Source organism: Camelus bactrianus, chromosome 1, assembly GCF_048773025.1.
Source record: "Camelus bactrianus isolate YW-2024 breed Bactrian camel chromosome 1, ASM4877302v1, whole genome shotgun sequence".
Taxonomy (NCBI): Eukaryota; Metazoa; Chordata; class Mammalia; order Artiodactyla; family Camelidae; genus Camelus; species Camelus bactrianus.
In genome coordinates, this window is record NC_133539.1 from 112,028,590 (window position 1) to 112,100,678 (window position 72,089).

General features: G+C 39.9%; 1 long non-coding RNA gene across 1 annotated transcript; it reads right to left on the bottom strand.

The window, feature by feature from the left end:
- Positions 1–49,870: 49,870 nt before the first annotated feature.
- On the bottom strand, positions 49,871–54,664 carry LOC141578321 (uncharacterized). The gene is made up of 3 exons (XR_012508514.1): positions 54,408–54,664; positions 52,780–52,896; positions 49,871–50,338 (listed from the first exon to the last, which is right to left on the bottom strand). It is a non-coding gene; the product is annotated as an uncharacterized LOC141578321 (long non-coding RNA).
- Between the last annotated feature and the right edge of the window lie 17,425 nt (positions 54,665–72,089).

Consider the following 72,089-nt stretch of genomic DNA (forward strand, 5'->3'; position numbering starts at 1 on the left):
GGCTCCTGTTTCCCAGTGGTCAAGGGATGCCCTCTGTATTCCCTAAAAAAGCAGGACCAATAGGATGTGTGTGTGTGTGTAGAGAGAGAACTGGCTCCCATGACTATAGATGCTGATAAGTCCCAAGATCTGCAGGGAGAGCTAGAAAGCTGGAGACCCAGGGGAGCTGATGGTGTGATTCCTGCCTTAGGAGAGTGGGCTTATGGTCGAGGAAGAGCCATTGGCTCAGTTCAAGTCTAAAGGCAGGAAAAAGGCAATGTACCAGTTTACAGGCCACCTGTCAGGAAGAGTTCTCTCTTACTTGGGGAGAGTCAGCCTTTTAGTTCTTTTCAAACCTTCAAGTGACTGGGTAGAGCCCACCCCCATTATTCAGGGCAACCTGCTTTGATTAGTCTATCAATTTAAATATTAATCTCATCCCACAACTCCCTCACAAAAACCCCCTGAACAATGCTTGACATCTGGGTACCCTGTGGCCCAGTCAAACTGACACCCTCAGAGATGTTCATTCTTCTGCACTTCCAAGGGAGTGCCTGCCAACAGTCATGAGTTTGGAGGAAGCCCTGGGCAACAAAGCAAAGGCTGAGCACATAGACCACAGAGGCTGACAGGTGGAAGTAAGTTAAAGTCCAGACAGAATCGTGCACGGAGCCAAGGCTGAAATTAAAAGTAAGGCCAAGATGTGTGATTTGGGGCATAAGAGCATTTTATACACTAGGTTTTTCAGAATTTGTTAAGATTGCTATTTTTGTGCCAATGACAGACTAGGGTTTCAAAAACCAGATTCAACTGAAGTATAGAAACATCTAGAAAGCTGTATTTCCTGCTCACCTGGTTTCTGTGGTGAGAGATATTCTTACTCACTTTACACATATAAAAAAAATGCTAACAAGTTAAATTCGCTTAATCAAGTCTTGGTAATCAATGGTGCTGCCCAATACCTCTTATCTAGCGTGCCTGTAATTTATTTTTTCATATTAATTCATCCATTGAGCATGATTAAGTGTATGAGCCATTATGACAGTCGGGAGCACAAAAGGTGGAAAAGATGAATTTTCTGCTCTCTAATAGCTTCCCAATTACTTGCCTTCAAGGACAGGAAGTCGAGTGAATCCTGGCCGCTGTATGGGCTTATGACTTCAGACCTTGTCTGGGCACTGTCTCTGCGTGGAGACTGGAGGAAAAACAGATATGGACGCAAAAGCTGGAAATCACAGAGGCTCACATTTGAATAGTTTCCACTCAAAAGGCAAATTGTCTGGCTTCAAACATCTAAGTTTCCCTCCACCTGAATTTATCAAGATAAAAATATTTCTCCTCAATCCACACCACTAACATGACACACTGTTTCTTTTTATTGTTTGGCAATAGAGGAGTCAAACCAAACATCTGATTTCTTTTTATTCTTTCCACTTACAAATAAATAGAAGTGAATGTCTCCTGCATTTTCTTCCAACTTTTTCCTTCATATACTTTACCTTTCACCTTTTCTCTAGTTTTTGCTTCTCCTTATTTTTTCCCCCCAAAATAGGAATAGTATAGTATAGGAATGGGAACCTGTCGTGGAATGAGAGAGTGGGAAAGATGGTCAGTTTTTTAAAAAAATGAGCCGCCATCAGCGCTCGCCAGCATCACCGCGTTAGACTCCTAATTGGAACCTTTGCTCACGTTCCTGCCTTCCTACAATCAGGCCTCTGCACAGCAGCCTAGTAAACTGTACGTTACATCACCGCGCTCTGCGCGAACCCCCGCGGCAACTTCCCGTCTCCCTCACCCACCTTTCTGCCCTCACCTCTGGGCTTGCTCACCGGACTCCAACCACACGGGCCGCCTTGCCTTCCCTCCTCCAGGCACTCTCCTGCCTCAGAACCTGTTGGCTGACTCTATCCCAAGATTAGAAATCCACTCGGCTAACTCACCTGCTCAAAGTCTACTCCTCAATAGAGACTCCTTGCTCTTACCTCCCCTTTATTCAAAATTGCAACTGCTCCCCTCCACCCAATGCCCTTGGTCCTCTTTATTTGCTTTCCATCTTTCTTCTTACACAGCAGCTGTCACCTGCTAACTAGGCAATAAAATTTACTTATGTAATTTATTCTTTATTATCTGAATCTCCCCCTAAAACGTAAGCACTAAAAAGGCAGGAATCTTTTTTTATTCCGAGTTATATTCCAAAATTTTTTCTAGAAAAACTGATACATACAAGGCCCTCAATAAGTATTTTTTTTACTTAATCAATCTTCCAATGTCCAGAACGTCCTCTTCTTAAAATATTTGTGTTGCTTTGGTCATGATTTTCAATTATTACTCTTCTTGCTTTTTGTTTCTGAATTTCAGTTAGTTTAGCTACATCATTATGATTTAACTCATTTTTATTTGACTAGCCTCACACGCCTTACAAAAAACATATTTAGCAACAGCCACAATCTCCAGTAAAGACACTTTAAGGGCTTTGTATTAAGGCACAAATACGAACTGGCCAAACTTCATGGCTAAAGCAGGTACATACAAAATCCTCACAATTTTGCTTTTGTGGTGGGGGAGATTTTATTAGTGAAATGCTGCCTATGAATCTGGGTTTTTTAACTAACATATTATCAAGGTAAATGTGCTAAAATTATTAAGTAATATTTCAGTTACAGTGTACTAATACGTAATAAAAAATTATTTGTATATAGGTTTAAATTCCTCTCATAAATTAAACATATTTGTGTAATAGCAAATAAATCACTACTTTAACTTTTGTTTTTTTCCAATTCTTCATGATAAAGCCTTTTTCAACAGAAGAGTAGGTCTAGTGAACAGGCCTCCAGTTTTTCCCAAGTCTGTATTAGCAACAGTCAAAATGCATGATAGAGGGGAGGGTGTAGCCCAGTGGTAGAGTGCACACTTAGCATGCATGAGGTCCTGGGTTCAATCCCTAGGACCGCCATTAAAAAAAAATGATAATAATAAATAAAATGTGTAATATCCACTGATCTTGGAAGGGAGGGGGTCACTGAATGTCCTTGGAGGTTGTATGATCGGGTGATTTAAGAACTCAGTCTCCAGAATCAGACACACTTAGACATGAATTCCCAGACCACCAACTACTAGTGCTGTGAACTGAGGCCAGTGATGTAACATCTCAGCATCTCCATTTCCTCATGTGGAAAGTGAGGCTAATGTTAGTACCTAGAGCTACTGAGAGGATTAACGGAGATAATGCAAGGTAAGCACTTAGCACAGTCCTTGGCACGTAGTTTGTGCTCAACAAATATTAGTTATTATTAAATTACTATTATTATTACTAACAAGGTACACACATGGGAATCACAGCGCCAACAGTGAACCACGCCACCCGGAAGAACTGGGATTTTGTACGGCTACAGAATCCAGGTTATGCCTGCAGGGAAAAACGTACACCAAATATTGGTTGCTTGGGTTTTAAATGGGAAGATAAAAAAAGCACAAGTTCATTTCAACAGTTTTTCCCCAAGGTCAAAATTAGTTTTGCTTTGAGCTTTGAAAATCCCTCCTTTAATTGTCTAAATATCTGTAATTGAGTAGAGGAATGAACTGTATATAGAAGTTTATTTCCTCCAAAGACAAAAAAAAAAAAATTGAGGCCACCAAAATCATTTGCTTGTACATAACATAAAGATCTAAATGGGGAAAATAAATCTTCAAAGACATTACATGCTTTCACTTCACCAGCTGTGGTGGCATTAAGACACATATTAATTTCCTAAACTGATAGAAAATTAGATCTCATCTATTCTATCTTTGATTTTTTTCCTTACCTTTTGAATAGCCTACAAGAATCAATAAACAGTATACAAATAATGTGGATAAGTATTTCAAATTGAATATTTTTTTATTTCAAGAGTGAAGAACTTAAAACTAATTTTATGCTGGCGCTTTCTATTTATTCTATTATAACCAAATGATGCTGGTGAGAACAGCCTTCAGCTGAGGGGGCATTATCACACGCCACACCTATTTATTCTATTATAACCAAATGATGCTGGTGAGAACAGCCTTCAGCTGAGGGGGCATTATCACACGCCACACGTAAATGAAAGCCCCACATTCTTTGGCATTCTCCCCATCAAGAGGTAGAGCCTCAGTGATGCTTAGCATGCACGAGGTCCTGGGTTCAGTTCCCGGTACCTCCTCTAACAATAAATAAACCTAATTACCCGCACCCCGCCAAAATAAAAATGATTGAATAATACAATAATAAATAAGTTCAATATTTTTTAAAAAGAGGTGGAGCCTCTGTCCCCTCCCTTTGAAGATGGGTGGGCCCTAGGACAGCTTTCTCAGAGAATACAGTAGAAGAACTCTGCTCCCATGTCTGAACACGGGTTGTAAGACACTGGCAGTGTTCACCTCCTTTCTCTTAGAAACCTTGGCAAAACTGGTTGGCTTGCCAGCTCAGGTGCTCCCCAGGTGAAATCTGAAACCAGCCCCCATAAACAGAGAAAGAGGCAGATGCCTCCAGACTGGTAGGTAGTAGGTTTAATAAGCAAGGCTTGTCTTGGGCTCTGCAAGATGAGTAGACCTCCTCACCCACCTGCCAAATCTTCAGAGTTTACACAGAGGCTTCACTGGTTCGGTCACATATTTAGTCCAGATGGTCTCAACAACATCCTACTCTGTCGAGGCTGCATCATTGAAACAGCTCCCCCGTGGGAACAGTGAGCAGAGCGTACATTCCAAGGATGGAGCAGGGAAGTGAGGAGCCTCTGATTGCCTGGAGTCAGCAGGAGGGTCAGCCAGCAGTCACGTCCTCTTGACTACCTCCCCCAACAGAAGCCAGGCTTCACATAAGAGGTCCAGCTCCCCTGAGACCACCGTGCAGTGAGGAAGCTCCAGATGGACACATGGATAGTCCGTCAGGACAGAGAGACACACAAACAATCCACCAGCCCACAGCCACCCCAGCCACCACAGCTCAGCACCAGCTGTGTGCAGAAGGAGCCTTCAAATGCCTCCAGCCTCAGCCCTCAGCTAAGCAGCCTTATGAGAGACCCTCAGCAAGAACCCCGATCTGAGCCTTTCAACTGACAGATCCTTGATTATCTGAACAGCATGGTCTTTCATTTGTTGATAGAAGTAATTCTCTGCAAACCAGGAAGTAGGCTTTCTTTCTACTCCTGCTTTATGTGTCATTATAGAGATGGACCTAAAAAGGAGATTCCAATCCTACAAGCTTTATTTCAGATTCTCAAGCCAATGTTTTCTAGTTAGAAAATAATTCTAAAAAACTAAAAATAGAGTTGCCATATGATCCAGCAATCCCACTCCTGGGCAAATATCCAAAGATAACTCTAATTTGGAAAGACACATGTACCCCAATGTTCATAGCAGCACTGTATACAATAGCCAGGACATGGAAGTACCCTAAATGGCCATCAGCAGATGACTGGATAAAGAAGTTGTGGTATTTTATACAATGGAATACTACTCAGCCATAAAAAATGAAGTAATCCCCTTTGCAGCAACATGGATGGAACTAGAGATTATCATACTAAGTGAAGTAAGTCAAAGACAGTATCGTGAAATGTCAATTATATGTGGAATCTAAAAAAAATTACACAAATAAACTTCTTTACAAAACAGAAAGAGAGTCATAGACATACCAAAGGGGAAGCTGCGGGTGGGGGGACATAAGTGGGAGTTTGGGATAAGCAGGTAGAAACTAATATACAGAACAGATAAACAACAAGGTCCTGCTGTATAGCACAGGGATCTATATTCAGCAGCATGTAATAACCTATAATGAAAAAGAATATAATTGAATCACTATGTTATACACCAAAAACTTACACAACATTGTAAATCAACTATACTTCACTTTTTTAATTGATTCTGTTACTTTTTTTAAAAAAAATAATAATTATAATGATCTATTTTTTCTATCCCTCAATTTTCCTCATGAAGAAATAGCTAAGTCTTCCTAGAGCAGTTACATCTATTAGTTCTTTAAAGCATTGTTAAAATTGTGCTTTAATGTTATTATTAATGAGCAAAGGATCACATCAAACACTTTCTGAATGATGGACTTTCATCTCTGCGTTTTCATAAGCAAAATTCTGGAGGATGAAAAGGAACATTGTCTAGAAGGCTGAGCGGACTGTACACCGGAATGAGGGTCAGACATCAGTAAAATATTGATCCTTACCAAAAACAAGAAGTTTTCCAGGTTAAACAGATTCCTAGCTCAGTTCAGGCATGACTTATTAAAGAAGATACTCATGTTTAATAGTTTTAATTTAATTTGTTCAAAGCTGAAGTATGAGAAGGACAACAGCTTCCACAATCTACTTTAATTTTTTGAGTGGAGTGTTTCAAATCTGTTGCCCGTTGTCTTCATTCACTACATAAATTAGGAACTTAATCTTCTCTCCAGCAGTAGCTCATTCGATTATTCATCCAACATATTGGGTGCTACTTCTTTCAGGTGCCATGTTAGGTCCTAGTGGTAGCAAGACTTGGTCCCTACCTGGAGTTCATATTCTAGCAAAAAAAGTAGGCATCGCACCAATAGTAAGTGTATTAAGGGATATAAAGGGGGAAATACAAGGAGCTATGCAAGCACATAGCAAAGGCATTTAACCAACTGTGGAAAGTCTCAGAAGCCTTCCTGTGCATCCAACACTTTGTTCCCAATAAACAGCACCATGATGCCCTAGTTTTCGTACAGTCTAAAGTACAAAGCAATGAAGTGGCAAAGGAGATAAAAATATCATCTTTTAACTGATATTTTGCCCTTAATTAGAGGACATCAGTTAGCATGAAAGCCAAAGGGAGGTCCCCAGAGGGTCCTTTAAATATGCATCCAGACCAGGTGGTACCAGACCCAGTTAAGCAAGAAGGATAGAGCTGAGCTGAGCTGAGCATGCCTAGTTATTATTTCTAATTTTGCCAGTCAAGCAAATCAATCATAAGCAAAATAAATAAACAAACAACGACAAAAACAGCAGAGGGGGATCAAAAGTATATCAGACCTGTTGGAAGAAAGCATCACGAGTGTGTAAGAAATAGGAGCTTTATATTCACAGGAGAGCCATTATCTCTTTCTCTAACTGCTTTCTTCTTGTCCTTCTTTTCTCTCTAACAAAAGAAAAATCACTCTGAAAGTCACCTCAACTCCTAATGGTGTCTACTACCAGCAAAAATCCATTGTACAAACAGTTCAAAATTTAATAAATACCTTTGATGTATAAGATGGTCTTTTTGCTGGTTTACCATATTGGACACTTGAAATCTTTTCTGTTGTCACCATATGTTTCCCAAGTGCAAAGCTGAGTATCTAAGCCATTCCACTTAAATGACAACAGATTTGTGTAATAAACTGAAAAGCTGCCAGCAAAAATTAATGCTAATTTTCCTCTGTTCTACTTTCTGAAGAATGTAAGAATGTTTCCTTTTTAAAAAACCTCAAGAAAAGAGAGATTAATGAAAATTAAGCATGAACATTTCCAGATATTTCACATTTTTACTTTCTGCCTTTTCACCAAACTCAATATTTCACTTTGTCCATCCTCTAAATAAGTAAACTTTTAGTGCCAAAAATAGGCCAGAAACTGGGCTCTGGACCGTACTTGGTAGAATGTGTAAGTGAAATCATGCTTGTGAAAGTACGTTATAAACTGCATAAGCAGATGTAAAAAGATTCATAAGAGTTGCCATCTCATAAAGGTGATAGAGTCCCTTTAATAAATTCATGAGCAGATTCATATTTCAAAGAAATTCACAAAATGGAAAATGAGGGCAACTTTTAATATTGTTCACTTCCAGAAACTTCCTGGATATCAGCATTAATTATTATTTTAAATAAATGGGTAATGGTGATGGGCTAAGTAAAGAGGAGGTCCCAAATTTCCTCATCGTCCAAGTAATACTGCGTCTTCCCAGCCTCCAACCTCCACCAGCTCAAGTGGGGGGGGGGGGATGCTGAGCTTGTGTCCTTGGCAAGGCCTCCATCCTACCCTCAGCACCATCACCCCAACACTCACAGCCTCACCATCACGTCTGCCTTGAAGACCATTAGCACTAGTTCTGTATACTTCCAAATCAGGAAGCCGCAAATCCCAGTTCATCCCTCATCCCCATACGCCTCAGCACAATCCTTAATCTAAGTCATCTCCCCATCCCTGACCCCCTGTATGTAACTCGTGATGCAGCATCAGCACAATCCCCCTCTCCAAATGTTTGCTGCTGGGTGGTGGAGCACAGTGCTACGCACTCCCTGGGTCTCAGGTGCACCACCTGGGTTCAAGTCCAGCTCCGCCACTTGCTACCCTGATCGTGAGCAATATATTCAACCTGTCTGTGCTCTAATTTCTCCATCTGTAAAATAAGACTAAAGAGAGATCTTCTTTTGAGGATTAAGTTAATTAATCTACAAAACATCGTGGAAGAATTCCTGGCACGTAGTAAGTACTTTGTAAGGATTTTTTTCTCTCTTTTTTCCTGCTCCCAGTGAGCCCTGGCTTTCTCCTGAGATCCTGCTTTCTTTAAAGCTCTACCAAGTGTATCTCTCTCCCCTGTATCTCTCACACTCATGTGACTGAAGGTAGAATGGAAGTCCTTCTTGCTCCTCATTATCCCTTCCAGACCATTATCCTTCCCACCTCCCAGCCATCCTCTCCAGCTCTGAGGTTCATGTGTCAAACCACACCGCCATCACCCCTCCTTACAGCAGCCATCCACAGCCACCAGATCACCTCTCACTCCTCTGAGCACTTCAACTCCTACTTCATTGTTACTCTTGCTCTGCTGTTAATGATAACTTTTTGGTGATTTCAATGTCTTTGAAAATCATCCTTTCAATTCTTTGGCTTTTACTTTTTTTTTTCTTTCTTCTTTTAAATTGAAGTATAGTCAGTTTACAATGTTGTGTCAAGTTCTGGTGCACAGCATAATGTTTCAGTCATACATATACATATATATTCTTTTTCATTACATGTTACTAAAAGATATTGGATATAGTTCCCTGTGCTATACAGTATAAACTTGTGGTATAACTTGTAGTTAGTATCTGCAAAGATCAAACTCCCAATTTATCCCTTCCCCTCTTTCCCCCTGGTAACTATAAGTATATTCCCTAAGTCTGAGAGTCTGTTTCTGTTTTGTAAATAAGTTCATTTGTGTCATTTTTTTAGATTTCACATATGAGTGATATCATATGATCTTTTTCTTTCTCCTCTGGCTTACTTCACTTAGAATGATGATCTCCAGATCCAACCATGTTGCTCCAAATAGCATTATTTTATTCTTTTTTATGGCTGAGTAGTATTCCACCACATAAATATACAACTTCTTCATCCCTCACTTTTACATTCCTCCCCACTTCACCTTCCATGATTTCTTAGCTTTAACTCAACAACTTATCGCCTTGGTTATACCCCATACAATAAATCCAACCCCTCCCATGGCTTCATTCTGTAACCACTGCCTCCCATCTCTCAGCTCACTCACTCCCCTCACTACTCCTGACTCCAACAAGTATTTGCCTTCTGAGTTCTCCTGGTGCACTGAGCCTACAACCTATCTGTTCACTACCCTCATGGCCAGACTTCCCTGTGTATTATTAACTTAAAGATCATGGTCTGTTATTACAGGCTATTCCTTCCATATGCCTTCAACTCTATCAGCAGGCAAATATGCTCAAAGTGGTCCAATCAAAATCCTCCCATTTCTTCACATCATCCTCCAGCAGCCGCCACCCCATTTCTCTGCTCCACTTTAAAGAAAAACCCCTCCAGACTGTGATCTATTCTGTCTCCTATGTTTTTCTAACATTTCTTAAAATCCTCTCCAGGTATCACTCCAATTAAAGTGTCTTCCCTAACACTTAACCAAAAAAGCTGTTATTGAGGTTACCAATGACCTCCCTGTAGGAAGTCCAATGGTCACCTCTCAGCCATCACTCCACATGACCCATCAGTAGCATCACACATGTGATGACTCCCTCCTTCCTGAACCACTTTCTTCCCTTGTCTCCAGGACAATACTTTCCTATTGAGGTAGCTATTTGCTACCTCACTGGCTCTTCTCCAATAGACTTTGCTGGCTGCCCTCTGTCTAATGTTGGAACACCTTAAGACAGTTCTCACACCTCTATGTTTATCCACTTAAGTGCCATCCTTCTACTTCGTGTCTTTAAATCTTATTTTTCTCTAGCCCAACCTCTCCTGCAAACTACAAGGTGCCTAAAATGCCTGTCTAGGCAACAAATTTGGAGGCATACTAGGTTCCTCAAACTTAGCACATCCAAAATCAAATCGCTAAATCCTCCTCATCCACCTTTCAACCTGTTCCTCCTAAACTTCCCCATCTCGGTAAATGCAACTCCACCTTTCCAGCTGTTCAGGCATCAGGGCCATCTTTGATTTCTCTTTTGTCACCTCCTGTACCCTAGCCATGAGCTACGCCTTCAGAACATATGCAAAACCTTGCCATTTCTCAGCATCTTCACATTACTCCCTCATCTAAGCCAACATCATGTTTTGTCTGACTACTGTCTTACAGCCTCCTGACTGGTCCCCCTACTCAGTTGAGACCTCCCCTGGCATCCAATACAGTAGAGCAATTTCCCTATTTCCCTTGCTCAGCTGCATTTTCTCACATAGCAATTATCAACATCTGACATAATCTATGCTCACATATTTATTTCCTGTCACCTCTTAAATTCTCTGAGGGTAAAGGTCTCTGTTTTTGCTTTTTACTATTATTCCCAGTGTCTGAAAGAGTACATAGTACACACTCAATATATATTTGTCTGACGAATAGTTGAATATTCAAGTATTGAAATAAGCCACAAATGATCTCACGATCCAGATTCATCATGTGACCAGAACAGGAGACCTGCCTGACTAGGATGTCATCACATGTGGAGCCCTTGCTAAATGGTCATGTACTCCAGCCTTAAATCCTTGTAAAATACCAACCTTGTTTCTTCATAGCTTACTATTTAATACACTGCTGCACAACAAGCTTGGGAACCCAGTTCTTGAAGAAACTATACAATGTTTCCTAAGGAAAGAAAAAGAAAATCTGTTCCTGGTAGGGTGAAGGGTATGAGCAGAGTCTGCCGCAGAATGTGCAGGCTGAGATAGGCCTGTCTGGAAAATAGGGCCATTTTGGAAGCAGTGATGGATAAGCCTGGATACAGAGAGACTAAGACTGTGGAATGATATTCATCAAACCCTTATTAAATGCCTACTGCTTGCAAGGTACTTGCTGGGTGCTGGGGCTGAAGCACATTTAAACATGAATAAGGCAGGTTCCAGTCTCCAGGTGTTCATAATCAAATATAGCAAATAAAACATATGCTTGAACATGTCTAAGGAAGCTACAACATGAGGTGTCAAAAAGGAAGAGAAGGTGAAAAGAAAAGAAAGGCTGGTAGACTGACTGCTAGTGGAAATAAAGCACCAGGTGGAACCAAATATTATTCTAAAACTTTAAGCCCAAAGTTCCAGAAGAATCATAGTTACATGAACAGAAACAGGGGAAATCATTTTGGCAAAGTTACAGGAGCAGTTTGAAATAGCAGTGGACCGACCACTGGGTAAGTCATCGTCCCAGGGGTCTCAACCCTGGCTGTTCTCGGGACAGGATCGCTAAGAAACTTCTAAAGAGTAGTAACTCCTAGTCCACAGCTACTGAGTCAGAATCTCTGGAAGTGGTGCACGTTAGTGTGTGTGTATTTTGTACCTACATGTGTGGATGTGATATGTGTGTGTGCATGAGTGCATGTGCGGATTCGTAGGTTCTGCTACGGTCAGTCCATGGACCATTATTTAGAATCATTGCTATTGACAGCTGAAAATGTGGGACTGAAATGAAGATGAGGAATCACTGGAGAAGTTACAATTCTTCCACCAATGGTGACCTAATTCACAGACTGAGGATGGGCACCTCTAAGAATGGAAAAAATCTGGAGCCACAACTTTGCAAGGATGGAATTAGACTGACATTCAGGGGACACAAGGAAGACACAAATAAGGATTCTGAAAACAGACTAAAAATACTCTGTAGGAGAAATAAGGAACTTCCCTAATTCAATAAGCTAGGAAATATTTCTTATGCATAATAAAATATGGAGTCACTTCTCACATATATCCACGCCTCACATGCACAATTTCCTTTTTTTTTTTGTATTTCGAAACTTAGCGATGTAGTGTAGCAGAGTAATTATTCATTTCCCTCTCCAAATATTTTTGAAAAAGAGAATTGCTATCTTAAAATAATGAATACTGAACTGAATGCTGCAGAACAGATACAGTGCCCGAAAAGACAGGTCTTGCTAATTAACTCAGTGCTCATTAAAGATGAACAGCTCATGAAACTGAAACATAATTGTGCTCTGGTTTAAAATGTATAATTAATATGGAAGAGAATGTATTATTAAAACAAAATAATTTGTTAATGCAATGGTTAGTCTGTGGCCTACTTGGGAAAGTGTAGTCTTTACTTTTACCACGATCGACCTCATTTCTTTTTATTCAAGTGTTTAACCAACACTTACACGGCACGTATTATCTACCAGGCATTCTTCTGAGCACATTACAAACTTGATTTAATGCTCTAGGCAAACACTGCGGTATATACTGTCTATGTCAGATAGGAATCTGGGGCATTGGGAGAAGATGAGGCTTGCCCGAGAAAAGATCCAAACCCAGACACCATCAATTTCCAGAATGTGAATTTGATTAATTTTGAAGAAATTTAATTTTTGTCTGAAAACAGGTAACAGAAGTTAGTTTGTGGTATTTCGCTGCTCCAGCTAATGAGCATAGTGAAATAAACCTATTTGGATGATGAAGAGACTGAAACATCCAGAGTTAGCCATATGTCTGATTTTCAAGTGTCTCTTATCTTGGGATGGGTTTCCCCAGAAGCAGATGTGGGACAAGGCTGTGAGCGAGGAGTTTGTCTGGGAAAGGACCTCGGGGGCACGGGAAGTAGGCATGTGAGGCAGGAAAGGGGAAGAGGGTAACAGTGCATTTCTGAGCACAGGGGTGCTGTGGGCAACACTGATGTAAGCCCCCGGGGAATTCTGGGAGGCAGCGTGGAACACGCACCTCCAAGGCACCAGGGAGCCATCAGCTCCTGTCTCATCTGTCATCGGTGGAGGTACCTCCGGGGACTGTTCATACCTAACGCTTGGCTGGCACACAGTGGCCGGTGTTTCCCAGGGGAGATCACAAGATGAGCAGTCACCCCAGGGCTGAGAGCTCGGAGGGTGTGGGCAGGACTTTAGCAGCATCTCTCACACATCCTGGCGTGTCCGTCTCTCACTTCAAAGGATAATCGGTTACCCATGAAGACGGCTGTATTTACACAAAACTATAAAGTTAAGACTATTCTCCCATTTGTTTAATTCACACAATCTCAGACATCAGAGCCCTTTTAAAAATATATTTGAATAGTCAAGTACAAAGTACTCCAGACATGATATAGCATTTGTAAGATTCTGCCAAGGTTATAGTAAAGATAGCAGTAAAGTGAATTGCCGTAAACTTTTCCAGTTCAGTTTTACCCAGAGGGAAAAAAATGTGAGTAGTGTTTTAAACCCAGTTCTGTTGAGCTATGTGGCCTGGGATAAGCTGTTTAGCCTCTTTCAACTGCTTTCATTATTTGGAAAATAGAAATAATAATATTTGCCTCACAAAGTTGGCAATGGATGCCTATTCTTTTTCTTTGAATTACTCACTTCTTTGAAAAATTAACCCTCCCTTATCCCATGTGTTGGTGGGGGAGCTGTCTACCATGACAGCTGGTCACCCTCCAACAAGGAGAAGCAGGCGACCCAAGAAGAACCAACCAGAGCTTTTCCTGAAGTGGAAAAAATGACTCTGAAAGAGGAAATTCCTCACCATTGCTTTGCGGAAATGACAGGAGGAAACGATGGATGTCACAGGTTTCTTGGCAGTTACACGGAGACCCTACCTGCAACGAAATCAAGCCAACACAGGTAGCGCTTCCGAGGAGACACCCAGAGCCATGGTCCATTGTTTGAGCCCCTGATCCTGGCCGTGGCTGCAGTGAACTCCATCTCAGAGAATTCCACTGATGTCCCTTCCTCTTAAACTGGTTCCAGCTCTATCTCATAATGAAGGCGACCCGCTTTGGGTTGTCATACGCTGTATTAATTCTTACAGCACAGTGTTTAGGCCACAGTAGGTCCTTGAAAAACCTGTTCCTTGTCTACCCCAGCCCTTCTAGTAGTTTCTCAATTCCTCCCCCTGACTCAAAATTTTAGTCCTCATATCCCCCCCAATAATAATTTCTCACTCACCCTGAAATCGTATGAATTCACAATGGTATTCCCATCATTGGATTATTATCAGATGGATTAAATCCTATGCTTAATATTAATATGTTAATGTTTTTCTGAATGTTAATATATTCCTTATAGTTTAAGATTTGAATTCCAAAGGAATAATGTGCTTATTTTTAACCGTTTTGTAAGAGATTAATTTAAAATAAAAGTGCATGTTTAAAAGGAAAAATAACTAAACTCTCATATTTTGAAAAAAAGGCCATGGATATTGCCCAAATTAATAAAATAAAATGGAAGCCACAAAATCAAAATATTCCTTGCTACGGAGGTAAATAATACACTCACACGCACACACATACGTAATTTTACACATCCCAGTTAAAAGAAATGGAAGTGGGGAGAGTAGGAATAAGAAAAACTGTCTTGAACGTTGATAAAGGTGAAAACGTAATAAAATATAATAATAAGACAGTTTAAAAGGTCGGCAGTGGACTCAACTTTCAAGCTATTTTAATGCTCTGCTACTGCCGTCACTCCCACTGCCCAGAAAACACACCTCGCTAACCACTCCCTTCCCTAGTCATGCATTTTCATCAACGGTGTCATTTTAACACACGTCTGAACCCCCAGCCCAACGGAGCAGCTCAAGAAGTACCTGCTGTCACCGTCATGTGCTGCACAAAGTTTCACTGGGCATCCAGTGCTAACGGAGCAGCTACCACAAAGAACAGACCCATCACTCGTCTGTGGAGAAGAAAAGATTCACGGAAGATCTCAAAAGCCCCCAAAACCAATAAAAGTTTTTAACCACAATTACGTTCTCTTCTCTAGTTTTTCATTTAACACATGTGTTATGATTAAATACCATCACGGGAGGCGGGGTGGGGTGCTGTAGCTCAGTGGTAGAGCGCATGCTTAGCATACACGAGGTCCTGGGTTCAATCCCCAGTACCTCCACTAAAAAAATAATAATAAATAGATAAAGAAGTATCTATCACACATTATTCTAGATATTTAATGCTTGAGTGTTGAGTTTTCTAAATGCTGTCATAATAATAAGAAAGGTTACAATATTCATTTGACATACAAGTGTCAGAATCACTGAGCAGCTGTGTGACTTTGGACAAGCCACTAGAGTGTCCCGGGACTTAATTAGCTGATCTATAAAAAGAAGATGCATGGGTGGATTAAATAGGGTCTTAATTTCCCTTCCAGCAAGAACATTGTAAAATCATTTAAAATTAGCTGCTCCCTTTCAAAGAAAGAAGTTCTGCTTTCTGGTAACAAAAATACAAATGTTAGTGTTCTAATAATGAAACTTATATTAGCCGGATGTCACAACTTGGCAAAGTAGAATTCGGCTTCCAGGCAGAATTCAAAGCTTCTGGCTACCACTCCACTGCTACTTCTTACCCCATCTCTAGCTCAAGAGTCAGAATCAAGGCAAGAAACGGCATCTCACCAAAGAGGGATTTCAGCCCTTCTGAAGCATTCTTTGTTATGCTTTCTAAATGGTTCAACTGGGGATACAGGTTGCTAATGGGACCATGATCTCTTCTCTTTCTTCTTCCTCTTCTTAGTCTTGCGCCCTTACAAGTGAAGCAGCCCAAAAACTCAGGCTCCCTTGAAGTCGGCCATACCGGGGTCAGGAACTGAGAATCTGTGAAGACTCTGGGCTAGGAAACTCAGCGTGAGGCACTGGAGGTAGAGGCACTCTCTCTTGCCGATGCCTTTCTTATTCCATTTCCTTTGCTATTGGCCACTGTGAGTTTCTGTCCAGTAGATTTGATGTTAGGTCCCAAGGCATTACTGGGATCTCAGGAAATAAAGTTAGTCAAGGGCAGATCCTGGATCCAAACTCACAACTTCTTAGCCTCAGTCCTGTTATTCACAGTATACCCCAAGAACAGAAAAGATAATACAGAGAAAATAGTATGCAACCTTGAGGGTCTGCCTGCAACTGCGTGGAGTTAGGACTGTCCCACGGGCCATACTGCTTTGTATGTCTAACACAGTATTCCCGAGGAATTTAATAATAAATGCAGTGTCTCAGTTGGAAATAGCAACAATCATCTTTCGATAATTCATTGAGAAGAACGTAGATGGGAAGAAAATTAATTTGGTATTAACGCATTTAATAGTGGCTCAAAATGGTAAAATTATGGAAGAAGCATGAAAAATAGATATGCTGCTGTTCAAATGACTAATTCTTTGACAGTGAAGATCTTTATATGAGAATAAAGAGCTTTTTGTTTGTTTCAGGATGGGATATTTTTTGCCAAATAACTTCTGATATTACAGAGAAATAAAATATGATCAAGACATTTCCATACACACCATGTACTATTTTATACAGCACCAGTGAATACTTCAGAAATAGGTGTTGATATGAATAATTCATAAGAAGAAAATTACATATTACTTCAGAAACACTTACCTACAATTATTTCCAATTTCATTCAGGTGCTAAAACTCTTCGAAATGAACACAGGATGACAGCATAGCGGCAGCTGCATGACCAATAATATAGGAATCAAAGGGAAAATAAGGAGTCTGTGTCTTGTTCTAAGAAACACGAAACTGTTTTAGGGAGACATATGGCTTTGCTAACATTATTCAAGGCGGCCTCAGCTACATTCAAGTAACCATCATTTAAACGGGTGGTGATCACTGTGATCATAGCCAGTCCACCTACTAAATAGTAGACAGGATTCAGCCATAGAAAAATCCATCTGTCAAGTCAAAAGCAAGGCCAGAGAAATCCAGAGAACTCTGCTGCCATTAGCATCATTCACGCTGCATGAAGAAGACTGGACAATTACCAGCTGAAATGTTGTACCACTGTTCAAATTTTATCCAATCAAACAGGATGTTTAGTAACCAAGTCCAGAACGTTAATCTCTCTTTAAAAATAGAAAGATAGGCCTGAAGCTAATTTAATGCATGCTGTCATTCTCATAATGAGCAGCCAAAAACCCATTCCACCAAAGCTAAAGTAGGAAGAGCTGAGCCCAAGCAGTGGCATAGTTTGTGCATTCAAAAAGTCATGCCCTTAGGTGACACTGTGATGATGCTACACCTAGATTTTATACCTACAATCTCATGGCACGAGCTGAGTCAGGAAGACTCAACTTCTAGGGCAAATAGCCAACCGGAGCTTCCTTTTCACCTGTTCCAGCTGGGTCTTTAGGGTCATAAGTGGGCAATACACTCCAAATGTAATGCCTGACTTGGTACAGCATCATCAATGTCATGACGAATCTCTTTCTGAGAGCATATTTGTAAACTCTTGCCACTGCTACCTATTTCTCTCTTATTTGGTAAGTTAGAAGGCGTGAGAGAATGATTTTCTGTATTATGATGTTACTCTACTCACCATACTGTTGGCACAAATGTAGTCACAGTGATAATAATAAAATTCACTTTGTTGAGTCTTTTCTCCCACCTGCCTAAGTATCACATGCCCTTGCAGACCTCCCTCCCGAGGGTCTTGTCGTCTCTAGGGTATCTCACAAAAGCTTCCCACTCATCTTCTTATGTCCTTCTTCTCTGGACCCTTTGATTAATGGAAATGGCCCATAAAGCCATCTAATAGTGTTATTATCTCACATTGTCTATGTTCTGAGGGGTCATTCTGTGAATGCCCCCACTGCTGAAAAGGCATGTAGCCTTGAGCCAACTGGCTGAGAGGGGCCATTCTATAGGATGAGGCTTTTGGTGCCAATCCTTAAGGTGAAATTGGGGTGCTGCTATAAAATGCAAGCAAAGAGGATTATATTTGGAACCCAGGTGATGACCTAGGGTGATCTTAGTAGCCCCTTGACCAATGCTACCTCTCAATAGAAAATTTCAACAACCAAATAAAAATAGAACCACCAAGGGCTCAAATCCTCTAGAAATAAGTTTGGAGAGCCCACTAGGAAAGGAAAGGGGTTAGTCAAGGTACTGGAGTCTTTGAACAAGAAATGGCGTATAGAAGGTGGAAGCTTTGACTATCAAATTAGACCTCATGACCAGATCCAGAAGATACAGGGCTCTGTGCACATTAAGTACTTTCCAGCTACCTTATATGAAGGTCATGGCTAATATTTTAGATTTTAGGTGGAAGTGCAGGTGAATTGACATTAACCTATGATAATACGTCCCCGATGGGACTTTGTTTGCCCCTGAATAGGAAATGCATATTTTTTACTCAAAGAATAGTGGTGGATGCTTCAGGACAAAAACTAGATAGTTTCTATGTTCCCTCTCAAATCCGTTCTTCACTCTTCTCCACTTTATCCTGTGCTGGATCAGAGACAACTGTCATTGCAGCATTAATAGGCTCCCTAGCCCTCTGGCTTCCCATTAAGTTTGGCCACCAGGAGACAGTGACAGAAAATCAGAAGGAAAGGGAAAGAGTAAGGTTGGGGTGCTTATTCCTTCAGCACTTATTCTGATGGGTTGCTGCAACTTAGCTGCGTTTATCTATCAAAAGTGAGAGCTGCTGGAGGTAGCCCTTTCCTTCATTATAGCTCTCACTCCAGGCTCCAGTAATTGCTTCCACTCAATACCCCTTCAAGTACAAGACTCTTAACATCTTAACTATTGCTAGCCGTAGGATGCTGAACCATCTTTCACATTTTTTTTTGTAAATATCCCCTTTATCTATTCATTACCCATTTGTAGAATTTATTTTTTATTGTCAAGACTGAAACTGGTACAAAACTCAATAACAAAAAAGAGCAAAACACTGGAACAAACCCACCTGAAATATTCCCCAGTAGATACTGTATGCTGTGCTATAAAAACAAATCTCAATAAATTTCAAAGACTTGAAATTATATTATGGTGTTCTCTCATCATAACAGAATTAACTTACAGGTCCATAATGGAAAGAAATCTGGGAAAACCTGAAACATTTGGAAATTGAACAAAACACTTCTATATAATCCATGAGACAAAGGAAATTTTTTAAATACTTTAAACTGAGTGAAAACAAAAACACAACGTATAAAAATTTATGGGAGCTAATGTAGTGCTTTGAGGGAAATTCATATATTAAAGTGCTTACCAAAGAAAAATATTTCAATTTAGTAATCTAATATCCACCTTAAAGTAGAACTAGAAGAGCAAACTAAACTAATGCAAGTAAAGAAAGGAAATAGAAAACAAAACAACAAAGAAAATCAATGAAATCAAAAATTTGTTCTTTGAAAACATCAAAAAGATTGGCAAACCCTTCTCTACACTAGCCAAGAAAATGAGAGAGAAAGCACAGCCTACCAAAGTCAGGAACGACTTCTTAGCTTAGAGAAATTAATAGGATTATGAGGGAATGCTATGAGCAATGTTATACTAATAAACAATTTCGATGAAATGGACATATTCCTAGAAAGCTACCAATACCCAAAATTGATTCAAGAATAGACAATCTTAATAGACTTAAAAGTTAGAAGTTGAATTAGTAATCAAAACTATTCCCACAAAGAAAAGCCCAGAAGTCCTTACTGGTGAATTCTATCAAATATGACAGGAAGAAATGATACCAATATTTCATAAAGTCTTTCAGAAATTAAAGGAGGAGGAAACACTTCCCAGGTTCACCCTATGAGACCAATACCAGACAAAATATCATAAGAAAATAAACCACAGATCAATCTCTCTCATGAACATTGATACAAAAATCATGAATTAAATACTAGCAAGCCAAATTCAGCCACCTATAAAAATGATTATACCCCGTGATCAAATAGGATTCATCCCAGGAATGCAAGGTTGATTCAACATCCAAAAAGCAGTTAATGTAACATAATGCAATGAAGGGCAAAAAACACATGACCATCTTAGGATGCAAGTCAACACCTATTCTTGATTTTCTTTTAATTTCAATGCACTAGGACTAAGAAAGTACTTCTTCAACTTCATAAAGAGCATCTATGAAAAGCTCACAAATAGTAGCATAGTGAATGGTGAAAACCTGAGTGATTTTCCTCTAAAACTGAGAACAAAGAAAAGAGGTCAGCACGTTTTTTAAGCCAAAATAGATACATTGAACTTAATCAAAATTAAAAAAGTTTTGTTTCAAAGGACACCATCTAGAAAGCAAAGAGACAAACAAGAGAACAGCAGAAAATATTTGAAAAATCATACATCTGAAAAAGGACTTGTATCCAGGATACAAATAGAATTCTTATAACTAAAATAAAAACAACACAATTTAAAAATGATAGAGACTAGACATTTCACACACACAAAAAAAAGATGTGAATGCAAATGAACTTATTACAAGGTGTTCAACATCATTAGTCATTAGGAAAATGCAAATTAAAACCACAATATGATACCATGGCATGCCCACTAAGATGGCTATAATCAAAAAAAAAAAAAAAATCAACCCAAAATGTTGGCAAGGATGTAGAGAAACTGGAGGCCTCACTCAATGCTCGTGGGGTGGTAAAATGATGTAACCTCTGTGGGAAACAGTTTGACAGTTTCTTAGGAGTTAAACATAAATTTATTATATGAACTAGCAATCTCACTTCTAGAAACCCACCCAATACAAGTGAAAACCACACAAAGATTTTTAGTGACTGTCGATAGCAGTATTATTCAAGGTAGCCAAAAATTGGAAACCATCCAATTGTTCATCAACTAATGAATGGATAAATAAAAGGTAATCGATCCATACAAATGGAATATGATTCAGCAATAAAAATTAATGAAGTACTGATCCATGCTTCAGCATAGATAAACCTTAAAAACAAAGAAGACATACAAACAGCCAACAGATACATGAAAAGGTGGTCAATATCTCTAATCATCACAGGAATGCAAATTAAAACCACAATGAGGTATCACCTCTCACCTGATAGGATGGCTATTATCAGAATGAAAAGAGGTAACAAGTGTTAGAGAGGATGTGGAGAAAAGGGAAGCTTCGTGCACTGTTAATGAGAATGTAGATTCATACAACCAGTATGAAAAACAGTATGGAGGTTTCTTAAGCAATTAAGAATAGAACTAACAAATGATCCAGCCATTCCACTTCTGTGTATATATCCGAAGGAAAGAAAATCATTATCTCAAAGAGATTCTGTGCTCCCATGTTGATTTCAGTATTATTCCCAGTAGCCAAGATATGGAAACAACCTAAGTGGCCATTGATGGGTGGATAAAGAAAATACAATAACTATAGTTAATAATAACGTATTGTATACTTGAAATTTGCTAAGAGAGTAGATCTCAAGTGTTCCCACCACGCGCACACACACACATAAACACACAAAGGTAACTATGCGAGGTGATAGATGTATTAATTAGTTCAATTGTGGCAATCATTCAACAATGTATACCTGTATCAAAACATCACATTGTACACCTTAAATGTATATAATTTTTATTTGTCAATCATACTTTAATAAAGCTGCAAAAAGAAACAAGATAAAAGCAAAAATTAGTAAACTAGAAAATGAGAAAACAACAACAAAATGCCAAGGAAAAGAGACCAGATGCAGAAATTATATATTGTATATGATTCCATTTTTATGAAAGTTTCAGAAAATACAAATTTACAGGAACAGGAAGAAGATTAGTGGTTGCCTGGAGCTGGGAGTGGTCGCAAAGGCTGACTGTGAAGGAGCTCAGCGGAGTGTCCTGGAGTGATGGAAATGTTCCAAGTCTGTACTGTAATGATAACACGTTTACCCAAAATCATTGAATTGTGCACTTATAATGGGTAAATTTTCTTGTTTGTAAATATGCCTTGTGAAAAATTGGGGGAAAGTCATGTGACAAGATTTAAATCTCTTCCTTACAGATGGGTTGTGGGAGATTTAGAATTGCTTACAATCCAACTACAAAATTAATTTGAATTGTCAGGAGCGTACCTTCAACATAATGGAGAAATGGTTGGCAATTGCAATTAGGCAGCATGCTTATAAAACTTTGTTCAGTATGCTGATATTGGCAGGTAACTAGGTTGCCTACACTTACCATAAGGTCCTTGGATAAATCAGGTATAATAACCTATTCTAAACACAGCCTAATTTTCTTCTTAGCAGTAGAACAAGGTTACTTAGAATAGCTTCGTTCTTTCCTGAAGTTGTGCTACTGAAAAGGTCACATTAGCTGATAGCTTCCTAATATATCTTGCACAGTAACTTGCTGAAAATTACCTAGTTTTCTAAGAAATTTTCAGGCTTGTAGTGAAGATGGAGATAAATGCACATTTCCTTTCCTTTGAAACCACAGGCAATTTCTCATGTACTCCTGCTTCAAAATTATAACATCTTTATGATGTACTCAGATGAGCTCTTTCTTCATAAAACATACCACGAGTTATCTTGAAATGCAGGCAGAAGGATGCCTTTCTCCTCTGTACCTCCTCCTGCTTCCTTCTCACCATCCCCGCCTCCTACGGAATGAGACTTGCCAGGACTATACTTTCTCCTTGAAACCTTCAGTCCACTCTTTGAAATCGTCAATCTCTTTGAAAGCAATCCCCAGAGAATTTTATTTCCTGATCTAGTGTTCATTTCAGGACCTATTTATCAAGAGTTTAATGATGATGTATGCCCATTCTGCAAGCTGGCCTCTGTGGCTCACATCTGGCACACTTAGAGGTAGATCTGTGGGCTCGGCAATGTGCAAAGTTCTGCACATTGACTATGGGGAGTTAGTTAACGATCCAGCTCCAGCTACAACGCTTATAATGATCTGACAGGGAAAACAAATGCACATACAGAAAACCATAGAGGATCAAGTTTGTCATTGAGTGACAGTAATGGGAAAATGGTCAGTGACTTAAATGGTTTTTTGGAAAGAATAACCAAGGACAAAGTTTTGAGTGCAAGTGGTTTATTTGGGCAGAAACCCAGGAGGCACATCAGGTGAAGAGGGAGGCGTGAGGAGAAGGCACTCTCAAAGCTTACCATCCTGGGCAACCGACTTGCTCCTTCCGGACTGGGGATTCTGGGAGACATCACAAAATACACAAATGTCTCATTCCAAATGTTCTTAAGGAATACATCATGGGTTGGTAGGAAGAAGAGTTCCCAAGAATGTGCAGAGAAAAGGGTGTGACTGTGAAGATGCTGAGGAGAGAGAAATTGGAGATGGTGACCACCTGGGTCCCAGGAAAAGGCCTGTTTCATGCAGTCTGTTATTTAAGATAAGCATCACTCTTGTCCTAGGATCTTGTGTTTGCAGGTCTGAACCATCTCATTGTACACAGAGCTGATGAAACTCTCACTGGAACATGAATAGCTCTGGGTTCAGAAAGAAGAAGACAACGTGAGACGTTAGAGGGAAATCCTAAATAAAACTAATGTGCTAGAAAGTAAAAACATGAGCAAAAATTTTTCTTGATATAGCAAAAGAGTGAATAACATTGGCCCTTAAGTCAAGTCAAATGCCTACAGAGCACAAGGCACATAACGCGCAATCCAGGAGCACACTTGCAGGGTGTCTCAGACAGTGACCTTCAGAGAATCACCTAGGACATTTCTTTAAAAACACAGATGCCTAAGCCAAATACCCAGATGTTTTACAATCTCCTGGTGTAAACCTAAATTTTTAAGATCCGGTAAACCTAATACACACCTTCAATCATGAGTGGCTGGTGGAGAACAGCCCTGTGTTTCTATAATTGGACGATGGAAGATGGCTGGGGAAAGAGGAAGAAGACGGGCGTGCAATGAGAAATGACCTCTGGCCAGTAAATAAGATGTTAGAGAGAGAGAAAGAAAGGAGCGTGGCAACACTGAGAGCAAAGAAGGCACCCACCCACTCTCACGGTGTCACAGGGAACCTGGCACGTGTCCTGCTGGTTCTCCATAGCAGGTGTGGCTCCCACAAGCCTAAATCAATGCTCAAGTCAGAAATGCCCCCCAGACTCCAAGGAAGTGGACCCAGTTACAGCCTGAGTGTTAAAAAAAAAAAAAAGCATGTCGCAGGGTTAAGGAAGACTTCCTGGGGGTGCGTCCCAATTTTTCAGCATCCTAAGTAAAACAGACATAATCAGAAGGCAGCAATGGTTGCACAAAAGACAGAGGAGGATTTATCAGCTTCGGGTACCAGCCACTGACTGAATGTTGAGTGTTGAGAGCTCTGTTGATTACATTTATTAACGTCATTCTGTTTCAGTAGTACTCATTGAGAAATGTGTTTAGGGAAAGCAGCACTTGATTTAGTGGGTTCCAGCTACGATGCATGATAAATAAAGAGGGTTTATAAAAATCCTTGTCCTTCAAACCGACAACATGCTGTGCATGGCAACATTTATATGCTCCCAAAATATATATGGAACGTATATGGGAAAGGTGCTTTTTAGCATAGAGATGTTTTTGGCTCACCACGGAAAAACATCAGAACACAGGAACTATCTGGTAACGACAGCCTAAATGATTTTTGCTCAGTTGTGCACATGTTCTGAGGCATTAAACATCAAAATGGATTAAAAGTTATATTGTGGCGATCGCTACAATTCTCTCTCTGGAATTTTACATGTTTAGAGATCTTTCTGAGCCTCATGAGGCTCTAAATGTTGAGTAATTAAAAAGTAGAAAATGGTTTCCAATCATATGCAACCATTTATTAAGCCTGGACTGAGTGTGAGTGTTGTGCTAGGTAGCTCGGGGGGGGGCAGGGTATAGAAGTAGCGAACACTTGACCCTTGTCCTCAGTGATCTCATATTCCAACAAAGAAGATGAGAACAACACATCACATACACAATAACAAGGGAAGAACAAGGCATGTTGTGTTTCTTCCATCCTAAAATATGTCTAATTTTTATCTCACATCAATGTCTTAGGAATCACTGTTTGCCCTTCAATATCTGGTTCACATTTGGGCTTGTCCATCTTACACACTGGGTGTTACCTGGAACTTATCTTTTTACACGAAACCTGGCTCCTTGGGCCAACTATAAGCTTCCAAGGGCAGTAATGATGTTTCATGCTAATGGTTTGCAAACATTGCTGCAAATGAGACTCACCTAGAGAGAATTCAAAACTGAAATACCCAGGGCACACTCCAGCTAAACCAGAATCTCTGGGAGCTGGGAGTGGAGTGGGGTGAGGGAACCAAGCCTCAGAATTTTTGAAACTTCCTGGGAACATTCTAATGCAAAGTCAAGGTTGAGACCTACCATTTTCTACCTTTTTCCTAACACTAATCTCTAGCAGCGTATTTTCTCAAGAAATGGTTATTGTCAATGATATTTTTTTAATTTTTTAAAATTTTATTTATGTATTCTTTTATTGAATTATAAACAGTTTACAATGTTGTGTCAATTTCTGGTGTACAGCATAATGTTTCAGTCATACCTATAATATATACATACATTCCTTTTCAGATTCTTTTTCATTGTAGCTTACTCTAAGATCTTAAATATAGTTCCCTGTGCTATACAGTAGAAATTTGTTGTTATCTATTTTATATATAGTAGTTAGTATCTGCAAATCTCAAATTCCCAATTTATCCCTTCCCCCTTTTCTCCCCCCTAGTAACCATAAGTTTGCTCTCTATGCCTCTGAGTCTGTTTCTGTTTTGTAAATAAGTTCATTTGTGTCTTTTTTTTTTTCAGATTCCACACATAAGTGATATCATATGGTATTTTTTCTGTCTGTCTTAATTCACTTAGAATGACGATCTCCAGGTCCATCCATGTTGCTACAAATGGCATTATTTTATTATTTTTTCTGGCTGAGTAGTATTCTTGTGTGTGTGTGTGTGTGTGTGTGTGTGTGTGTGTGTGTGTGTGAACACATATGTATACCACATCTTCTTTATCCAGTCATCTGTCAATGGACATTTAGGTTGTTTCCATGTCTTGGCTATTATAAATAGTGCTTCTGTGAACAGTGGGGTGCATGTATCCTTTTGAATTAGAGTTTTCTTCAGATATATGCCCAGAAGTGGGATTGCTAGATCATATGGTAAGTCTATTTTTAGTTTTTTTAAGGAACCTCCATACTGTCCTCCACAATGGCTACACCAATTTACATTCCCACCAGCAGCATAGGATGGTTCTCTTTTCTCCACAGCCTCTCCAGCATTTATCATTTGTGGACTTTTGAATGATGGCCATTCTGACTGATGTGAGGTAATACCTCATTGTAGTTTTGATTTGCATTTCTCTAATACTTGGTGATATTGAGCAATTTTTCATAGGCCTGTTTGCCATTTGGACGTATTCTGTGAAGAAATGTCTATTTAGGCCTTCTGACTATTTTTTGATTGGGTTGCTTGTTTTTTTGGTATTAAGCTGTATGAGCCATTTATATATTTTGAAAATTAGTTCCTTGTTGGTCTTGTCATTTGCAAATATTTTTTCCCATTCTGTAGGTTGTCATCAATATTTTTGAAGGAGTTTTAATCATCCTCTCTCATCATTTTTCCCTTTGGAGTCCTAGTTGAGAAAACTGGACACACAGGGTGAATACCCAAATGAAAGTAATGTACTTCTTTCTAAAAAGGGGAACAAGTATCCTATAGTACTTCATGAAAGGGGTGGAAATTTCAGCTTAGGCCTGGGTCATGTCCCTTGTTCTGGTTTCCTATTGCCGTATAAAAAGCTACCATAAAATTTAAATGCTTAAAACACCAACTGTCATTTATTTCATTCACTTCTGTACAATTTGGACACAGCCCAGTAGGGACAATATGTGTCTGCTCAAATGGAGTCATCTGAGACAGATAACCTCCTTCCAAGTGGCCTGACTCACAAGAGTCGCAAGTTGGTCTTGGCTGTCAGCTGGGGGTTCAGCCAGAGCCACTGGCCTGGGGACTTGGTTCCTCTCCCTGTCGGCATTTCCTGGGGGCTGCTTGAGCTTCATTACAGCATGGTGGCTCGGTTTCAAGAGTGAGTTTTCTAGATTGGGAGTTATAGTTGACAATCTCTTAACGCATGGGCTGGGAAGCTAGTCACTTCCACCATGTTCTGTTGGTCAAACCATTGGACTCTGGGGAATCAAATCCAAATTTGGGGGTACTTCTCTAAAAAGGGGTGGTAGAAGGTGATCTACCAAGGAAGAGCACAGGAGTACCCCATTTCTGTTTTCCCAGGAGTAGGAAGAATAATGATAATAGGATAGTGGCAAGAGAATCTCAAAGGTAGTTTAGTCAGGGGACAGTCACATACTAAGGGACTGATGGTTGGTTACAGAGTAAGAGACAAGAAAGGACACACAGTCCAGCATAATTTATTGTGGATAAATCAACCCTCCACTAGATTTGTGGCCAAGGGATGTGACTCTCAGGCACTGTACCCCAGAGAAGCCTGGAAGTTTGGGGAAGAAAAAGGTAATGGATTGCCCATAAATTACCTCATACCCCAAAAGAGGGCCTAAACAGAAGAACCATGGCAAGAACAAATGGAAGGAAGGAGGGAGGGAAGGAAGGAAGGAAGGAAGGAAAGAAGGAAGGAAGGATGGAAAGAAGGAAGAAAGGAAGGAAAGAAGGAAGAGGGCGGGAAGGAGGAAGGGAGATAGAAAAAGGGAAGAACAAAGAAGAGAAGAAAGGAAGAAAGAGACAGAAAGATCAATTTAAAATAAATTAAAAGTTCCAAATTAAGATTAAGATAAATTCAAAGTCATTAAGTTAAAGAATAACTAGAAACATTTTAAAAATTTAGAACTTCTATGACTTCTAAGTCAAATTCAAAAAGAGTCTAGAGCATACTGTTCTGTAATTCACAGAATAGCATGTGTCAATGGCCAATTTATTATTAAATTCTTGACTAATTACTCTTTGTTTGCTGTCCCCACTGTGATACAAAAGGGCCACTTATTTCATATGAAATTAAACAGACCTCAGTGAATTCCCGTCATTCAGACTTTCTTATTTTTGTAATAACCAAACACGTCTATATTTTCCAGGCTTATTTGTATCCTGCCTTTTTCACATTTTTTCTTATTTATTACCACAAATTGAAAATCTTTTCCCCTCTAAATACCATAACTCTGCACAATCAATCTGAAAGGACTGTTTTATCATCGCTAAAGTCAGTCATACTGTCAGAAGCAAGAGAAATTAAAATTGTTCTTGTTATAGATGCCGCACAGAGAAAGCCAGCAAAGTACAGCAGTGGGGATGGAGATACGGCACTAGGCATCCGGTACCAGTCTGCCACCTATTAGAGGGACCTTGAGAAGTTACCTGTTCTCCTTGGAGCTGTATTTTCTTTATTGGACATGGGGTATTAATAATTCCTGTCTTACCTAGTCCACCAACTTGTCATTAAAAATCACATAGTTTTTATAGCATGTTACTATAGTTATAACGTCCCATAGGAGTTGTTACTTTACATTTTGGAGTCCAAAGTGAAAAGTGGTTTCTCTGGAATTGGCTTTGTTGCTGAAATTCATATAGTGCGGTTAATTCTTGAGATTAAGAGGTGATCTCTGGAATCAGATAATCACTGTTCAGATTTGAGCCACACTGCTTACTACCTGGATGTCTTATGATAAACTTTTTAATAGATGTTTGAAGTGTTTTGATAAAACAGAGTCTCTGAGCCTGTTTCTTATCTATGAAATTGAAATAATAATACTATATAGTTGTGAAGATTGAATCGTAAAATATATGTAGTGTTTTTCTATTTTCCCAAGAGTAAGAAGAAAAATGAGGGGAAATGGGTAATATCAAGAGAATCTTGGCTGCCTCTTTCTTCCTTGTCTTCAGAGACAGCCCACATTCTGTCTATGGAGTGTGCACCTGCTTTTACTTTAACCTGAGCACCCAATCCCCATACCTTGTGGCCTTTATCTTGCCATTTGAAACAGCCTACACTCTATACAATATGTATCTCTCTAAATAAATCTATCTTTACTCAAAAAAAAAGAGTCTTAAAGATGCCCAGCACATAATAATTCCTCAATAAGTAGATTCCCACCCAGGTGGATGACTGAGTAGTTCAAAACTTCAGTGGACTCAATAGCACTAATTATTAGAGAAATTCAAATCAAAGCTACAATGAGGTATCATCTCACACCAGTCAGAATGGCCATGATTAAAAAAGTCCACAAATGATAAACGCTGGAGAGGGTGTAGAGAAAAGGGAACCCTCCTACACTGCTGGTGGGAATGTAGTTTGGTGCAGCCATTATGGAAAACAATATGGAGATTTCTCAAAAAACTAAAAATAGACTTACCATATGATCCAGCAATCCCACTCCTAGGCATATATCCAGAGAAAATCATAATTCAAAAAGACACATGCACCTCAGCATTCACAGCAACACTATATACAATAGCCAAGACATGGAAGCAACCTGAATGTCCATCAACAAATGACTGGATAAAGAAGTTGTGGTATATTTATATAATGGAATACTACTCAGCCAGAAAAAAAGAATAAAACAATGCAATTTGCAGCAACATGGGTGGACCTGTAGATCATCATTCTAAGAGAAGTAAGCCACTAAGAGAAATAAAAATACCATATGGTATCACTTATATGTGGAATCTGAAAAAAAAAAGACACAAATGAACTTATTTACAAAACAGAAACAGACTCACAGACATAGAGAACAAACTTATGGTTATTGGTGGGGAGAGGAGTGGGAAGGGATAAATTGAGAGTTTGAGATTTGCAGATACTAACTACTATATATAAAACAGATAAACAACAAGTTTCTACTGTATACCACAGAGAACTATACTCAATATCTTATAGTAACCTATAATGAAAAAGAATATGAAAAGGAGTATATGTATGTGTATGTAAATATATGTATGTTCATGTATGACTGAAACCTTGTGCTGTACACCAGAAATTGACACATTGTAAACTGACTATACTTCAATAAAAAAAAACTAAAAAGAAAAACAAATAAATAAAAAGATAAGTAAATAAAGTTTTTTTTTTCCAGTTTAAATGGTACTAATTGATAAAATGTTTTTAAACATTTTTTATTGATTTATAATCATTTTACAATGTTGTGTCAAATTCCAGTGTTCGGCACAATTTTTCAGTTATACATGAACATATATATATTCATTGTCACATTTTTTTCTCTGTGCTACCATAAGATCTTGTGTATATTTCCCTGTGCTATACAGTATAATCTTGTTTATCTATTCTACAATTTTAAAATCCCGTCTATCCCTTCCCACCCTCCACCCCCTTGGCAACCACAAGTTTGTATTGTATGTCTATGAGTCTATTTCTGTTTTGTATTTACACTTTGTTTTTGTTGTTGTCATATGGTATTTTTCTTTCTCTTTCTGGCTTACTTCACTTAGAATGACATTCTCCAGGAGCATCCATGTTGCTGCAAATGGCATTATGGTGTCAGTTTTTATGGCTGAGTAGTATTCCATTGTATAAATATACCACCACTTCTTTATCCAGTCACCTGTTGATGGACATTTAGGCTGTTTCCATGTTTTGGCTATTGTAAATAGTGCTACTATGAACATTGGGGTGCAGGTGTCATCCTGAAGTAGGGTTCCTTCTGGATATAAGCCCAGGAGTGGGATTCCTGGGTCATATGGTAAGTCTATTCCTAGTCTTTTGAGGAATCTCCATACTGTTTTCCACAGTGGCTGCACCAACCTGCATTCCCACCAGCAGTGTAGGAGGGTTCCCCTTTCTCCACAGCCTCTCCAGCATGTGTCATTTGTGGATTTTTGAATGACGGCCATTCTGACTGGTGTGCGGTGATACCTCATTGTAGTTTTGATTTGCATTTCTCTGATAATTAGTGATATTGAGCATTTTTTCATGTGCCTTTTGATCATTTGTATTTCTTCCTTGGAGAATTGCTTGTTTATGTCTCCTGCCCATTTTTGGATTGGGTTGTTTATTTTTTTCTTATTAAGTCGTATGAGCTGCTTATATATTCTGGAAGTCAAGCCTTTGTCAGTTTCATTTGCAAAAATTTTCTCCCATTCCGTAGGTTTTCTTCTTGTTTTACTTCTGGTTTCCTTTGCTGTGCAGAAGCTTGTAAGTTTCATTAGGTCCCATTTGTTTATTCTTGCTTTTATTTCTTCTAGGAGAAAATTGTTGAGATGTATGTCAGATAATGTTTTGCCTATATTTTCTTCTAGGAGGTTTATTGTATCTTGTCTTATGTTTAAGTCTTTGATCCATTTTGAGTTTATTTTTGTGTATGGTGTAAGGGAGTGTTCTAGCTTCATTGTTTTACATGCTGCTGTCCAGTTTTCCCAACACCGTTTGCTGAAGAGACTGTCTTTATTCCATTGTATATTCTTGCCTCCTTTGTCGAAGATGAGTTGACCAAAAGTTTGTGGGTTCATTTCTGGGCTCTCTGTTCTGTTCCATTGGTCTATATGTCTGTTTTGGTACCAATACCATGCTGTCTTGATGACTGTAGCTCTATAGTATTGTCTGAAGTCTGGGAGAGTTATTCCTCCAGCTTCTTTCTTTCTCTTCAGTAATGCTTTGACAATTCTAGGTCTTTGATGGTTCCAGATAAATGTTATTACGATTTGTTCTAGTTCTGCGAAATATGTCCTGGGTAATTTGATAGGGATTGATTTCTAAAAATTTAAAAAAAACTTTAGTGGATGGAGGGGAATGTATAGCTTAAGTGGTGGAGCACATGCTTAGCATGCATGAGGTCCTGGGTTCAATCCCCAGTACCTCCTCTAAATAAACAAACAAACCTAATTACCTCCCCCTACGAAAAATAATAATAATAAATTTTAAAAACTTCAGTGGATGAAGGAATGGCAGATGTGGTAGAAATAGTGAATTAGAATTAGAAATGGAGCTTGAAGATGTGACTGAGTTGCTGCAATCCCATTAGAAAATATTAACACATGAGGAGCTGCTGCTTGCAGATGAGCAAAAAAGTGGTTTATTGAGATGGAATCTACTCCTGGTGAAGATGTTGTGAAGGTGTTGAAATAACAATAAACAATTTAGAATATTACATAGACTTAGTTGATAAAGCATCAACAGGATTTGAGAGGATTGACTCCAATGTTGAAATAAATTCTACTGCAAGTGAGTAAAATGTTATCAAACAGCGTTGCATGCTACAGAGAAATCATTCTTGAAGGGAAGAGTGAATCAATGCTGCAAAACTCATTGTTCTCTGATCTTAAGAAATTGTCATAGCTACCCCAACCTTCAGCAACCAGCACCATGATCAGTCAGCAGCCATCAACTTCAAGGCAAGACCTTCAACCAGAAAAAAAGATTAAGACTCATTGAAGGCTTAGGTGATGGTTAGCATTTTTAGCAATAAAGGACTTTTTAACTAGGGTATGTACATTATATTTTATACAAAATGCTATTGCACATTTAATGGACAGCAGTATAGTGTAAACACAACTTTAACATGCACTAGCAAACCAAAAAACTTGTGTGACTCACGATTTTGGGACACTCGCTTTATGGCAGTGGTGTGGAACCGAGCCCACAATATCTCTAAAGTATGCCTTTAGTAATCAAAACAGTATGAAATTGGCATAAGAACAGACATATAGATCAGTGGAACAGAGACAAAAGCCCAGAAATAAACCAATGCATATGTGATTAATAAATTTTTATAAAGGAGCCAAGAATACACAATGGGAAAAGAATAGTCTTTTCAATAAACGATATTGGGAAACCTGGATTTCCAATGCAAAAGAATAAAACTGGACCTCTATCTTACACCATACACAAAAATCAAGTCAAGATGCTTTAAAGGCTTAAGTATAAGACCTGAAACCACAAATCCCCTTGAAGAAAACATAGGAAAAAGAGTCCTTGACGTTGGACTTGGCAATATTTATTTTTTGGATTTGACTAAAAGTGAAATAACAAAAGCAAAACTAAACAAGTAGGACTACCTCAAACTAAAAAGCTTCTGCAAAGCAAAAGGAAACATCAGCAAAATAAAAACATAGTCTGTGGAAAGGGAGAAAATATTTGCAAACCACATATCCAGTAAGGGGTTAATATCCAAAAAAATACAAGGAACTCATATAACTCAATAGCAAAAAACAAATAACTCAATTAAAAAATGGGCAAAAGACCAGAATAAACATTTTTCCAAAGAAGACATACAAATGGCCAACAGGTCCATGAAAAGATGCTCAACATCTTTACCATCAGGGAAATGCAAATCAAAACCACAGTGATATTCACCACATACCTGTTAGAAAGGCTATTATCAGAAAGACAAGAAATAACAAGTTTTTGTGAGAATGTGGAAAAAAGGAATCCTGGTGCACTGTTGGTGGGGATGTAAATTGGTGCAGGCACCATGGAAAATGATATGGAGTTTTTTCAAAAAGATTAAAACTAGAACTACTATATGTTCCAGCGATCTCACCTCTAAGCATATATCCAAAGGAAGTAAAATCATTATCTTGAAAAAATATCCACACTCCTATGTTCATAGCAGCATTATTCACAATAGCCAAGGCAGGGAAAGAATCTAAGTGTCTGCTGATGGATGACTGAATAAAGAAAATGTGGTATGTATGTGTGTGTATATACATACATGATTGTATACTATTTACATAATATGGAATATTAAATATAATGGAATAATAATGGATAGAAAATGTGATGTATCTGTACTGATAATCTATAGTTGGTAGAAAATATATGTGTGGAATATTATTCAGCCTTAAAAATGAAGGAAATAGTGCCATTTATGATATGGATGAACCTAGACGGTATTATGCCAAGTGGAAAAAGCCAGACAGAGACAGGCAAAAACTACATGATCTTACTTATACGTGGAATCTAAAAAAAAATAGAATTGAATTCATAGGAACAGGAAACAAAATGGTGATTGCCATGGGCTGGGGAGTGGGAGAAACTGGGAGAAGTTGGTAAAATGGAGCAAACTTTCAGTTGTAAGATGGATAATTTCTGAAGATCTAATATACAGGACGGTGACCATAGCAGATAACACTGAATTCTATAAATGTGCTCGGAATGGAACTTGTGTTCGCCTCAAAGGAAAAAAAAAGTAAGTATGTGAGGTGATGGATGTGTTAATTAACTCAATAATGGGGCTCTTTTCACGATGTATACACCTATCAAATCGCCATGTTGTATTCTTTAAATATCTTAACAATGTTATTTGTCAGTTACACCTCAATAAACATGAAAAAAAGATGAAAGAGACACTTCACCAAAGGGGACACAAATATGGTCAGCTTCATCAGTCAACAGGGAGTACCACAATGACATATCACGACATAACCATCATAATGGCTAAGGTGAAAAAGCCAAAACATACCAAACGTTGACAAGAACATGGGACAGTCTGGACTCTCATCCACTGCTGGTGGGAGCTACATTGGGAGAACCACTTTGGGAAGCCAGAAGTATTCACTAACATTGACCCTGCAAGTGCTCCATCACCCGGAAATGTTATTCCCCAAATACATCTGTGCATATACTCACCCAACGATATGTACAAAAATGTTCATAGCAGCACAATTCAAAGTAGGCGAAAGCTGCAGAGTACACAAATGCCCATAAACAGTGAAATGAATCCAGAAAATGTGGCGTATTCCAGTGAGCTAACTACCACTACATACAACATGGACAGGTTTCACGACTTTGTGCTGAGGGGAAATCCAGAAATCAAAGCAAATACACAGTCTGCTTCCATTCCTATAAAGCTCAAAAGCAGGCTGAAGTAATCTGGGGTGTTATAAATTGGTTCACTTGGAATGGGTGGTGATGAGCGGGGCATGAGATGGGCTTCGAGAGCTCACCGATGTTCTGTTTCTTGGCAGATTGAGTGTGTTCATGTTCTGAAAACTCATCAAGCTGTACACATAACTGATGCCCTTTCCTAGAAATATGTTACACTTCAATTACAAAGTCCGCTTAAAATAACAAATGAGGCCATTTTCAGAGGTGGCTTTTTCAGCAGAGGTGATGAAATGAAGCTATATCACAGAGACTCCCATCTCTAGTACCAACAAATTTAACAACAAACAAAAGAACCCAGTCTCCTCCAAAAAATTCACCAGGAGAAATCAAAAAAGAACGAGTCACACTTTAATGGCATGAAATTCAAGGGTGGAAACAGGTGGACGCTGAATTTGGAGAAGGATCTGAATAGACATCCCCAAGGGGTGCGTGGATGTTTAATAAAATTACCAGGAGACCAGAATCTGATTTTCCCCATAAATGGTTCTTCCATCTCCCATAGAAAAGCCATAGTAATGTGGTGGAGACACAGTTCCAAACTCCAAAACTCTAGTTCAGGAAAAATAAGTAAGTAAATGTGTAGCTTTTTGTAAATGTCAAGAAGAATTTGTTAGTGCTACATCTGAGTAAGAGAAACTCTGGTCAGGGTTGCACACCCTAAATAGGAGGTAGACAAATCGCCATCAGAATCATATCAACAAGACTAGAAACAAAAAAGTAAAAGTTAGAGAAAAGGAGAAATGAAAAAATGGAAAGAATGAGAGAGCGAGGGGTGAAGAAAGAGGGAGGGGAAGGAAGGAAGGAAAGAAGGAAGGAAAGGGGGAGAGAGGGAAAGGGGGAGGGAAGAAAGGGAAGGAGGAAAAGAGAGAGGGGAGAAAGGAAGGTCTCGAGCTCCAAGTCCAGAATCTCTAGCTTTGCAGGGAGCCTTTCTGTACCATCCAGATGAGGTACTTCTTGATCCAGAGCCCTAGGAACTAGAAGGACAAACTTGGCCCCTCCACACATCCAACATACAGCAACTGAACAAGCGCAAGACAATTACAATAAACATTTCATTCAGAAATAAACTCTTTTTTTATTTTAGAAAGAGGAAAGATAGGAGCACACAGCAGTCTCCATTTCATTGCAATCCTGAGATCCAGCTGGGAAGATGTGAGGGGCCAAGACCCTAGGGTGGGGAATACGCCTTCATCCGGTTCTGATTCCGTATCCTCTGAGTAGCTCACCTGTCCGCTGTTCTCCATGGATCTTGGTTCTACCCTCTCAAAGGGCCATCCTTTTGAATTGAACTTCTTTGCTACATCTGAACAGGGCTTGGAAACAACCACTGTGGCAAAAGGATCAAGAGATGGGGCAGCGAGCCAAATGTTATTAAACCTGTGTTTATGCAGACATACACTCAGCCTAGTTAGAGATCTTTCAGCGGACCTATTTGGCCAGGGTAAAAGTTTGTGCTGGGCAATGGTAGCCAAACAAGGATGTAAGGAATCCTTCAATATGCCTCCCATTGTCTAGAGAACAAAGTCCTCTGAGCCTAGTAGCCAGGACCCTTCATGGTCCAGCACCAACCTGACTCTTGTCTTGTTTCCCTTAATTTACTTTCATACGTTCTACAGATGAATCAAAATAAATCACCTGGTAAATTATTCAGAATCAATAAGCTATTAAGAATGTCACCTCCAAGTTATGTGTGTATATTTCTTATTGAGACCTTAGTAACAATACTAAATAATAAAGCATCTTTAGAGCATTTCTGTATTCTGAGCGTTTCTGCTTGTAGATGACACTAAGGGTCTAAAGAAAGGACGTGGAGGGTTTTCTGCCCCATATTAAGCGGGTAGAGTTCTGTGTTTCGAGTATTTGGGAAGGATGTGCTGTTTCTCTAGCAGTGGTTCTCAAAAGAGGGGGCTTTGCCCCCTTGGAGAAATATGTTAATTCCTGGAGACATTTTTGATTGTCACAAATCAGAGGCTTGGTGGGGACTAGGGAACAGGGGCTGCTCATCTAATGGGCAGAGGACAGAGATGCTGCTAAACTCTTATAAAGTGCACGTGATAGCTCCCCTACCGCACCCAAATAAAGAAGTTTCTGGCCCAAAATGTCCATAGTTCCCCTGGTGATAAATCTTGCACTACAGTTTGACCTACAAGCCCAAGAAATGGCCCAAAAGAAATATGGAGATAGAGAGTTTGGGGGGAAAAAAAAAACAGTTCTCATCACCAAAGAGGAGAGCGACTGTGCTATTGGCAGAGCCCAAGAAAACAGAAGAGCAGGGCTGCACCTGCCTCCGTGTCTTCTGCCCCCGCTCTCTCCCACGCTCTTTCCCATATGTCCCCATAGGCTCTCCGTGGGGGAGAGGGGCACAGGAGCCAGATGGCCTTGCCGCCCACCCTCTGCGGGTCCACTCCGCTCCGCACTCCCTGCCTCCACGCAAGGAAACCTCACCACCATCGCTGTTTTCAGCTGCTTGAGGACGGGTACTCCTTGATTAAGCAGAGCATCCTTACTTTAAAAAAAAAAATGGGAAGGAAAGAAAGAAAGAAAATATTTGAAAAATCTCCAGACTTTAAGCCCTTCGCAGTGAGTGCTTCGATCTCATGTCAGGGAGTCTGGACGCGGCCTGAAGGGGGAGGCAGCAGAGAGTGCCTTCAAAATAACTAGGTCAATTTTCAGCTGCTTCTTGGAAGGCTTTCTCCTCTTTCTCTCCCCTCCCTGCTGGGACCTCAGCCCGTCTATGCCAACCACCTTCATTTCAGATAACTGCCTCTCTCAGCCTGCAGCTCACAGTCCAAAGGCCCCTGGGATTGAACAAATTGCCCACCCACTCAGACGCAGAGTGCAGTCCTGCTCCCTTCAGCGGGGCATCTGGAATTGGTGACACCTACAGTGTAGAAGCACTAGACCACCTGGCAGAGAAGAAAATTTTTTGCGATGCCAGCTGGTGTCCTGGGATCCGTCCTCTGGCTCCTTCGGAACGTGCCATTGGACCCCAGGAAGTGCTAAGTTTCATGCTGTCCCTAGGGACACAGTTTTAGACGTATGTCAGTGGAAAAAGACACGATTTATCAGACTTGTAAAAAAAAAAAAAATCAAACCATAAAACCACAAATATGCCCAAAGTATCAGGTTTAAGGAATCTCAAAGCCCTAAGGAAAAAAACAAATGTCAGGAAAGATTCTTTTCAATCAGACCTTTTCAGAACACGGCATGAAGCTTTTAGACAAGAATGCGGTGTGAACAAAGACGTCTACCACAGGGGTCCTCATTCTTCGGCTACCTGTTTACACATCTCTTTCTACCTGTAAACACCCACCTGTCCAAGAAATGGAGCTTATTTGACACATCTTTACCTACTCGCAGTGCAGCCAAATGCCTCATGCATAGTAGGTGCTTAATAAGTTAATTGATTCCTCAGTCTTTTCTTGCACACTTTCTTCCCAGATGACCCACAAACATCCGCCCCAAAACACGCGTTTCTCATTGGTCAGCACTCTCTGATCGCGTGACTTTAGCTACTAAACCTACACTCAGGCCATGTTAAAAATTGGCTCTTCCCCACTTGGGAATTATTTGTTCTTCATCAGCTGCCTACCACTCAGACAATCAGCTGACTAGTATTACAAACTATGTGGGATTTGTGTCCCAATGAATGAAAAAAAAAAATCCCTCCTTTACGTTTAACTATTACTTTTTGAAAACAGAATCTGTCCTTACCTGTCTTACTTGTTGGTTGACATTGCAAGCTGCTGAATTCAACTCTTTCCACCATACCAACATACTGTAGGTGCTTATAAATACTTGGTTGAACAAATTCTAGCTTCAATGAAGAGATAGCCCACTCCCACCATCACAGAAGGGAGTCGTTAATTAAGCGTGTCTCGGTGTTATATGTAACATATCAAATTAACACATGATGATTCCCACACAAATTCCTCCCAAGGGGAAAAATAAGGAAAAATAAGGGATAAGTTATGTTTAAAAAATCATAACTGCATCATCCACAACAACCTCCAAAAACACGGGTGTCTCTGGACGGCAGTAAAATAAAGATTTGCTCCTAATTGAAGGGCTTGGGTCTAAATTTCTTACATTAAGCAAAAATGAAAAACAAAATCATCCTAACTTGACATGTGGTCTGTCAGGGATGAGTTCTTGAGTAAATGAGGTTTCAGAGTTTCTTTGTTAGAAATGAAAGGTTAGCGAAGACTGAAGAAGGTTATTTCAAAGGCCTGCAGGATGAGAGAATGGCATGGAACCAAGACAGCAAGACACCCCAGGGGTGAACCATTAAAGAAGGTGATGGAGGCTGGACAGAGTGCTGAGTAGGGAGAGAGAACAAAGGCGGTGTCAGAGACAAGGAAAGTAGGACACCATGAGTAACGTCCATGAAATGGGAACACTGGTGAGTGTTCTCCAATTGTCCATCACTCCACAGACACACAGGCACTGTCACCAGCTTCTGCTCTGTGTGCTTCTATTAAGTAGGACATGCATCTCCCTTTGTGTGCTCCAGGCACATCTGCCACCAAGTCAAGCTATGACAGAGTCAAATATGATCATGACTTAGACAACAATCCTGGGGGAGTAAACCTAAAGTTCTCAGAGCATCGACTATTAGAAAATTGCTACTAGAAACCCACAGTGAAAGTTGTAAGACCTGGTCTTTTTTTTAATATGTGATTATAGTGATAAAAATTATAGAAATGATAAAAAAAATTCTTTTCCTCTATAGAGCTCTGAGTAATGGAAAATTTTTAATGACTAAATGGTGCTAAGTCATAAAAAAGGGACGCAGAACCAACACTCAGCCAGCTTCCTGATGCATAAGTTACCTCACACAATCGATGTCCGGGCCATGACTGTCTTCCATCATGCCCTCAGCAGGCACACCCGGAGGAAACTATGTGCAGGCCGCTTCTCTGGATGTTTTATGGGCATAGTGAATCTTCCTGAGAGAAATATTACCTTCTCTACTTTACAGCTGAAGAAAGGAAGATTCAGAGAAAGTCAGAAGTTTCTCAAAATATGTGGCAGCACCAGGATTTGAACTCTGATTCTTCTAATTCCAGTCTCTTGTGTCTAATACTAAGTCAGTAGGTATGAGACTTTGAAATTCCACAGATCAGTAAATTTTCAAAAACATTTTGAGGGTCAATATAAGATTGTCAACCTTTTATTTTTCTAAGTGGAAGGCATTAAACATGTGCACACACAAACACACACGCACACCCCTGTCACCATTGTTTCATTAAAGAACATCTTAAACCAAAGAGTGAATAAACATATCTTTATAAATAGCACGGTATATATCCTTACTTTTATTACATTGCCTCAGACAGGTAAGTTTCAATCAGATGGTGAAAACTTCGGCTCAGCACTGAACATACGAGGACTGGCACTCGGGAACCACTGCAGAAAACCAGGGAGCCTCTTCAGACAACAAAGTCCTTCTGCCTGGAATTGGATTGGATCCTAAAAGCTATCAGGGCTCATTTTGTTGACTTCTAGCCTCATACATAGATCAAGGTGTCCAGGAGAACATGGGAAAATGTAAAATTTGTGTGGAGGAGAGCATACAGAAATCTTCAAACCAACATGCCTAGGGTATTTACAACCACTTTTAAGAGCAGATAATGCTATTTGTTTGTCACTGTTCTCTATAAATTATTACTCTTCTGAAAGACATTTCTGAATTGTAACTAAACATTTCCTGAAGTTAGGGATGAATGAAGAAGCTCCAATATCTTGCTTGGAATTAGGTATTTACATTAAATGACAAATTTTGCATAAAATTTGCACTACTTGAAAAGGCACATAATTTAGTAGGAAGAACATACGGACAGATCTGAGTTCTCCTCCTGGTTCTTTCACTCACTCACTGTGACTTCCAGCAAACCATTAAATGTTTTCTGGCCTCACATTCTCACTAGTAAAAGGAAGGACTGAGAACATTGTTCCCCAAGCTTCCTTTCAGCTCCATTAAGCTGCACTTGCTGACATCTGAGCTAAGGGCTTGTTTATGAAGGACCATTTTATTCTTATTGCTTTTACTTTTCTCTTTCCAATTATATCAGCATTTTCTGAGCTCTATACAAAAGTTGGGAAAATAGACATGAAGTATAAAGAAGAAAAAATAAATAATAATCTTATCACCTAGAAACAACAATGCTAACATTATTAGTATTTTCCAAGTACATTTTACATGACTTATAAAATTTTGTATCTGTTTTCTCCTGGTATTGTATTAAGAATTTTTTCTAACATAATCAAACATTTGATTGTAATCAAACATTTAAAATGAAACATTTAAACATAATGTTTCCTGCTGTAATCAAACATTGAGTGTTCTACACACTAAGAATGAGCTATCACATAGAGAAAGTAGAGAGACAATCCTGTTTAAAATTGCATCAAAAAGAATAAAATACCTAGGAATAAACTTAACCAAGGAGGGGAGAAGCTTATATTCTGAAAACTATAAAACATTGATGAAAATTGAAGATGATGCAAAGAAATAAAAAGATAATCTCATGCTCTTGAATTGAAAGAATTAATATTGTTTAAATGGCCATAAGTACCCAAAGCAGCCTACAGATTTAATGCAATCTCTATCAAAATACCATGACGTTTTTCACAGAACTAGAACAAATAATCCTAAAAATCATAAGGAACCACAAAGACCCCAAGTTTCCAAAGCAATATTTTGAAAAAGAACAAAACTGGAGGTATTACCAGATGTCAGACTCTACCATAAAGCTACAGTAACCAAAACAGCATGGAGCTGACACGAAAGAAAAAACATTGATCAGTGAAACAGAATACAGAGCCCAGAAATAAATCCACGTACCTAGGATCAATTAATCTACAAAAAAAGGAGTCTAGAATATACAATGAAGGAAATAGAGGCTCTTGAACAAGTGGTGCTGGGAAAACTGGGCAGCTACATGTACAAGAATGATATTAGAACATTGCCTCACATCATATATGAAAATAAACTCAAAATGGATTAAAGACCTAAATGTAAGCCCTGAAAACATAAAACTCCTAGAAGAGAACAAAGGCAGAACACTCACTGGCATAAATCGTAGCAAAATATTTTTGGCTCTCTCTCCTAAAGCAAAAGAAATAAAAACAAAAATTAACAACTGGGACCTAATTAAACTTAAAAGCTTTTGCACAGCAAAAGAAACTGTCAACAAAATGAAAAGACAACCTATGGAATGGAATAAAATATTTCTAAAGATGTGACCAACAAGGGGTTAATATCCAAAATATACAAACTGCTCATACAACTCAATATCAAAAAACAAACAAACAACCCAATCAAAAAGTGAGCAGAAGACCTGAATAGACATTTTTCCAAAGAAGATATACAGGTAACTAACAGGCACATGAAAAGATGTTCAACATTACTAATTATCAGAGAAATGCAAATCGAAACCACAATGAGTGATCACCTCATACTTGTCAGAACGGCTAGCATCATAAAGCCTGCAAATAACAAATGTTGGAGAGAATATGGAGAAAAGGGAACCCTCATACACTGTTGGGTGGGAATGTAAATTGGTGCAGCCACTATGCAAAACAATATGGAGAGTCCTGAAAATATTAAAAATATAACTACCATCTGATCCAACAATTCCACTCCTAGGTATATATCAGGAAAAAATAAATACACTAATTTGTAAAGATACTACCCCAGTGTTCATAGCAGCACTATCTATAATAGCCAAGATATGGAAGCAACCCAAACATCCAGCAATAGACGGATGGATAAAGAAGATGTAGTACACACACACACACACACACACACACACACACACACACACACACAATGGAATATTACTCGGTCATAAAAAAGAATAAAATTCTATCTGCCATTTGTAGCAACATGGGTGGACTTAGAAAATATGCTTAGTGAAATAAGTTAGACAGAGAAAGAAAAATACTGTATGATACCACTTATATTTGGAATCTAAAAAACAATACAAATAAATGTATATGCAAAACAGAAACAGCCTTACAGATATATAAAGCAAACTGGTGGTTATCAAATGGGAGAGGGAAGTGGGGAGGGGCAAGACAGGGATATGAGACTGAGAGATATGAACGACTATATATAAAATAGATAAGTAGTAAGGTTATATTTTATAGCCCAGGGAATTATAGCCATTATCTTGTAATAACTTTCAACGGCATCTGACCTGTAAAAATATTGTATCACTATGCTGTACTCCTGAAACTAATATTGTAAATCAACAATACTTCAATTTAAAAAAACAATTTTTAGCACTGTAATCAAATATTTGTTGAAATATATCTTTTAAAATATAATTTATTTTTATTGATTTATAAGTAGTGTGTTTATTATAGAATACTTGGAAACTACCAAAAAAAAAACCATAAAGAACAAAATTTTATATTTCCCAAATGTTAATTCCTGTTCATCCTTGGATGTAAATATTCCAGTTATATATGATAAAAATTTTACCACATTAATTGTCTCACATCATGTAATAGCTGTGTAGTCCTTGATCATAGAAACTACCAAACGTATTTAAGCAACCCTTTACTGTAGTTGCATGCTTAGGTTTTTAATCCAGTCTAATGTTTTAAAAAGATTGCTACTACTGTTTTATTAATAATGCTAGCTTTATTAATGTGCATTTTAAAGTTTCAGATTTAAAGCTACCAGTTTGCTATAATACTTAGAGCAAATATAACTCAGTTATCTGTACCAGGAGTTGTCCCTAGTATTTTGCATGTATTATTTCATTTAATCCTTGAGACAATCCTATGAGGGAGGTGCTATGTATCCCCATTTTATAGATGATTGAATCAAGGCTTGGAGAGCTCAGTGGCTTGCCTCAAGTTTGATGAGTAAGGTTGGTAAGTAACAGAGCCAGTATTAAAACCCGTCAGAAATCAGAATCCAGGCTCTGAACCTGGTGACAGCCATTTCCTCAGTATGCCCGTGGATAATATGTATTAATTTGCTTATATAAAGTCTCAGTCTTCTGAAACCCTGAGAAGTAGGTCTTACTATTCTCATTTAGCAGATTAGAAAACTAAAACTTAATGGAGTTAAACAAAAATGCTAAGAAACTGAAATCCCCAAGTGATAGAAACAGGATGGAATCCCATGCTAATGACTTATGTTTTTTAATCATTTCACGGAGATTTTAATACACTTTATTTATTGGTTTAACTGATACATTTGTTATATCTTGTTGATGTGTTTTTCGCTTAATTGTTTAAGCTTTGTTATTTCCTTTTTTTCTTTTTTTTTTTTTGTTTTCTTTGCTTTTGTATACTCTAGTGTATCAAAGGCATATGTGCTATTTTTAATTTTGTTAATGATTACCTTAAATTGTTTTCCAAAATTATCCTTGGATCTATATTCAAAAAGAGTATGTTTTAATTTCCTTTCATAAGGGGTTCTGTTCTCCCCCTACCACCAACCACCTACCCCTTCTCAATCATTATTACTGTAACCTAGTAATAACCTATATCATTATTATATAACTATTTATTGATCTGTGATTAAATGTATTACTTATTAATAATAGATACAGAAGATATTGTTTGTTAAACTGTATTTTTGGTTTTGCACTACACATTTTTCAAAAACCTTATTTAGCACTAGTATTCAGTAACATAGAAGATTTGCAGTAGGTAGTTAGATGTATCTTGTGAAGTTAGTTCCAGCTACACTGCAGTCATTCTTCATACAACATCTTCTGAGCTCTTGAGAGCTCTCCTGAGCTCTCAGCTCCACCTTCCCAGCAGTCACGCTGCGCTCCAGTTGGAGGCATCTGACTTTAATACCCTGGTAGATTTCTTTCCTCCCTGGCTAGAGATTTATAAGATTGTACTCCCTTGTCATTTAGTTCAATATTTTTCTCTGGATAAGTTTGAATAAGGGTCTCTTTTCAGTTATTTTTACAGGACCATAATGGACTCTTTCAAAACTCCTAGTCTTTTTATCTCATCTATTACATTCATGCTTATTTCTTTTGTTCCAATATTCCTCTCATGAACACAAGTTATTCATTTGCTGAGTCTTTATTCTGTCTTCCTTATATTACCTTCTTTCATTTTCATCAAATTTATTTGTTATTTCTACATTCTAGGAGAGTAAGTGTTCATTGATTTGATTTCCTATAATGCCAAGTCATCACTTTTTGCCTCTAATGTAGAATTTAATTCTACTATTTAATTTGTAATGTACTTGCAATCTTTTCTAATATTATCCATTTCCATTTTCATTTCACCCTCTTGCCTTTCCAACAGAGCCTTTCCCCCTTTATAAATTTTGGCTGCTGTTCCATAAAGGCCATGCCTCCTTACTTCCTACTGAGAATATCTGTTTCTTCATAGTTTATCCTAAATCTACAATAGGTCATGTTTAGAAGTGTGGTCTTCTTCAAAGACTTCATGTGTCTTTAATCATTTATGTCATTTTTCCATTAGCTCCATGTTGGTTGTGGGTTTGATTCTTGCTCTTTCTTCATCTTTGGTGAGGAAATATTGCCACTGAGTAGCAGTTTCTTGGTACCACTTGCCGGGAGCAGTACTCCCTATTCTACTGAGGTAATAATGTTGCCTTTCACACCATCTCCTTGGTGTTCTGGTTCTCTAAACTAATGAAGACAAGTTATTACCATCTACAGCCTGCACTGCCAAGACCTCGCCCGTGTCTGCTGTCTTTAGCACTTTCCTCCTGGAGACCGTATCTCCCAGGATGCCATTGGCCACTACCAGATACCCTGAACTTCTTTGTCATTCGTTTCTAAGAGTGGTTGTCTCTGATCTTTTAAATAATGTTGATGAGGGAAAGAGGAGAGGAAAGAGTAACGTGGCAGCCTCAAGAATCAGCATCAAGGTAGGATAGCAATGTCTCTGAAATTTTAGCTGCATCAGTCACCTGCAGGTGATTCTGAGCCCCCACCCAGAGATTCTGATTCAGTGGATCTGAGATGAGACTTGCAAATTTTCATTTCTAACAAATTTCCACATAATGCTGATGCCACCGGCTTGAGGACCCTACACTGAGATCTGCTGCGTACATCCGGGGGATGTATGCCCTTTTCTCTGAAAGCAAGACCCCATGAGTCAAAGCAGACTGTAGTGATGGAGAGAGCCCTTTTTATCCACTTGGGTTTTACATCATGAAGCCAAACCTGAACAGATTTTCTCAGGTTAGAAGAGATTAAAATTTCCAGCATCAATTTATCTGTTGGTTTTTCTGGAGTGGTCATTATAGATATTTTAGTGAGAAAAGATGTTTTGGAATATGAAAATGAATATATATATATATATATATATATATATATATATATATATGCATGACTAGGACATTATGCTGTACCCCATAATCTGATACATGGTAACTGACTATACTTCCATTAAAAAAAGAAAAGATGTTTTAAGGGCTGCTAGCCAGATACCTTTCTAAACCAAAAGTTTGTAAACATCATTTTTTAAAACAACATAATATTCCTTCAGATGAATGTTCCATAATTGCTTCATCATTCTCCTAATGCTGTACTCTTAGGCTAAAAGGCTACTCAATTTTTCAGTATTAGTAGGTGAAGGCACTTGAACACCTTTATAAATGAAGTCATTTCTGCATCTTTAGATGATTTCCCTTGATAAATTATGAAAAGAATAATTACTTGACCCCTTTCATGGCTATAGACACAAATTGCCAAATTCTTTCCTCAAGAGTGTATTGTAGCAATAAACATCAGATACTCTCACAGTAGGGAAACCCACAATTTTGTTAATCTCATATAAGAAAAGGAGTAGTATCTCGTTATTGTTTTAGTTTGCTTTTCTTTTCCTTTCCTTTTATTTTATTTTATTTTATTTTATTTTATTTTAGTCAGGGAATGTATCTGCCCCCACCCTTCATACTCAAAACGTTCCTGGGACCAGGCACACACCAAAACCAGCATAACAAAAGGGGCCTTTGGTAGTGGAATTCTAGTGGGTAAAATGGCCAGAACCTCCTTCATCATAATATGCAGAAGACATGTTGGTGTTGATATTGTCAGTCAGCTAGTCTGGGCGTGTGGGAGGCCTTTTTTTTGACACCATCATAAGAGTGGGTTGTGCTGAAGGCCTGACTTTTCCGATGCACCCCCAGTACACCCCCAGTATCCAAAGCCCCATGACACTTCCAGGAGAGCTAAATCTAGAATAATCACCAGAACTTTCATGAGAGGTTACACACAAGAAAAAATAGGTTCCTGGACAGGAGACATAGAAGGAGGAAAGAGAGGAAGGGAACAAAAAAGGTTTTAAAAGACCAAGGGCTGGGAGAAAAGGGGAAGAGCCTAGAGGGGACCCACAGTGGCAGGTCCTCAGTTGACCTTGAAAAGGTCAACAGTAAGGTGCCCTAAGAGTAGTAGGACACTCAGATCCTACATCCACCCTTTAGGGGAGCCAGGGTTTGGAGCAAATAGGTTATAGACCCTCTTTCTGAGTTCTTCCTGAAACACATCAGTTCCCACACTGGACACTGTAAAGCAGCTGTTCTCAACCCTGGCTGCAATCAGACTCATTTAGGGAGTTAAAAAAACAAAAAACAAAAAAAAAACCCTGATTCTCAGGACCATAATTGGGTACCAGTGTTGTTTAGCAATTCTTCAGGTGATTCTGATGTGTCATCATGGTTTAGAACATGGGGGAAAGATAAAGAAAGACCATTCAAACCCAGAGTCAAGAACAGTAGGATTCCTCTTCTGTATGTTTAAGTCCCTGACCAGGGAATGGGAGGTTCATCTGGGAAGGAACCGCCTTCCACAATAAAGATTCTAGTGCGTGGTTAGGAATTCAGTATGAACGTTTCTCCACAAGCCATCCCATAATCATTTAGGCAGTGGGTTCATATCTGTAAATCCGGGTGGTCTCTGCTTGCTCTCTGAGTCCACTAGCAAGAGCTGACTGCTGGTCATTTGTAAAGTGCCGTGATGCAGTTCTGAGTACAGTATTATTGTCTCTAATTCCACCTCATGCTGAAGGGTACATTTAATGGTGTGTAAACAGAGCAGCTGAAATGTAAATGCTAATTTACAGAAGCAAATTTTCTTTTCTTTTTCTCCTTTCAATGCTTATACTTGAGTGTTTGCAATATTAGCAAAGCTTATGATGATGGATTTGAGACTAGATACTGTAATAATAAAGTTCTTTTGCTATTTTAAATTTTAAATAACTAAGGTTGCAGGATGCTAAAAGGAGTCTCGGAAGGACCCTTAAAATTTCTACTCATCTATTTTTTGTATAATGGTTATATCATCACACCAGAAAATTCTATAAAAGTCCACAGTGTACATGTGATAGAATTGGAGTAGAAAAGTCAAATAATCTCCCGGTATTATCAAGAAAATACTTTTAATCACATAAACCCTAGGAGATGGTCTACACTTTGAGAACCGTCATCCTACACTGGGCTGCCTCTGTGTTACGAGAAAGATTCCACCTGCTATTTATCATACCAACAATTCAGATACCACAATGTAACATTAAGCCTAGATCTGCAGGAATTCAAGACAGAATCAGAAAATCTGAATTTGTATTCTAATACCACCACTTGAAAGGGAGGTAGCCTTGGGAAAATTATTTCATCTCTCTGAGCCTCTGTTCCTCCAAGGGTACACATTTCATTCTAACCACAGTTACAGGAGCTAAAATTAAATGGCATACAAATTAAGAGGAAATATCCACCATGGTTTCTAGCCTGCAATAGGGGTTCCATAAATATATGTAGAATTTCTAAGCGTCATTTTACTCCCATGTGGAATAAACAAAGTAAAAAGAAAAACAAAAGCTGTAAGAAAGAGCCTTAATCTACTTCCCTTAGCAGCTCAACAATGTTAAATGATTCAAATCCATCTGATTGCAATTCTTTGAACTTCTGTGCCTGATGCTATGTTCCCGAGAAGAGAAGAACTCTGAAGAACTATTGTTTTTCAGTTCTTCCACCTTTGATGAAATACATCCAACACTTTTACTGGAAAATGTATGTTGTCATCGCAAAGTTGAGAATCCCAGGGGTCTCCAGTCATCTTAAGCACTATAATGGAATTTTCTATACAAGCCTATTTCACTTTGTTGTTTAATACCTAACTACATGTTCTAAGCATCATTAGAAAGGTGTATGTATATGGCAAGGAGGTGATGTATGAGATCACGAAATCAAGTAAGTAATGGAAAACCTTGGGAATCATTTGTTTAAATCTAGGGTTGGCAAACTTTTTCTGTAAAGGACCAGATGGTTAGTTTTTAGCCTTTGTACACCATATCATCTTTGTTGCAACTACTCAACTCTGCCTCAGTACTAAAGTAGCCATGAACAATATGTAAATAAACCAGCATAACTGTGTTCTAATATACCTTTTTTACAGAAACCCGTGGTGAGCCACATTTGGCCCATGAGTTCTCATTCGCTGACCCCTGATTTAAAGGATGACACCAAAAGTGAATTTTTTTTTTTTTAATACTGATCTATCAGTCAACTCTTCTAGGCGTGTTCTAAAATGGCCTGGAAAAATATCCAGGCAATTGAATCCAAACCAACTTGGGACTTGGGTTGGAGGATCTTTCTTCCAGGCCTGAATTAATCAAGAACTTGTTTCTCTTTGAACTAAACTCACGACAACTCCTCAAGGATGAGGCACCAGATTTCCATTTATCTTCTGGTTTTATCACAGCTGTGCCACTCCTGTCAGCAAAACTCCAAGACTGTCAGCATTTTCATTATAATGCTAGCATCCCAGGAGGTTATAAATCTGCCTAAGATAGCCTGAGCTAAAACTTGGCATGAGCGCTTCTAGATCACGAATTTTCTCAAGGATGACAAGCTGGCTCAACAAAAAGTAAGTTCATACTGAAAGCTAGACCGAAAAATTCCTTTTGTAAAGTTCAGAACAAGTTTTGGCTGTGAAGATTCTGACACAAGTCAATTTAACAGTCATTTATTGAGTTCCTACCATGGGTAGCCTCTGTTATTTATCTGTCCCACTTTACATCCCTCGGGGAACTCCTCCCCCCTAATGAATGTCAGCCTCTAATGGAGCTGTCAGTCAGGCGGCTTGCCACCCCTTCCCCCAGAGTAGTTCATCCAAGTGAGCCAGTTAGATTATTCTATCTCTCTAGGTGCAGAATTCATCCAAGGACAATTGGGGACTGTTCCCCTTTACAAGGTTGTTACAGTTTCTGGGAACAACAGACTCTCTCTCATTCTTTGCTAGTTACAAAGTAGCCACAAGAACCTGGAGCTTCTGTGTGGGATGAATCTGAGGGACCATGGAGCATCCTGCTGGCGACACCCAGTAGGCAGCTGGATCCGGGATGCAGTTATGGATTTGGGAATCAGTAGTGGGCTTCGAACAACAGTTTGAAGAAACTTCTGGGGTCCTGCAGTTTCCTAGAACATAGTTTAAGAGTACTAAGAACACAGGTAGGAAGTAAAAAGTAAAAACAACTGCTCAACAGATATACTGTGCTCCTGTTATGTGCTGCATCCTAGGTTAGGTGCTAGGGATCTAAATAAGAATGAGAATGATGTATCTTACTGATAAGGAGATACAGAGTCAATGTACTTATTTGTTCCTGGTCCCTTAAGATTTAGGTAATAATGACGTTCAGTCCCTACACCATGACCCATGGAAGTCAAAGCTTTCCTGAAAGGTTTTCTGGAGTCCCAGGGCCTGATGTTCCCAGTCACCCCTCTCTCCAGCTTCCTACTTCCACATGTTTCTGTTGAGCAACAGCCTAGATGAGGAGCACACTTAGGAACCCCAAAAGCACGTACCACCCATTCATTTGGCACGCGTTGATGTTCTATTCATTTACTTGCACTTGTGAATATCATAATTCTTCAAATACACAATGGACTCAAGTGTAAACAGAGACTGCATCATAAGACCTCAGCAGTGGTGCTAACGTCTTTGCTGATTAAACCTTATTCCACTCATTCAACCTGCACTTCCCTTGAGAGGGCTCTTCCCTTCTTTCTTTGTGCAAGTCACAGGGCAGTAGCTGCCCCGGTCACTAGTTACCCAGACCCCCCTCCCCCGCCAGGAGAGCAGCCACAGCATGTTCTCCTGTGGCAGCGACAGCGGAAAGGACAGGCAAGAGTGTGTCCATTCAGAAACGCTGGTGCATTAGGTTAGGCTAAGTGACTGCGACAAATATATCCAAAAATGCTAAGCGGTACAAACATAATTGAAGTTTATTGTTCGCTCACAAAGCAGCCTGAGATTCGTGTTCTTGACTGGCTATGATTCTCCCCTGTAGTGATTCGGGGACCCAGGTTCCTTCTATCCCATGGTTCTAAGATACCTGTAGCCTCACCGCCATCTGTGTCTGTCAGTTACAAAGAAAATGGAGCATGGAGGAGGCTCCAGGCTTCCTTAAAAGCCAGGCCCAGAGGTAGCACGCATCACATGCATCCCATGGACACATTTACTGCAGGGTCAGCTGGGAAAGGTAGTCCATGCAATACGCCTTGCCGAAATCCAATGGCTGTATAAAGAGAGAATGGATGGTGGTGGACGGCACGTGGACCTACCATCCTTGATGTATCCACTTAGATTAAGATCATCCCAGCAGAGAAAATAACAGGCAAGAGGCTCCATGCCCTCTCTTTTATCCCTTTTTATTCATTACTGAGCCTTTTCTCTTATGTTCTCAGGTTTCCTTCTATATAACCTCCTCCCAAGCTCCCCCTAATTCCACTCTCTCTTTTTGATTACAGGAAGGAAGGACTTCAATAATCTCTCCATTGAAATCGTGGCTTTATTTCTAAGCCTTTTACAGACCAAGTCACGAATGTCCAATTTATTCATTATCCCTACAAGCAAAATATAGCATGCAAAATATTCCCAGCCTTGCAGGACCACACCTAGAAACTCTTACAAGGCAGCTTTTCCAAATGTATTATTTATCTTGACAATTTCCCCCTTTTGAATACCTTCTGAAGCTTCTCTCCTGGTCAGCGCTCCCAGGCCCGTGTACACCTCTGCACCCTCAGTTCTAGGCCTGCACATGCCCCATTATTAACTGAATTGTCCTCCACGATCCCAGTTATGCTAACCTGAAAAAAGGCAGTGCACACACTTGTCAATAAATATTTATTAAGAGCCTACCACGTGCTTAGCGATGGGAAGGACACTGGAGATTGGAGGATGAAGAGAATATACTTGCAGATCACCAAGGATTTACTGTCTAGCGTGGGAAACAGGTTATAAACAGGTATTTACAGCCTGCTGCTGTCATAGAGCTCTGCACAAGTCTCCATAAAACAAGAAGGAAGGAAGCACTGAGCTCTCCTTGAAGATGTCAGGGAAGTATTATTCACCAGAATTATCAGGTCCCCAGTCTGTTCATAGTGCTAGGGTGGGCAGAGTGAAGGCCACGAGAGAAATAAACTGTTCCCACCTTGTCCTTGGTGAGCATGTCATCTGCATGCATAGGGCTGTAACGTCCTCTGCAAGGCTGTAGAGTGTTGTGACTCAATGAAGAGGGATATTAATGATGCCAAAGGGGAGGTAAGCTTCCCGCGGGAGGGTGAGACTTCAGCTGGACCTGGAAGATTTGTTTTGATTTGGGTAGGCATTGCGTGTGAAGCTACCTGGCTTTCCAGACAAAGGAAAGAGATGGAGTGGGCTAGAGCAGGGGAAAATACAGGCGGTACGTGCCTGAAGGAGGCAGTAAATTAATCTTTCTGGTGTAAAAGGGATTTTTAGACTATAATGGAGAGACTGTAAGAGCAGCTAGCTGGAGTCCAACCTTAAGAGTTGAACAGCTGAGCTAGGATTTAATGAGTATAATTGTATTAATCAAATATTCCATGCAACAAAATACCTCAGGGGAGATTTCTGTAATTCCAAATGGAGATAATCTTTGATGTGAGACACTGGTACTAGGTGAACATATCACTTCCTCAGACGGCGTAAGAGCGTCAGGAATTCCTGTTGTTCACTATTTGGGAAACGCAAATAGTTCACCACTGTTAGTCTTTCCCCAGTAAAGGTGAATCATTTATCTATCTTAATCGCATTTTAAACAACTTTGGAAGACATTTTTACCTTTCCTTTAGAAATATTACAGAAAATCAGAATTCCAGAATCCTAAAAGTCATCTTGGAAAGGATATTTATTAGTTATTCTCTTGTACACTTAAGATTACCAGTCCAAAGCCTACAATCTTCAAATGGCCTTCTTTCAAACAGCTGACACTCTAAGATTTGTAATTTTATGTTTCACTGGATGCTGGTTTATTTTCCATTCCATATTGTAATTTTTGTATCTTACTATATAGAGCTTCCCTGAGCAATTATGTTTAAAGAAGCATTTCTAAATCAAGTGGATTAAATAAAACTTGATGTAATTGTATGAAAAAAAAGATTTAATGTGTATAAATTAGGGGACTGTTGGAGCCTCATGAGGAGAGAGACAATTTGATAAAAGCAGAGACACTATGTCTACAATGGTCTGATTCGTAAATACTTGTGAATTTTTAAGTTGTGCATGGTCTCCACTTGGAAGTGTTAGGAAGCATTGGTCCTGCCATGTTCTGTACTGAATGGTGTAATTTTGATCCTTTGGGTTCCTGAAGTCAGTACGTAAATGAAAATCAGACACATCCTAAGAATGGTGCAAGTAAAATCTCCCTAATCTTATGATGCTGTTTACTAAATTCTTGAATGAGATTTTCATGTGTAAATCCATCACCGTCCTCCTGAAACCACTTATGGCATATTTTCCCTTTACTGTTGTCATATGAACAAGCTTGCTAAAAGAAATTTGATGGGGTTTTATTTTGTTTTAAAAGATGTGTTCTTTTTACTCCAAATCTGATCATCTTCCAAGGAGATGCAAGTTACTTTCTCTATCCTCTTCAGCTTTTCCTGGACATGATGGGATGGTATCTCCAGTCAAAGGCACTCCTTTCACGTAATCTACCATCCTTAAGACTCTAAATGGTCTGTTTAAAAACTAGATTTTTCTTCTTGACAAGCAAAACGTTTGTAGACTGGACGCAAAAGAACAAATCCCTCTGGAATGCTGTTTTTTTTCTTAGTCCTACAAGTTAAGACAGTTCAAGAAATGCCTGCAGAAGTAAACCTGGTAACATGAATGAGTGAAAGATTCCTCGTGTAGTAAAATCAAAGCAAACACAGTGAGGAATGGCAAAGGACAGAGTCCATGATGGGAAGAAATGGGGAACAAGGAGACGTGTGTAAAATCCATCTTCATGCCCCCTCCTAACAGAGCAGCTGCGACTGCGAGCTGGCTTGTTGTTTCCACGCAAGCTTGTTGAACATTTCCAGATTTTCTCACTTTTCAAGCGATAATGTAATTCAGATTTTTGTGTGAAATCTCTCGATTTTTTTTTTAAATTTTGACAACCACATCATTGTCGCTGCCCAATAGCCATTCCTGATCATTCCTTTCTTCCCTTTACAAAGGCTGAAAAAGCAAGGTACTCACTTTCCCAGACTCGCTGTTTTTAGGAATGGCCATGTGACCCAGTTCTGGCCTTTGAGATGTAAAGTTTCCTGGAAAGGTTTTTTTCCTTCCTTGATAGAAGAAGAGATATGGGGAGAAATCATATTCACCGTTCTGGTTATCACTCAGCTTTTTGCCTTTAGTTAATATCATTTATATGATGTGATGCCTAGAGGTGTGGCAGCCAATTTACAATCATGATGGGAAACACAAGAGAATTATGTCATCCTAGAACTCTGTATTAGGCTGCTCCAGCTGTCACAACAAGATACCATAGACTGAGTGGCTTAGCAAAGGTCTATTTCTCATAGTTCTGGAAGCTAGGAAGTCCAAGATCAAGGTGCCAGCTAGGTAGGTTCCATTCTGAGGCCTCTTCTCTTGGCTTGAAGGTGGCTATCATCTTACTGTGTACTCACATGACCCTTCCTTTGTTCTCATGCCAGAAGAGAGAGAGACACCGGGTTCTCTGGTATCTTTTCTTACAAGGGCACTAATCCCATGATGAGGGCCCCACCCTCAATATCTCATCTAATCCTAATTACCTCCCAGAGGTTCCATCTCCAAATACCATCATACATGGGGTTAGGGCTTCATCAGATGAATTTTCTGGAGACATAAACATTCAGTCCAAAACAAGTTTTGACATGGCTGAACCACTGACAGAACTCTGGAAACATCTACCTCCACTCTTCATTATATGAGAGAAAATACACTCATTGTTTAAGCCACAATTAAGTAGGTAGTTGATAAACACAACTAAAGAACACCCCTAACTGACATAAAAATGTTCTTAGTTAAATGCTGCATATAAATTATTTATAGTCTATTGTCCTAACAACAATCAAGAATTCCTAGCTAGTAACTGGGATTGTTAAAGATTCAACACCTGATATCCACCAGAAAGCGCCATCACTTAGGGTCAGTACCATCTGCTGAGAACTCTTTTGGTAACTGTGTTATGGGTGGTAATTATAAGCTGTTAGACAGAGAGTTACTTTGTGCCAGTTCCTCTGGGAGGGAGCGGTGAGTCATAGTGAGTGGAGACTCTTTCATCACAATGTCCAGCTTAAGCACAGAGCGCACCTGGGCAGAAAGAAACCAACATGAGATGGCATCCATCGTGGGAGAGGGCCCGTCTGGGCACCAGACTCTTGACATCATAATCACTGGGCAATGTGTCTAAGTGCCTCCATCCAGAAGGAGTCTTCAACATGGACTTGTGAGTAGAGTTTCAGTGTCAGCAATTTGTCAGGACTAGGTTTCTCTGATTCTCTAGACCTAAAATGTGCACTTCTGTGTTGATTTGTGACATAAATAAATAGCAAGAATTTTACTGCAGCATTGGTACAGGCCAAACTCTGCTCAGTGGAGCCAAGTAATCTGATGGGCAATGTTCCCAAACTTATCTTGCCAAAGCCAACCAGCCAAACAGTATGCAACTGTGTGATAATTTGAAGATTTTCATTTTTTAAAGCATATGATTCACGACACTGTTTTTCTTTATCTAGCTTTTATTCTCTTGAATCTCAAATATCTTTTTTTAAATAAGGAATATTTTGCCATCCTGTTTAAAAAGGGGGTGAAGTTAGTCACTTTTTAGATCAAAAAATATTAGGTTACATTAGCCCTAAAATTTTCTAAAGGAAAAATATATAAATGCAGAAATGTCTTTAAATATCTGGAGACCACTTCTGCTTGAGTTTACCAAATTTTACTCTGGGTATTTTGAGTTCAGCTAGTGATGAGAGACTGCCTCTTCCAGATAAAGCCAATAAAATCTGATGTTATCCCTATGCAGGAAAAAAAAAAACAAAACTCTTTCAAACTTTCAAATAGAAGGGAGCCTTGGTTACAGCATTCATTTTCTGTGGAGAGAAAATAATTTGCTAAGTAAAAGAAGAATGAATAGATGGGGCACAAGGGATTTTTAGGGCAGTGAAGTTATTCTGTATGATACTGTAGTGGTGGCTACATGTCATTATGCACCTGTCAAAGCCCATAGACTGTACAACATCAAGAGTGACCCCTAATGTAAACTGTGGACTTTGATAATAAGTGCCCCTGTTGGTTCATAAATTGTACCAAATATGCCACACTGATGAGGGATGTTGACGGGAGGGGAGTATATATGTGTGGGTGGGGAGGGCTATGGGCAAACTCTCTATATTTTCTGCTCTATTCTGCTGTGAACCTGAAACTGCTCTGAAAAAATAACGTCTATGAATTAGAAAAGAAGAAGAAATTTCAGGAAAGAAATTACTACATCAAATGTGCTTGAATCACTTTTAACTAACATTATAAATCAACTAAACTTCAATAAAAAATTAAAATTTAAAAAATTTAAAAGTTTACAAAGCTATACCATTTAAGGTGATAGACAAGACATAGACTGTTTCCAATAAACCTCTCATAGACTTTGGCCTTCCAGCAGCAGTGCCCACAGACTGGGTCAGTCCTCATCTGCTCTTCCCCGTGCGCCCGTCTTTCACCACACCCCAGGACACACAGAAGTCCTAGAAAAGAGAGTAGAATCCTGGAGTCTGCCCTCCTCAGCTAGAACAGTAGTTGATGACCTTCCAAGAGCTTTTTACTATGAAAGCCACTGAAGAACGTGAACCCTCAGTGATCTGCCTGTCAGTGGCATCAGGCGAAGAGCACTCTGAGAAAGCATCCTTCCACCATGGAATCGTGCCCTCTGTTCTCATCTCTGCTCCGCTAAGCATTATTCTCCATGCTTGTCATTGACACCTAGAATCTAAACAGTCAATTTAACATAATGCGTATTGATGGGTTTATAAAACCCCAAATCAGTTAGATTTTGCTGCATAACAAACTATCCCAAAATGTGGTGATTTAAAACAACCCTTTATTATGACTCACGCGTCTGCAGTCATCTAGATGATTCTACTGATCTGGGTCAGGCTTGATTGGTCTTGGCTAAGCTCTTTCACACATCCGGGACCTTGCTTGGGACACTGGGATGACTGCTCTGGTGCACATAGTATTTCAACCTCCATCTGGCTGTCCAGGCTTGTTCCTGGGACGGCTGGCAGTATTCCAAGAGAAAGAATGGCGGCACGCGAGGTCTCCTGAGGCCAGGCTCTTAAGTCACACACAGTCAGTTTGCTGCATCCTATTTGCCAAGGAAAGTCACCAGCCCAGCCCAGGTTCAAGGTTTGGAGAAACAGACTGCCTCTTTATGGGAAAAACTGCAAAGTCTCTCGTTGCAGAAGGAGAGGTCAGGAGTGGTGGCTGTATTTGTAGTCTGCCACACAAATACCCCTTCCAAGCAAAAATGTCTTTTGGTAAAGCGTTTAACGTGGAATGAGGAGATGCTTTCCCCTCCGAGCTCTGCGGCTCAACACTTCCACTCCCATCAAACAATCTTTCAGTTCACACCCAAGAAGAAGAGTTCAGAGGACAGTGTTTGTTGAAAAGTAATTTAGGCAGCCTCTGGCCTGGAATGTATGCACTGAACTGGAAGATTCAGGAACCACCAAAATAAAACACTTGATGGACAAATGAATGCTTGGCTCCTTCTACTGGAGGGCACTGGAGAGCAGAAGAACTTGCAGGCAAGGTCAGCAGAAAAACAAACTCACCACAGAGTGCTGGCCAGGGTGCCACCAGCTCCCGCTGAGGCCAAAGCCCTCCAGACACGAGGAGGAGGGGACGGAGGACCCTCGACAGAGGAAAATGGCACACCCATGAAAACCAGAGCAGACGATTGAAAAAAACAAAGAAGCAACAGGAATCTGGAAGCCCAAAAATAAAATGGCTTGAGTTTTAACAAAATTCAAAAATACCAGTCTTTCTGGAAAATGAATCACTAGCAGGCATGCCAGTTTCCACGACGGCATGTCTGTGATGTTTGGACAGACGGCAACAAGCCCAGATAAGCTCCTTGACATTTAAAGGGCTTACTCCCCAGCTGTGGGTTATCCAGTCCCCTCATTTTCCCTCTTTCCATTTTTTTCAGCCTAAGGTACTTTGTCAGGTAAATGGAGTCTTAAAAAAACACTAATGGAAGAAGATAGCAGGGAATAATAAAAATTATTGGCTACTATATAAAAGAAATGTTATAAATGTTAGCATCCTAACAGCCCGGAGAGGAAGGTATCATTATAACCCTTTGACAAATTTAAGACATTAGGATTAGAAGAGCTTTCACAACGTCCCATGTTTTAGATGTGCCGGGTCACACCCACCTCTGCCTGACTCCAAAGCCCAGTCTCTTAAATGGCTCCTTATGACGCTGAGACCCAGGAAGGGCCTTAGTTTGAGTTGGGCACCCAAGACCAGCATCCTTGGCTGAGCTGCCAAGATCAAACCACCACCTGGCTTCATGACAGCGCTAGACTTGAACCGGGTCTGCCACCTGCTGGTCCAGGGCTCTCCCTCACGGCATACTCCTAAGGGGAAAAATTCAATCAGTTAATTTATTCATTCATCCCAAAATGGTGTGTTGAGCAGCTGCTATGATCCAGCTGCTGTGTGGGGGACACAGTGTGAGCGGTGCTCAGGGTTCCCCACTCTGGGGGAACTTCCACCCAGATGCTGCAAGATAAACGCTGGACCGGGAGGAAGACTGGAAGGCGGGGCAAAGGAATGATGATGCATAGTACTCCTGCTTTCTCCTCCTCTCTTGTTCTGTGACGTTTTGTCCTTCCTTCCCTTAGTCACCCATTCACAGAGCTTTAGAGCAGCCGTACTTAACCAGCATTATTCAATGACTCAGAAAGGACCAATGGCTTCCTTCCTGCAAGGGTTGTAGGGAAAGTTGGACAGCGCATGTGAATCAGTGAAGGGATACCATACCATGTACACCACACACACAAATAAACTCAAAATGGCTTAAAGATGCAAACATAAGACACCATAAATAAATCTCCTAGAAGAGAACATAGGCAAAACATTCTCTGATATATATCATAGCAATGTTCTCCTGGGTCAGTGTCCCAAGGCAATAGAAATAAAAGCAAAAATAAACAAGTGGTACCTAAGCAAACTTACAAGCCTTTGCACAGCAAAGGAAATCATAAACAAAACTAAAAGACAACCTACAGACTGGGAGAAAATATTTGCAAACGTTGCGACTGACAAAAGTTTGATTTCCAGAATATTCAAACAACTCATACAAACTCAGTAACAGGAAAATAAACAACCCAATCAAAAACTGGGCAGAAGACCCAAACAGATATTTCTACAAAGAAGACATACAGATGCCCAAGAGGCACATGAAAAGATGCTCAGCATCACTAATTATCAGAGAAATGCAAATCAAAACTACAATGAGGTATCACCTCACACCAGTCAGAACAGTCATCATTAAAAAGTCCACGAATGATTAACACTGGAGAGGGTGTGGGGAAAAGGGAAACTTCTTACACTGTTGTTGGGAACGAGATTGGTGCAGCCACTACAGAGAACTGTATGGAGGCTCCTTAAAATAGAGTTACCATATGTTCCAGCAATCTCACTCCTGGGCATGTATCAAAAGGAATCTCTAATTCGAAAAGACACATGCACCCCAATGTTCACAGAAGCACTATTTACAATAACCAAGACATGAAAGCAACCTAAATATCCATCGACAGGTGATTTAATGAAGTTGTAAAAAATACATGTGTGTGCACACATGCGCACACACATACACACACAATGGAATACTACTCAGCCATAAAAAAAGAATTAAAATGCCATTTATAGCAATATGAATGGAACTAGAGATGATCATACTAAGTGTAGTAAGTCAGTCAGAGAAAGGTAAATATGCTATCACTTATACGTGAAATCTAAAAACTGACACAAAGTTATTTACAAAACCAAAACAGACTCACAAACATAGAAAACAAACTTACAGTTACCAAAGGGGAAAGCGATAAGGAGGGATAAATTAGAAGTTTGGGATTAGCAGATGCAAACTACTACATATAAAATAGAAAAACAACAAGGTCCTACTGTCTAGCACAGGGAACAACATTCAATACCTTGAAATAACCGATAATGGAAACAAATTCTGCTGTACGTCAGAAACTAGCACAACATTGTAAATCAACTATATTTCAATTTAAAAAACTAAAAATTTAAAAAAAGCACCAACCGAGTTCCCTCTCCCCATGTGTGTGAAGGACTTTCTTCTGTAATTAAAGGACTGGAAAAACACTGAAAGCAGCAGCTCTGAAGCTTTAGGAGTTCTGGGTACATTGGCCATCGTTACGGCAGCCTCTGAATCCCTCCAGTACGGTCATAAAACTCGCCGCCAGGAATTTTCTCCACAGGGTGCTTACTGAAATATCTCCTTCTGCAGTAGTTTCATGTCTTTTTTCTCTTTAGCACTACACCAAAATGTCTTAGAGGAAGTTAGGCTAGGGTAATAGCTTCAGAAAACAAAGCTTGAGGCAAAGGCTGGGATGTAGACGGTTTTATGGGAAAAGAAAGCAGAATTGAAGGAGTGAGCGTGAGAAAAGACAGAAAGATGGTGTGCTGGTTCCCTCTGTGAGCAACCAGAGCTCCCGCCTGCTGCGGAACTGTGTGGACCACACCTCAGCCTTGTCTCACCAGAGGACAAGAAGCCCAGAACCTCTGGGCACTGACTCCCATCAGCGCTGAGGCAGGACTGCCCCCAGGAGGCACTAACCTCCCCCCAGAGGACACTTCCAGCTCATGGCTGAGTGTGGCTCATCAGCCTTCTGTGGTTTCAAAGTAGAGAGATGTGGCTTCCTCCACTTGGTGAAGGATGCTGGTCACTCACCTGGAAGTGTCTCCTGCAGCTGCCTTCAAATCAGCGGGGCTAACGGGACATAGGACAGAGCATCATAAGTGTCTGCTAGAAGTAATGCTACTGGTTTTGATGTGGAAATAATTATAGATACTATCTGGTACCTTGTAATTTAACAAGTGCTCTTTACAGCCACAATTCCATTTCATTCTCATAGTAGCCAGACTATGAGATTGCAGTCATTATCATCATGTTTTCCTCATGAAGTTCTGAAGATCAGAGAAGCTGACAGTGGTAAGACTATTGCCCCTTTCTGAGAGTTCTGGTCTGCTGCTTCCAGTTAGAATTGACTTAATCAGAATGTCTTCATCCGAATGATCAATACAATCTGCACCTCCTGATTTGGATATGCTAAACAGGATTTTTTATTTTCAAATAATTTCAGAACCGCAAACACCTGGCCTAATCATACTCCAGAGGACAGCTGTCAACTACTTACGTTTTCTCTAATCCTCCTATACATAAATCAGAACTACAGCGCCCAAGAAATAATTAACAGGTTCCAGCTTATCTTAAAATAGCCCCCAGTATAACTCATATGGCAGTTCCAGCAATATGAATGTTTATGCCTCCTGCCAAAAATCCTCCAGAGAAATCTGTTGCTGCAAACATTATGTGGCCACGTTCCCATCTGCAGAGATGCTTGTTTTCCTCTGTTTCATGCCAGAGTACTTAATCCAGGCATCATGATAAATTGCTGTTTTCTCTGCCCTCGTTACACAATCATTAGTGTATGTATCCGAAAGAATTTTGAGATCCTAAGACTAGAGGAAACTCTACCAGAAACGTTAATAGAATCACTCCCACTTTTCACTCCTCTGATCTTTGCTTTTTCAAAAAGTAGGCAGATAAGTATATTTTTTTTATGAAATGTCACAGTGCATCCAAAAAGATTTCCAGTGATATTTATTTCTATCTGTAGCCAAGTCTTACTCTACAAATTGTATATTTTGGTGATACAAACAACCATAATTTCATGTGCTTTGCCTACCGGCAGACAGACACATAGACCCACAATCTCATTATATATACCCATAATGTCATATAATGGCACTATGACATGCATAGTCATTTCAAGCAGAGCAGATGAATTAACCTATGGAATGTGGGTTTATTTCAAAAAGCAGTAAAATTACAATAAAATTGCTAAAAAGAAAAAAATAGAAAACAGATACAGTTTGCCAACTTGTCATAAAACTAAAAGATAAAAGTAGTCCTGATTCTTCTTAATAAAAATTTATTTATTCCTATTCTCTTGTTAAATGGTATAATTGTGTAATATTCCCACCAAAAGAGAAACAGATCTATGCAACAATTAACATTTCAATTTTTAGCTCATAATGACTACTGCTTATTGCTCCCTTTTGATGTGTTTTGCAAACCACATCAAGGCCAGAGACTCCTACTATGTCCCTCTCAGTGTTTACAGATAAAGGTTTACTGTGTCTCTCTCTTCATTCTTTGATATCAGAAAGGTTCAGTCTATAAAACCAGGAGGATAAGAAGGCTGCTTATGAAGAAATTGTTAATAGCAAAGTTCTGAGTGAAGTCAACACAGCAGGTCTGACAGACGTGTACACGCCTCTAATATATTTGCTCAACTGCAGAGAAATGTTCCACCCAAGCAACCAAGAAAATAACTCATTAAAATGTTCAAAAGACTAACTGCTTTTCATTTTAGACTAAGCTAATGAGAAAATAGTTATGCCCCCACAACATGCATGAAAACTTCAAGTGTCACTTGAAGAAGGCAGATTTGGATCTTCTGGTCAACCCCAAATCCTTCTGGGATAGAGAAACTTTCCAATAGTGTTGCTAAGAATCAATTATTTTTCACAACAAAACTGTGGGACGAAAGTTACTTCCTACTCACTGCATTAACAAGGATCCGAAATTGCCATCCAGAAATGATAGCATTGGGTTCACCATAGTGCACTCATCATGTGGTCCTAAGACATTTTTCTTGAAATTACCTATTACAGCTGGAAATCGTACTTTGTATAATTATATTTCTAATACTTTCCAAGAAATAAAACTTCCTGGAAAAGGAAAAGGGAGTTCTATTAGTAGAGTCCAAAAATATTAGTAGAGTCCGAAGTATCCAGTATTTTGATACACTACGTTTTATAATCGATCACCCCTCAGCACTATTTGCATTCATTTATGCAGATGAATATATACTATATACTCTGTGCCAGGTACTCTCTGATACATTAGGGATAAATGAAGATCAAATAGTCTCGACAGGGAGGGAGGGTGAAGGTGGGTCACCCTCCCAGTGAAAGATGTAAACGGATGAAGAACATAGCAAGAAACCAGGTTCTAATGAAGTTATATGGACCAGATGCTATGAGAGACCAAAAGAGACAATAATTCAGTCTCTGCCCAAGGGATTTGGGTTCACATGGGGAGAGATTTCTGTTCTCATTCTTAAATAAAGGTATTCACCAGGGTCAGGGTGATTCGGTGAAGACAAGGTGTCACTTAAGGTGTCACTTATATACATATAAAAACTCATATACAAAGCCCCACTCAGTTGGTTAAAACCCCCATAGAAATGCATTGTTTCACGGAGGTAAAGCGTCCAGGCGTGTGCGGACTTCTGGTATCTCTAGACCTAGGCACTCAGCACACTAGCCTCTCCTCGCCTCCCCGCTCCCTTCGCTCTCTGCAGCCTCAGTGCTTACACCTCCTTCCCCTTCATGGTGTGAGGCGACTGATGGCCGCTCCAGGCTTACATCTCAGTTTCTCAATAACCTCAGTGGAAAAAAATGTTTCTTCCCTTCCTGACAGTTCTATAAAAGCCTTGAAATTGTGATTCAGTGTCCAGCGGAATCACACAATCCTCTGTCCCTTTGGTCGAGAGGATACGGCACTCTGGACGGGCCCAGATCACAAGCCCACTCCCAGAGCCACAAAATAGAGGGGCTTTTACTCAAGCCCAAGGGACAGAGAGTGGAGAACGTGTGGAGACTTGACACAAGTAAAGATTCACGGTCGAAGAAGCAGAACAAAACTAAGCGGGTGGTCTGGGACATACACAAGACACATGGCCACTCCAAGGTGTTTGGGAGCTGCTATGATCCCGCATGGCTGGAGTGAAGCATGTGAGTGCAGGAAGACAGGAGGCCTGGCGGCAAAGATGGTGGCAGCAGGGGAAGAAGGTCTTACGCTTCACTACGTAGGTCCGAAAATGAAAGGCCGGAACGGCTCAGATTATTAACTAATGTCCTAACAACACAGAAGAATCTAGTCTTTTCCCTAGGATTTAAGGCTGGAGATTAAAGCAACTTCCTGCTTGGGCCAAACGTTTTTGAAATATGTTTTAACTTTAAAATTCATACAATCATCTATAAGATATTCATACTTGTTTTAACATTTTTTAACCTTTTATTTCCATTAAGAAATAAGATTTAAGCAGAAATTGCCAGGCCTTTATCTCTCCACGTGACTCAGCACTGGGTGTAGGCCTCGGGGAATGGTGTGACCTGGGTTAGTCGGGAGGAGGAGGCGGTGGGGGGGTGCACCTCTCTGCAGGTGAGGCCGATCCTGAGGACCAGAGAATTGAGGCTGTCCGCCGCACTCAAGGTCTCTCTGGAGGGCCGATCCAGGTGGCTCTTCTCCATGTCTACAGCAGGGGAGCAGTGATGTGCGCAGATTCGCTTTGGAAGGTTACTCTAGGAACTGCTGGAGGGAGGGGGGGGCTGATAAAGTTTGCTCTTCTAGCTTTCTTTCTCCTTGGTCTTTCTTTTCTGCACTTGAACTGGGGGGAGAGGAGCCAGCTGGTGGAATGGGAAAAGGACATGCCGACCTTGCTTCAGTGTTTTCTCCCGCACATCCACTCGCCTCTCATTAAGTTGCCTTTGCGTCATTTTCTGTGGTTCATCTGACACCATCACGTACAAGACCTCATTTGTTTGATCCTCACAGCAAACCTGCATAACTAGATTGTAACAGAAATAAGTCAGATTGCGTTGGCTTGCAGCTTCCACCTGATACAAGATTCCAGAGCGCCGTCCTGTCCTCCAAAAGAGCCCTCCTCTTACCTCCTTCACCAGGCACCAGCTCTCCCAACTGAGCATCACTCCTCTCTTGCCTTTCTCTTATGTCTCCTCCTTTAAACTCCTAGAGCATCAGACAGGTTTGAAGCGGGGAATTACCCTAACCAACATTTCCCTACTTAAGTCCTGTTCCCTTTGTGTCTTCTCCCTCATCTATTTCTAATACTATCCAGGAAGACTCAATGGCTCTATAGGAATTGCTTGGACTGGATAATCTCTTCTAATTCAGAACTGCTGTGAACCCCTTACCCCCAAGCAACAACATCCCGAGAGGGACATCACTGGCTGGTGAGATTGCTGTCCCCAAGTGCAGGGCCTACCTGATGGGTTTGCAGGATTGATCCAGGAGGCACCAATGGTGGCTAAGCTAACGCTCCCTGACCAGGCACTAAACAGATCCACTCTAGCCCCTCGGGGAAGCGGTGTTAGGCAGGAAGTAGGTATGCTCTCTGTTGTATTAGAAACTCCTTCTTACAAGAAAATGTTTGCCTAAATCCAACAAGGGGGTGGAGCGGCATAATTGCACCAAAGAGTAAGTATTACTAGAGCTATTTAGCACACAGAAGAGAGATCTCTGCCTATCACAGGGTAGTATGCCTGACTATTGTATTAATCATAGTTCTCCAGAGAAACAGAGCCAACAGGATTTTGGAAAGAGAAAAAGATTTATTTTAAGGAATTGGCTTACGTGATTGTAGAAGCTGGCAGGTTCAGAGTCTACAGGGTAAGCTGGCAGGCTGGAGACCCAGAGTAGAACGGCAGTTTGCAATCAGAGAAGCTTCACTGGCAGAATTTCCTCCTCGTCAAGGAAGGTCAGTCTTTCTCGTAAGGCCTTTAATTGATTGGATGGCCTTCAACTCACTCACATTGTGGAAAGTAATCTGCTTTACTCAAAGTCTACTGATTTAAATATTAAACTTATCCTTAAAAATACTGCATAGAAACACCTAGAATAATATTTGATCACATATCTGGGTAGAGTGGCCTAGCCAAGTCGACACACAAAATTAACCATCACTACTATTAAGATATAAAAGATACTATTTCAGAATAGTCCCATTCATACTTTACATACTAATTTTCACATGATAGAAAGTTAATATAAAAGTTGTCATGTTGTCTCCATACCAGGTTTCAGTTTGATTTGGTTTTGGTTTTGGTCTTAGCCTTTCAATATCAGCTAGAGTTCTTGAATATGAACAACAGAAACTGACTCTGGTTAATCAAGGAATAATTTACTGGAAGGACATGAACAAATGACAGAATCAACAAAAACTTGGAAGACCAGGGTTGTGAAATGGAAAGGAAACAAGGTAGCTGCAGAAGTTAACCGACCAAGCAGCCACTGCCCCTGTAAGACAGTGCAAGTGCCCACCCCTACATGTCGCTGCCCCCTCCACTGGGCACTGTCACTACTGGGACTGAATACTGAATTACTGAATTCAATCATTGGTGCCATTATCTTCGTGCCATTCAACATCACAGGGAAACATTAGATTATCCAAACTTGAGTCACATTCCCGCTCTTAAGCCTCCACCCCAGGTAGAGAGAATTGTGGAACCTTCTGGCTTCTATCTTGTGAGATAACACCCTTCATTCAACGAGATCTACAGCCTGGTGGATTCCCACAAAATGAGAAGACTGTTCAGAATGTTGTAGCTAAAAAATAGAAAAGAACTCTGAAGCCAGAAGCACCAGGTCTACTTAAACAATCTATTCTCAATTTGTATGCATCCTCTTTTCTATTTGTAAAAATTCCAAGGAAAGCATGGAGATTCCAAAAAGATTACAATTGGGTGACTGTGAGCCAGAGTGTCTGGCTCTCATGTCTGTCCCTTTAGACCTACCATAAATGTGGACTGTGGTGAGGCCAGAAAATCCACTCAAGGGTGTGGACAGAGTATGGGGCAGCAGTCCTAAAGGAGCTAATCTATGGTCAAACAAAACTGCTTATCTCACAAGGAATTCAGGAGGTATTCAGGTTAGCTCTGGGTATAAAAGTTGGCCTCCAAAAGAAGTCATTTGTTTAATATATATTTATTGAATACCTACAGTAAGCCAGGCACTGTTCTAGATTCTAGAAATATAGGAGGTGGAAGGAAAATGATAAGATCCCTGCTCCATCAAAATTTACATTCTAATAGAAGAAGTCAGGCAATAACAAACAAGCAAATAAATGTGCCAGATGATGCTAAGGGTCATAAAAAAAAAAAAAAAAAGCAAAGCAGGAGAAGGTGACAGGGAAGGAGGGAAGGAAAAGAAGATGCTATTTCAAGTGGGCTGGTAGGACGAGGTCTCCGAGAAGGTGGCATTAGAGCAGACACCTGGGTAAAGTGAGTCACGTCCTTTGTGTAACTGAAGGAAGAACAATCCACACAGCAGATATGCCAAGTGCGTAGGCCCCGAGGTGGAAATGTACTTGGCATATTTAGCAGATGGCAAGTAGGTCTGTGTGTCTGAAGAATCATGAAGTAAAGGGAGATAGATAGTAAGAGGTGAGGTTAGAGGGGTGCTGTGGCCAGGTCATGTAGGACTTTCTATGTTGTGTTAAAAGGCTAAGAAGTTTGAGTTTTATTCTAAAATAGGAATCTAAAGAAACTTCAGTAGAGGAATGATGGACTAGAACTTACAGTTTTAAAGGGTTACTCTGGCTGCAGTGATGAGAAGAAAGTTCTAGGGGAAAGACACGAACATTGTGTCCAGCTATGCTGGTCCAGGTAAGAAACAGTCTCTCAGCGGCAGAAGTAGTGAGAAGTGGCCAGGCTATGGAGAGTTTTGAAAGCAGAGACATCAGGATTTTCTGACAGGATGTGGAACATGAAACAAAGAGAAGAAGACAACGATGACTTCAAGGTTTCTGGCCTAAGCCACAGTAATGGCAGAGATGCCACCAGCTGAGATGGGGCAGACTGAAAGATGAGGCAATTCAGTACAGAGTTTTTGTTTGGGACGTGTTAAATTTGAGATGTCTATTAGACATCTTCTCCCAGGGGAGATTTTGAGGTCATAAAGGTGAAAAGGATCAGCAAAGAGAATGGGGACTGAGGAGCCAGAGAGGGGGGCAGAGAGCCAGGAGGCTGCGGCATACTGAATGCCAAGAGATGCAAGTTTCAAGGGGGAGAAAGCGGTGGACGATGTCAAGTAAGACGAGGACCACTGGGCTTGACAGCATGGAGGCTATTGGTGACCTTGACCGCAGTTGCAGAGGACAGAATCCTGACTGGACTGGATTCTAGTAAGATTGAGAGGCAAGGAGCAAAGAGGGCAATAGAGAAGTGTTTGAGGAGGTAGCTCTCAAGGAGAGCAGGGAAATGGAGCGACAGCTAAAGGACTAAGTGGGGTTGAAATCAGACGACTTGGTTCATTTACTGGTGGAAGCATGTGGATATTCTCTTCCAGTTGCTTCAAGTTTCTCAGAAAACTAAGCAAGGGCTTATGGGAGGCGGGGCAATGGGGAAGTTGGTGTTGAAATCTGATGAGACAAGAAAAGGTATGTGGCAAAAATAATGTGTCTAATGTCCATTCTTTCCCTCTTCTTTAGTAAGAGACTCCTATTTTTAGCCAGGCCAGTTGTTACTCAAAAGAAAGACTGTATTTTCCAGACCCCCTTACAGCTAAGTGTGACCAGTTGACTCAATTTTGAGACTTGAGAGTATAAAGAATTGTTGTACGAGACTACCGGGAGAACGCCTTAAAGGAGAGTGCCTCAGCTTAGAGGAGACTCATCTGTTTCTCGCCTTCCTCCTTTCTGCTTCTTGGAATTCAGATGTGATGACTGACATTCCAGCAGCCATCACAGTCACCTTAAGAGTGGAAGTCAAGTACAAAGCACAGCAGGAAGGAAGTTTCTTGAGTCCCTAATGACTTCACGTGGCCGCCAAAGGAGCCATGAACTACCTTCTAGTGCTTTATGTAAGAAGTCTATCAGGAGGTTTCTGTTACGTGCAGCTGAATCTAATCCCAACCATACATGCTGTGAAATAGTCACATGGGAGTGTAAGAGTGTTCCAAGGGGCAATGCCGCCAGTGCGCCAAGACAGCCAGGGCTGTGGTTCTATATTTAGAGTGATCTTAGTCACCTTGGTTATGTTTTTCTCAGTGGCTTAAGTACAGAGAGAAAGGGGATTTACCAGAGTTGAGTTTTGCCAACACACAACTGGAGAAAGGGATAAAAGTGTTAAGAATGAATGCAGCAGCATGATTATCATGATGCAAAGTGGAACCTAAATGAAGAAACAAGGAAAGTGGAGACATAAAAGAGCTGAGGGACAGTAAAAATATGTCAGCATTCTTGAATTGGAGGTCCTGATGGGGCTGAAGGATTGATCCAAGTATGAGATGCTTGAACTTGACATTGTGAAGGGTTGCAGTTCAGATGATACCAACTTCGTAGGTATGCCCATGAAATCAGGTAGCTGAGATGGGCTGGAGGCAGGATCACAGTGGTTGAGGAGAATCCCCTGAACTGGACCTGGGTCTAGAGCAGGTTGCCTTTACAGACTGACATCTAACTGAGCCACAAGAAAATTTTGCTGGGTTTTCCAAATTTATTTTTTAAAAATAGTTGGTTTGGTACTTCATTATTATCACAGTCTAATCATAATCATCACCTTGGTGCTTCCTGTGCCGATCTCTTGGGCAGAAGTGATTGCCAAGTCATTCTGATAAGTTACTATTACAAAGTCCACTGTGCAAATGGTGAGGGCAGATATTAACAACCCCGTTTTGTAAATTAACAACCTGAGGCAGAAGATGAATGACTAACTTGGCCAAGATCACATACGTACAGAGCAGGTAACTTCAGTGGCTTTCTAAGAGGATAGGTCTGGCTCTCACTGGATAAATGCCACCATCAGAGTAGCATAAAATAGGAGCCCTCTTTCCCTACTAACTTTGTCACACAGAGTGAAATCCCACCCTCCATCCCAATGGGAATTACACAACCCTGAAACAGAAAAAAATGAAGTTTCTCTGCTCCTAGCTTGGGGCAGACTCCTGAATCCTTTCAAGCACCTAGGAAAACCTAGATGGACGTCTCCAAACTTGAATCTAGACAGGAATCTGACCGGGGAGAGTGTAGCTCAGTGGTAGAGTACCTCCTTAGCGTGCACGAGGTCCTGGGTTTGATTCCCAGTACCGCTGTTAAATAAATAAATACATACATACCTAATTGCCTCCCTCCCCCAAAAAAAATTTTAAAAATTAAAAAACATAAAAATTAGACAGTAATCTGACACTTGGAGTTCATATAGTACACTGGGTTATTTATGCCAAATGTACTTTTTTGGACCCCCAACACAGCAAACATAAAAGTGACCTTGCTTTGGTTACGGAAAGAGTGGGAGCCTGGGGCCCTACTACCTTGGTTTTCCACTCATCTATGTGTAAGGGGGGAGAAGGTGTTCCTAAGGGTCCCTGGTTTAAACATCAAACTGACAAATTAACAGAAAAAAAAGCATACAAATTTATTTAATACAAGCTTTACTTGACACAGGAACCTTCATAAGGAAATAAAGACCTAATTAAACCAGAGTATGTTTCTGTTGTGTTTGATGAAGAGTGAACGGTCGTGAAGAAATACGACAGGTCAGGGAGTGTGAGGTAAGTAAACTGGGGGGAGATAAGGATGGTCCTTTCTTCCAGGTATACAGAGGGCACTTTGCACATCAGGGTTTTATGACCTGTTTCCAGGGGAAAAGGTGTGGGGTAGGGACAAAGTCAGGGCTAATTTCCCGCTTCTGCCATTTTCTCACAATTCTTCAGCTTGAACTGTTCAATATGCTGAGGTGTCATGTTCTCAGGTAGCATTTCCTGAACCTCATCACATGGTTGGTAGCCACTGAGGATCCGAGAGACCATAGTTTGAAAATAAAGGTCAAGTTCAGACCCCCTGCCTGACCCAAGTCTATACATCCCATTTACGGCACAGCTAAGACCTAAACTAAAATGGCTTTTAAAATACCTATGTATTAATAATACCTATGTGTCTATTATGGCAAATATTCATTTATTTGCTTATTTTTGTATTTAATGATGTGTTTAAGAGACAAGGAAGTGGAAGAAGGACAGAAAGGTGCAAATCCTCACTTGGCCTGGTCTTTATGGCTGTTACCGTCCACCTTGTTAAAATCTGCAAAATCTCAGAAAAACAGAATGTGTTTTAAGAGAAATTTAAACTGTAATGATTAGAGATTAATTCTGAAGAAAGTTAAGAGTAATTAAAAGACACTAGTAAAATTATGCTCCAGTCTCTCTGAAAATTGTCCTACTCCCATAGTTTTTCATGTAAATGCATTCACTGTTAGAGGTAATCTAGTTAACTGATCCAAGTTTAACCATCAAAAACAAGGCCCCAGGTCCCTGAAGAGGAGAGGTCTTAAACTTTAGAATACATAAGAATCACGGTGGAATGCAGATTCCTGGGTCATACCACCTTGAGAGTTTGACCCATAAGTTTAGATACAGCCCCAAAATCTACATTCTTAGTGAGAAGCTTTGGTAAACAAGATGGTTTCAATGTTCTTCAAATGCCTCAATTGTGAATATTATGTAAAAGCATATTATCTCTAGAGGTAGAAATAAATGAGTTTCTTGGTCTAGGTAGCCACCTCTATATTATATAAACAGAAATAGAAGGATCTATCTTACCAGAGGTATTTAGTTTTAAATGGTTTTGTAACTAACAGCATTAAATGTCCCCCAGTATGCCAGGCATGGCGCTGGAGGATTTCATATTTATGGTCTCATAAAAGTCAGAGTCGGTGGATTTGATTCACTGAAGCCTTCATAGGACTAAGAGTATTTTCCCGTCATTTGTATCA